Source organism: Quercus robur, chromosome 5 (assembly GCF_932294415.1).
Source record: "Quercus robur chromosome 5, dhQueRobu3.1, whole genome shotgun sequence".
Taxonomy (NCBI): domain Eukaryota; kingdom Viridiplantae; phylum Streptophyta; class Magnoliopsida; order Fagales; family Fagaceae; genus Quercus; species Quercus robur.
In genome coordinates this window covers 3,696,383-3,768,471 of record NC_065538.1, presented here as the reverse complement: position 1 = coordinate 3,768,471, position 72,089 = coordinate 3,696,383, and the positions used below count along the sequence as shown (strand labels likewise).

At 33.7% G+C, this 72,089-nt stretch overlaps 5 protein-coding genes, 1 long non-coding RNA gene and 1 other non-coding gene across 9 annotated transcripts; 3 read left to right on the top strand and 4 right to left on the bottom strand.

The window, feature by feature from the left end:
* The first annotated feature begins 29,873 nt into the window (after positions 1 to 29,873).
* On the top strand, positions 29,874 to 33,200 carry LOC126724873 (uncharacterized). The gene is made up of 5 exons (XM_050429302.1): positions 29,874 to 30,193; positions 30,285 to 30,335; positions 30,427 to 30,486; positions 32,585 to 32,656; positions 32,906 to 33,200. Exons 1-5 carry the CDS (start codon positions 30,013 to 30,015, stop codon positions 32,941 to 32,943), a joined length of 402 nt encoding a protein of 133 aa, XP_050285259.1. The 5' UTR covers positions 29,874 to 30,012; the 3' UTR covers positions 32,944 to 33,200.
* A 2,998-nt stretch (positions 33,201 to 36,198) lies between these two features.
* Positions 36,199 to 36,280, bottom strand: TRNAS-GCU (transfer RNA serine (anticodon GCU)). Its single transcript has one exon. It is a non-coding gene; the product is annotated as a tRNA-Ser (tRNA).
* A 975-nt stretch (positions 36,281 to 37,255) lies between these two features.
* On the bottom strand, positions 37,256 to 41,131 carry LOC126724872 (subtilisin-like protease SBT1.4). Its single transcript, XM_050429301.1, has 2 exons — positions 40,394 to 41,131; positions 37,256 to 39,307 (listed from the first exon to the last, which is right to left on the bottom strand). The coding sequence occupies exons 1-2, from the start codon at positions 40,963 to 40,965 to the stop codon at positions 37,555 to 37,557; spliced, it is 2,325 nt and encodes a 774-aa protein (XP_050285258.1). The 5' UTR covers positions 40,966 to 41,131; the 3' UTR covers positions 37,256 to 37,554.
* A 3,953-nt stretch (positions 41,132 to 45,084) lies between these two features.
* Positions 45,085 to 49,371, bottom strand: LOC126724870 (guanine nucleotide-binding protein subunit gamma 3-like). 3 transcript variants are annotated; one of them, XM_050429299.1, is made up of 6 exons: positions 49,132 to 49,371; positions 48,786 to 48,918; positions 46,321 to 46,373; positions 46,155 to 46,199; positions 46,022 to 46,066; positions 45,085 to 45,605 (listed from the first exon to the last, which is right to left on the bottom strand). In XM_050429299.1, the coding sequence occupies exons 2-6, from the start codon at positions 48,891 to 48,893 to the stop codon at positions 45,137 to 45,139; spliced, it is 720 nt and encodes a 239-aa protein (XP_050285256.1). In that variant the 5' UTR covers positions 48,894 to 48,918; positions 49,132 to 49,371; the 3' UTR covers positions 45,085 to 45,136. The 3 variants fall into 3 exon arrangements, with proteins under 3 accessions (XP_050285256.1, XP_050285255.1, XP_050285257.1); XM_050429298.1 differs by having other exon boundaries at positions 48,786 to 49,370; XM_050429300.1 differs by having other exon boundaries at positions 45,407 to 46,066; positions 48,786 to 49,370.
* Positions 49,372 to 54,326: 4,955 nt separating this feature from the next.
* LOC126724869 (cation/calcium exchanger 4-like) lies at positions 54,327 to 56,970 on the bottom strand. Its single transcript, XM_050429297.1, has one exon. The coding sequence runs from the start codon at positions 56,360 to 56,362 to the stop codon at positions 54,413 to 54,415; it is 1,950 nt and encodes a 649-aa protein (XP_050285254.1). The 5' UTR covers positions 56,363 to 56,970; the 3' UTR covers positions 54,327 to 54,412.
* A 1,989-nt stretch (positions 56,971 to 58,959) lies between these two features.
* Positions 58,960 to 62,524, top strand: LOC126724868 (uncharacterized). The gene is made up of 3 exons (XR_007655140.1): positions 58,960 to 59,202; positions 60,161 to 60,226; positions 61,138 to 62,524. It is a non-coding gene; the product is annotated as an uncharacterized LOC126724868 (long non-coding RNA).
* Positions 62,525 to 67,804: 5,280 nt separating this feature from the next.
* LOC126724867 (uncharacterized) lies at positions 67,805 to 70,059 on the top strand. Its single transcript, XM_050429296.1, has 2 exons — positions 67,805 to 68,991; positions 69,795 to 70,059. The coding sequence occupies exons 1-2, from the start codon at positions 68,494 to 68,496 to the stop codon at positions 69,843 to 69,845; spliced, it is 549 nt and encodes a 182-aa protein (XP_050285253.1). The 5' UTR covers positions 67,805 to 68,493; the 3' UTR covers positions 69,846 to 70,059.
* Positions 70,060 to 72,089: the final 2,030 nt, after the last annotated feature.

The window sequence follows — 72,089 nt, the reverse complement described above, 5'->3', positions numbered from 1 at the left end:
GAAAAATGATTGTTCAAACACTAGAAGGAGCATTAAGATCATAACTCCATGAAGCATTTAATTGAAACATGAGAGTAATTCCCACTCTTCAATTCCATCATTCACTAGGGGCTTCTTTCCTAACTATAACATCACAATTCACAAGGGATATTTTTGTAAAACTTAAAAAACCAAAACTATTTTATTTCTCCTATTCTACTCCTCTATTGTCCTAGATACAAAAATCTCAAGATTCTTGAGTGGAAGTTACTTTTTTTTTTTTTCTTTTTTGGGATAATCTTGAGTGAAAGTTTACTTTCTTTCTCGAAATGGACAAATTTAAATATCTTATGCTTCTACTTTTTCCGACAAAAAGGACGAACTTTCCCAATCCAAATATTTATCATGCTTTGGAAATGGATTAGCTAGATTAATTTGCCGTCACTGAAAAGCAATTCAATTAGGACCCAAGAAAACAAAAACAATGTTAATCAAATTCTATTGGGCTTCATCTTAGTATGGGTTTTCTCAAGCGATGTACTTGTTGAGACTATAAGGCCTACTACTGCTCATTGTTCCAGCCACTTTTAATCTAAAAGCCCAACATGATGGGCTCTTGGAAAGTAAAAGCCTTGTGTTCACTTCTGAAGAATGGACTCTGGATAGGATTCACAGATTTAAGTCAAATAATTTGTTGTAATGTTAGTCAACCAAGTAATTTCATCCTCTATTAGGCCTGTTTGTATAAACGTTTGGAAAACTGTGTTTTAAGTTTAAAATGAAAGTTTGTAAAGAAATTATGAAATTGTGTTTGCAAAGCAGAGTTTGGGTTTTAAAAATGCTATTTCAAACTCTCAAAATGCCTAACCAAATAGACTCATTATGTGTAAATCAAAGAATAGTGTTTATATAATTAGGCTCTACATATACAAAATCGAGCCCACTTATGATATATGCCAATTTTTAAACCTCTCTGTCTCCATGCTAAAACAGAAGGCATATGCACATAGAGACTATCATGGCAAACGAGAGACTGATTTTAAATTCGTATAATCATGCTCCTAATCTGTCAAAGTGACCCAGTTTATACCAACAATACAGAGCAGCACATGGTTGCAATTTTGCAACATATAGAAATTGCAAGCTCTATGTCATGGAAGGGGGGGTGTACATAAGTAAATGTGTAAACTGTAAACAATTTGTGGGCAAATTGAGTAAACATCCTGTTCTCTAAGACAAACAACAATTTTGGTTCTTAAAATTTTGACCATTTTCCAAATTCAATCCCTAGAGTTTCAAAAGTAGAAATTAAATTCTTAAAGTTTGTAAATTGATTCAATTTGATTCTTAAAATTTACCTCATTTCCTCATTTTCCAAGTGCAGTAGGCCTTCCTAATCACCCATAAATTATGACCTAAACCACGGGCCTTGATAATCCATTGATTCTGTCCAAGTTAAACGAGTAAACGTCCTTTTTTACATCACAAGATTATGCTTTCAAATCTTGTTTATGAAAGCAATACCATTCTCCACCATCATACTAGATTAAGTTGAATTTTGATGCAGCTATCAAAGAAGGAAATAGCTTTGTGGCTGTGGTAAGTAGAGACCATAGAGAGAATCTTATTGAGGCATGGACACAGCAAATTAGCCCTAGAAGTTCTATGCTTGGTGAAGCTGAAGCAACTTGATGTTCTATCCATAGAGCAGCAGCTAGGGGATTCAACAGTATAATTATTGAAGCATTAAAGCTACAATTGAGAATATTCTTAGTTTGGCGAAATCTTTTGTAAATGTAGATTTCTCTTTTGTATATAGAGAGAGGGTAATGTGTCTGTCCATCCAGTGAGTTGCACTTCTGTTCTGGACTGGGCGGATTCCGGAGCTGTAGGCCCAAATAAGAAGTCAATGGGCAGTGGTAATAATTTTGGGCCTGTCGTTTTACTTTGTTTGCCAATAAATTTGGGCTTGACTAGTTGGATTGAGTGGATCCATTTTCACTTTGAGCCGATCCATTTTCACTTTGAGCCCATAACTTCTTTTGTCTCCATAACTTCTTTTGTTTCCAAGGAAAAAAAAAATGAGAACTGAATGATCAGACTCTTTATTGAATTGAAACTATGGTCACCTTGTATTTTCTAAAGAAAAAAACTTTGGGATAGAGAACAATTTAATATAAAAGTTATAAATCAATGTGTTTGAAAAGTTATGTGGAGTCACAAGTATTACATTTTCCAATTCCATGGGTTTGATATTCAAAACTTAGAACCAATACATATCATACATTACATAAGCATGTATAGTCACATCAATATTTATTGCCAAATTGATAGTCATATTTGTAGTATTTTATCACTTGTGTATAAACAATAGTAAGCAAAGGTATCAATACGAAGGTCTCACAAAACGAGGAAATCACCAACAGCAAGTTTTGACTATATATGACACTTGCTTTACTTTTATGTATTCATGTTATGTAAAGGATATGATCAGCCTAAAGAGTAATAGACCGTGTGCCCGAAGGCCAGCTATAGCTGGTGATGTATGAACGTTGTTTATAATTAAATAAGACCTTCGTTTCTACCCAAAAAAAGAAAAGTATCAATCTGAAATAGGTGTGTACATATCCTCTATGCATATATCTATAAAAATACATAGATACATATTAAGAGGAACGTTAAATTCATAAGCGATATTAGCCTTTTGGATTCAGTGATATAGTTTTGTATATTAACTATTAGAGATGGTTATCTCATATATAGTTTGTATGAATAACTTGGGTAGTCCAATTAGGTCCTCCATTATGTATATAAATCAACAAATTAACTATGTTATGTCATAGTTATAGTCAGTTGGTCACGATAGGCTTGTTGGCTGGTTGAGGTGATGTGTGTGTGGGATAGGAGGACTGCATACATTTGAGAGAATAGTAAGATATTCGAAGAGGTCCGAACACTCTCATTCGTAAATATATATATATATATATATATATATATTCAGTATTTCCAAGTAATATTCATCACTCTTACATAAATAATAACTTTTATTATTGGGATTTACTATTATGTTTACATGAAAGAAGAAAATATTATGTTAAAAATATTGAATAATTTTCCTTTTTTGAAGATATGTCAAATTCTGGTTTCAACATGTGGAAAAGCATTTAGTTGAAGTAATTGAATTTTAATATGTCATTGTGACCACCACACCAAGGTGTACAATGGTTACTCTACAAGGATAAGTACTTGTGGGGTGTGGGTGGCAAGGATCGGAGTTCAAGTCTCCAGGAATGAGTTTTACACACATATATATTTAGATTAAGTTAGAGTAGAAATTAAATTTTATAAAAAAAAAAAAAAAAAAAAAATGTCATTGTGCTAATTATAACTTTAGTTCGAGCTCTTCTTTTTTTTTTTTTTTTTTTTCCTCCGAGAAAACTCGGTAATTGTGAACAATGTTTTATAGTATATGTTTTTTGGAACTTATAATTTTCAAGATATTTTATAGGATGGAGATAAAGCTTAAAGGAATATTTAATTAGCCTCATCTCTGCATGCAGTCATGACCAAGAATAATAGACTTGTATATAACAAGATGATATTATATATATACCATGATCTCTCATGACGCAAGAATTTAATTATCATCAATATTCTTATTGATTGATTCATTAAAAATCATTATTATTTTATTGTATGTGTCTACCTAATTTTTCCTCGCCCGAATTCATTATTCCTTTTAAAAAGGGTAGGGATAGTGGTTGATTAAAGAAATAAGCAGTGTGTAATTAATTTATATATGATGTCAAATCTAGAGCACAAACGAAGACAATTTCAAAACAACGGATTTGAATTTGGAATTCCAAATGATATATAGGCTTGGGTCAAAGAGACATAGACTTGTAGTGTTGTAAAAATTTTCTTAAGATAGTTTATTAACAATTGTCTTAAAGACATCCGTTAACAAGACTGTCATACTTAATTACCTATAGGTAAAACAAGCATAAACTGGCTATTACACAGTCAAACAAAGTGGAAATTGAAGCAATTCGAGGTAGATGCAAAATCATTAATTGGCACAAGCCAATGAGTTTCCCCATTCCTCCTTTTCATCAACAAATTAAATGAGGTTGCTTTTGCTTGCATACCAACTTTGGTGGCTGGCTCTCAATTAGAAGTTAGAACAAGCCTCTTAACCAATAAAAACTGGCCTTCATCCAGGGAAAATTATTCAATATTTGGAGAATAATGCTCACTCTTTACATTTCCTTGGTAATGTTTATAATGAATTTAATTAGTGAGATTATGTGAGAGAAAAAAATACTAGTATTATTCTTAGAAGTGTTCAAAAGACACATGTTAAGAAGTAATGAATATTTTTTTTTAAAAGAATTTCAACATATAGCGTCCGTTCCTAATGATAGTTCTTTATCATCAAACTAAAACATCAATCGGTTTTTAGTGTAGGTGAGAATTGAACTACAGATCTTTTATTCAACCATCAGAGGTTTTACTAGTTAAGCTAATTGGAACCCACAAAAAGTAATGAATATTCAATTATGAGTTGCAATGTACCTTTTTCAAAAAGAAAAATACACTCATCAATAATTCACTAAATTGCATGCTCTTTTTTTTTTTTTTTTTTTTTTTTTTTTTGTGTGGAGAAAGTTTGCATGCACAAATTCATTATGAAAATTTGTGTTTTTTGCTTTTATTTTATACTATATGTTCACATTTTAACCCTTTTTTGTTTGTTTGTTGAGAAATGGTATAAAAATCAGTATTTAATAGACTAATAAATGCACCTAACTTGTTTGCTTATAACATCAGTTAACAGATAGCCTTCTTTTTTGTGAACAACAAATAGCCTTCTTTAAAATTTAGGGAATATGACTCTTACTTCATGTATTTAATCAAGGCCCCCACTGGTGTCTCAAAAGTCAAAACTCAGAAGTAGTTGATGTAAAAGCTAATTAGTGCTCTTCCAAGAACAAAACCAAACTAACTAATAAATTAAGCTTCCCAATGTAAATGTAGAACACAAAAAAATATAAGGATGATGTATAGGTTTTAACTTATAAGTTGTACTATAAGTGATGCCAACTTGCATGCCTAGATGATGATCTGGAAGCCAGTTGAACTTTGAATTGGAATTTGTGATATCTTTTCCCCATTTTAAGCTTTGTTACCTTACATACAGCACATGATAATGCTAAAAAATTGTAATATAGATAGATGATTGTGACTTGAGTATATGACCTTGTAACTTGGATCTGCAGTAAAAATAATATATTCATATATAATTCACCTAAATAGTAAATAATTTTAGATTATTTTTTAATAGTTCGAAGTTCAAAATTTATTGATAGATGCTAAGAAAATTACAAATTATTTCACATAAACTTTACAAATTGATAAATTGATGTGGTAATTAAAAAAAAAAAAGTTAATAAGTAACTTCTTTTTTTTTTGAGTAAAATTAAAAAGGAACTTGATTACCAAGTCCTTTTGTGATCTTTTTGTAATCAAATTAATACAGTAGTTAATAAGAAAAATTCCAAATGATCCAACCCCATTAATTAGACTTCATAGCAACATGTTGTGGTTAATAAGAAATCTGTGTGTGTGAGAGAGAGAGACAGAGACAGAGGGAGGGAAATTAACTAGATAGAGAGAATTACAAAAGTTCCTTTAATTAATTTCCCAGCCATGGCCTATTATAAGATTCTCCATAAGTAAGATTTACATTTCTCTTCCTATTTATAATTTCCATCAACATTATTGTTCGTACATGCATACAAAAAAATTGATACTTTTAACATATGAATATATATATATATATATAATTGGTAGCTAGGAAAGACATTATTGTACATGTTCATTTCACTTTCATACATATTAATTCAAATTGACTTAATATTAAAGCAAACAAAAAAGGTTGTAGAGAAAGCAACAGAAGTAAATGAACCTTGGAGAATTTCACATGGTGAGTGTTCGAGGGCGATCCGAACCAGGCAAATAAGGGTAGCTATTGAAAGAAACTCCCATGACTGGCACAGCAAACGAGGCTTCCAAGAGAACCCTATGGTGGAAAGTCTCAAGGGTTGCACTAGCTTCCTTCATATCTTTAATCATATTCCTATAGTACTCCTTAAGTTTCCTCAACATTATCCTGTACTGCAACTTGAGCCACCTTAGTCTCATCCTCCTGAATATTTTGGCTAGGGGAAGCACTCTCCTGGGCTTCTTATTCCCTCCTAGGCGCACCGTCGGTAGTTTCCGTCGTCGACGGAGGGGGATCCGGACACGTGGCGGGAACCGGCAAATTGGGTTGAGGTGGGTGTGGGTTGGGTTTGGGTTGAGAGGTTCATGATCTTGAGCCATGTAACACTGTGTTTGAGATGTGTGTGAGAGAGATAAAAGAAAGAGATTGTGGGGGAGAGAAATTAAAAGGTGGGGGTGATAACTTATGGAGAACTAAAGATGGTTACGTTGACAATTTAAACGAGAACAAAAGAGCATCTTTGGGTATGTGGGCCAGTTGAGAGGGGATTGAGATTATATATTATGGAATTAATTAAGTTGTGTATTTATTTTGTGCTTTACAGGTTACAAGAACATGCAAGGGGAAGAGTAGAATCAGTAGATTGCTCGTGGAATTTGGGCTAGCTAGGTGCCTAGTTTTTTTTTTTTTTTTTTTTGGATAAGAGGTGCCTAGTTTATTGTGGAAAAAGAATCCCAATAAGTCGGGGCACACCATTTTTAAACTTTTTTTTTTTTTTTTCACTATAATTTGTTGTGATTAGTGCATATTAAAATTGGTGTTAATGTTTTTTTATACAAAAATTGGTGTTAATATTGAATACAAGTGAAAGTGATGTTCTTTTAATCATAATAGATTATGTCAATCATTGAAAAAAAAATGTTACTTTCCTAAGTGTTAATCTAAAGATTCTTTATGCCAATTTGTGTACATGACATGCATCATACTCTCAAAATAACAGCAAAACTAATTTTTCCCCCTTAGGTTTTTGGATTGCCTTTGAGGCAAATTTTTTATTTAAAAAAAAAAAAAAAAAAGACCTCTTCTTGTTTTGAATCTAATTCTATGAAGTGGTCAAAAATTCTTATCCAAAAACCAAAAAGAAAAGGAAAGAAATAGTCTAGGGGTATGCATGATTACAAAATGATATATATATATATATATATATATAATTTTGATAGATACGCTACAATGTCAACCTATAACGTTCACTCCAAGGTGAATACTTTTTATCATCATTTCATTACATGAATCAATTTATTGGGATTTTATTCGACCCAAAAAAAAAATTCACTAGTTGAGTGACTCTTAGAAATTACCATATCATTTTCATATAAAGATTAGAAAACCCACTAATTAAGATAGTAGATAATGCTAATGATTAGCAAATATTATAACAAGGTTTTTAAACTTAGTATTTGTATGGTCAGGGAAATTATTGTGTATTTCTGGAGTACTATAAATGTGTATTCTCTCCTCTTACATGAATGATGAGTCCCACTAATTAAATTTATGGTGAGACCCACCATTTATGTGAGAGGAGGGAGTACGTATTTATAGTACTCCATGAGTACTTAATAATTTTCCGTATGGTCAAGACTATCTTGGTCAAGTGACATTAATTAGTTTTTTCAATGTAGAAAATTTGGATTCAAATCCTCATTCCTCGCAGTTTTGAAAACATTGGAATAAATAGGAATAGGTGACTTTGTGTCTATGATATTAACCCTTTACATCGTGTTAACACAATTAAAACGTGACTAGTAAACAGAGTATTTTTATCCTTTCTCCGTGTCACAATGTATTTTGCTTTAGGTTCCAAACAATTCACTAGTAGATTTACAATTTTTATTTCCTCTTTTAAGGTTTGAGAATGTATCCCCTACAATTAATATATGCATCCGGCTAGTATATTATAATTGGTGACATTTACACCTGTAAAAACTCACATGTGGTGAGGCTCCGGTGCATATATACTCATTGTATGAGATAACTCTTCCTAAGGTTTAGAGTCTTGAAATCATATGTCGAAGGTTTAGAGATATACATTAGCTCATTAGCATATGTTTAAGCCTAATATTTTTATATTATATGTGTAAGTCAAGTCTTCTACTTGTATTATTATTAGTAGGGTTTATAGCCTACTATATATATCCATGTTAAGGTTTAATGTAATAGGATTTGTACTACACTTTTATATATTAAAGATGTATAATAGTGGGTTCTAGCTAGCTCAATTGGTCAAGTCTCTGATAGTTGAATAAGAGATCTGGAATTCAATTTCTGCCTACACCAAAAACTGATTGGAGTTCAATCCCAACCATAAGTTGAAACTCTCTCAAAAAAAAATGGAAAAGAAGAAGAAGAAGAAGATGTGTAGTAGTCTAAATCCTAGACTAATAAACTTTTAGTACAAGTAGGAGACTTGACTTGCACATATAGAAGGTGGGTTTGGGGCTATACTAATGAGCTAATATATCTTTAACAATATATAACTTGACTTGCACATATAGAAGGTGGGTTTGGGGCTATACTAATGAGCTAATATATCTTTAACAATATATAATTTGACTTGCACATATAAAAGGTGGGCTTGAGGCTATGCTAATGAGCTAATATATCTTTAACCATATATAACTTGATATTACCATAGCTATTAATGATACTTTATTTTAGAAGCTTCAGGCTATTCTACACATAAGATATGAAGAAGACAAACAGGAAATAAACATGGTTCTTACATGTGCAAATACACAAAAAACGAGTTGATTAAAATACTCTGACATGAGATTAGATAGACATGCAGATAAATCTAACATATAGTGTTTAATTACTGCCAAATTATTGAATCCCATTTAACATTTACTTAGTCCACATAAGTCTTTTTCCTGTTTGAAGTGTAAAATCTATTGCTTTCAGTCAATAAGTACAAGAATTGTACACACAAAAATAACCCTCAAATTCCCATGGTTACATCATTCTCTTTTGGTTTTTTTTTTTTCAATTATTCTTATTCTTCTATAGGCTATGATTCAATATACAACATACATCCAGACAAACCTATTGATTAAGAAATGAGAAAGAACCTACTGATTAATATTGTAATGTGTATTACGTATACAATGATGACAGATTTGGTATTTTGTTGTATGCTTTTTATTGCTGTAATTTCTAATTAACTAATGGGGCTTACTGTGTCTGACTATATACCTGCCTTGTCCTGTGTGTATATCGTATATTACGCATGACCGTACAAACTCTTTTAGAAACTCCATGCTAGCCATGTGTGCCAAGTTTGGATTTAACCAAATAAACAAGATTTCTTTTTGTCTCCCCCAAGAATGAATCAAAGCCAAATATTAAACTGATTCTGAAATTTGATTATTAAAAAAGATGATAAGATTTCTTTTTGCCGTCTAGCTTTTGAGGAGGTGGTCTGACTCAGAAAACTGATTATTAAAAAAGATGATAAGATTTTAGTACAAAACGGATTGAAACCTAATGCTAGCTGCACCTGCAAGTTTGTCTAATCATGCTGTGGTTCAAGTGTGCATTGGAATAAATCCATTTGAATAAAATTTTCGGGAGTGATGGATTGGTATTTTTTGTTTTTTTAGGAATTTTTAAGATTTTCACGAGTTTAAACTTTCGATTGTTTGAATTCATGAGTAGTTAGATCATGGCGTTTAGTAGTTCCGAACAAACTAGTTTAGGGTTAAGTGAATAAATAGATCGAAATCTTGATAAGCTTACAATTAAGTGCAAGACACTGGATATTTAAATTCTTAACTTTCATGTAAGACTTTAGAATCCCATAAATTATAAGAATGGAGATGTCCAAGATATTCAAACTTTCACCATATTAATCAGCTGAACACCCATAATTTCAGTAACTCCCAAGAAATTAAATTTTCACCTTAAATTTATGCCAACCAAACACATGCATTTTTCTTGTTTAGAAGATTCCTCTCTAATTTTTATTTTAATAGAAAATCTTTTCTAATTTTTTTGAGTGACAATTCCAATAATCATTCATTTGTATTTTAATTATATAGTCAATAAGTCCTTTAGACAAGTCACAATAATGTTTCTTGTTATTAGGGATTGGGTAAGTAGATATAGTACCAATGAATTTTTTTCTTCTTCTTTTTTTTTTTTTTTTTGAGAAACAATGAACTGTTAAGTTTTTTACTTTATTTTTTTACCAATTAAGTTTTTTATGTTAGTGATAGACTATTTATATATATAAGGCTGCTTTTTTTTTTTGTTTTAATTTGTTTTTTTTAATAATAAATCTCATTTAAGGGTGTCGGCCCAACTAAAATAAGGATGATTAATGAAGTGGGGACAACGAATGATTTTTTGAATTTAGAGGACAGGAACTATTTACGTGTGGATATATTGCGAAAATAGAATGATAAGTGTACATTACACCAGCCAAGGCTAGTAACAGTGTTGGTGTGGCTGAATTTGGACCATACACGTGGAGCAGTTGTGAACAAAGGAAAGGAAACGCTGACTGAAGAAAAGGATCTTTGACCCGTGATAATGGCATGACCATCTTGGGTAAGAGTGAGATTTGCACCTGACATGGACAACCAATACTTGTGCAAAAAGGAGATAACAACCCCTATGGTCATATGCTATAACACCCCTTATTAGCTGAGCTCGTGCTAGACCACTGTTAAAGACTAGTGTATCACTCCTAGCATCCCTAATGTCCATTTCCTTGTCTAAGGTTTGCCCTCCACATAGTAGCAGAGCCGCCCCTTATTCCACTACCATGACATTGGCGTGCTTCTCTCTCCTCTAACAATTACATAGTACAATAGTTGTATTAGCATTTAAATGGAGGAATTACGGTTGACACTTGTCCTTATGTACCTAGCAACATTCCTCATATTATAAGAGGAGCATGTTGCTGAACCATTAGGGCAAGAACCTAGGGAGAAACTAAGGGAAAAGCCAGAAAGTTTGGATAGGAAACTGAGGTAGAGAAAAAATGCACTCTTTGGAAAAGAACATCACCATTGTACAAAGGCCTTCATTTTTACATGATATAAAGCTCAAGAGAGTGAGGGACATTCCCCCTTGCTCACCCGTGGTTTTTCATCCCTTTCAAAGGGTTTTTCACATTTTTCCCATGCTTTCTTTACTTTCCATGTTATTCTTTCTATTTCTCTAGACTTTAAAGTGTTAAAAGTTTCATTTTTAGTGTTCTTAGGCTTTTTCACTTAAATGTACTATTAGATCTATCACATATTCTGTTACATAGTTTTGATAGTCTAACTTGCATGTACAATAAGTAAGATTGTTCACCAAACCACACTAAAACCACCCATAAAATGGCATAATCATACCACACCGCACTACATGATGTAGTGCAGTTTGCAGTTTTATAATAAGAAAATTGCACAAATTGCACCACACCACACCCCCTCATATTAATATATTTATTTATTTTCAATATTAAATATAAATATATTTTTAATAGTTTAATAACCCTAGTTTTCAAAAAAAAAAAAAAAAGTTTAATAACCCTAGCAAGTGTTAACTAGGAAAGCCAACCCAAAATAGAGAAAAACAAACTCAATAGTTTAAAACTTAGCCCAAAACAAAGGGAAAAATTAGTTTTGGGCTGAGTAGGAAAAGCCTAAAATTTGAAAAATATACCGATTTCAAACTATTCAAACCGCATCTTATACACCGCACTGCACATGTGACCACAAAAATGAGGTGAGGTGCAGTGCAGTTATAGTTTTGGCTAAACTCTCTAAACCGCACCGCACCACACATGTGACTACAAAAATAAGGTGTGGTGCAGTTATGGTTTTGACTAAACTGCACAACAAAGTGCAATGCTAAAAATGGTTTAAAACTGCACTGCATTGCAAACACCCCTAATGATAAAGTATACCTTAGGGACAAGGAGTTTGGTTCTACTTTTTTTTTTTTTTTTTTGGAATAACAAGCCAAGTGTCTTATCACTTATTAGCTAGCTTAGTTATTACGTTAGGAGGGTCATTTGATTTTAAGTGTCTTACTTTTATCATTTTTGTTGTTTTTTTTTTAGATAAGGGGTGTTATTTGGCGAGTCCTATAAATATTTACTAGCTTTGTAATCTCATACATACACATTAACACATTTAAAAATAAATATAAGTAGATACATATGAAATTCCATACCTAAGTTGAACATAGCTGATGTTAGAATTGAAAATTTTGTTAAAGCACTAGCAATAGTGGTGCTAAATAGCTATATAACTATTTTTAGTACCACCAATACTTAAAATGCATGCTACAGCAATGGTGCTATAGCTAAAATTTTTTAGCTTCTTACTACAATACACAGCCATAAATGGTTATGCATTGTAGCAAGAAGCTAAAATATATATATATATAAACTCTCTCTCTCTTCTCTCATTAAAAAAATATTTTATCTTTTCTTTCTTTTTCTCTCTCTCCAGCTTCTCTTCTTTCCTTAGTCTGCAAGCGTTGGTTAACGGGGTCTGAAAGCAAAACCTAGAAAATAATTTCAAAGACAATCGCAAAGAATCGGCAATGGAAGCAAGAGCAGTTCTTCCACCACAACATTACTTTTTTCAAGATTGGGTTTTGCATATTATCAAAAACAAAAACAAACAAAAAAGATTGATGAGTTTTGCAACTAGGTTTTTTTTTTTTTTTTTTTTTTTTTTTTTTTTTGTCGGTGTTATTTGTTTCTTCAAACTAATGGGTTAGGGTGCTTCATAGACATTTGGAGGCTTGGATCCATTGATTTTCATTTGGAGGCTTTGTGGTTTTCCTTAATTTTTAATTGATGGATTGTGGGTCCTTGTAATCCAACCCTTTCTATTGGTTTTGATCAAGTGGGCAAGGAAGTTCATTTAGATATGATTGTTGAAATCTTTCTTTCTTCATATTATTGAAATCTGGATATATTAGATTTTTGGTAGTGGTTGTGGGTGGTTGTTCTTGGTTGGCAATGGTTGTGGATTGTGCCATTGATCGGTTTGTAGTGTCTTTTTGTTAGTGGTATGTATTATTTTATTGTAATAAATATATTATTTTATTGTGATGTTTATATTATTTTATTATGTTGAAAGCTAAAATAGATCCACTACTGCTGGATGTTTTGTAAAAGAAGTAGGTAAAATAGATAAAATAACTTTTTGTAGTGCCAAATAGCTAAAAAAATAGCTCTACTGCCGTGTATACTTTTAACTTGTGAAAAAATCTGGCCATAATATTATTTGGTAGAGTATACAAAAAATTTATTCCTGAGTAATATGTTTAGATATTTTTTTAGATTAAAAAAAAGGTCATTTGCTAATTTTTACTATGGTGATACAATTAATTTATTTAATGCTTAAGTCAAGAGCCTTGTAGCTCATTCAATTTGCACTTCCTATTATTTTCAATAGAGACATCGTTCAAATCTCTTCTTTTCCAATTATTGAATTATATAAATATGTATATATATATATATATATATAATTTTATAGTTTTCAAATATAAGTTATGAAAATTAAATTATTATGAAAATATATTGAAAACAAAAAACCAATTTTTTTAGAGTATGGATTTTAATTTCCAAATTTATATTTTAATTAATAATAAGTTTTGGCAAGAAAATTTGCATTAGTTTCAAATTGATTGGAAGTGGTTTTTGATAGGCCACAAACTGAATGACCCTTTGTGATAGAAATTAATTAATTAATTAGCCAACTTATTAATTAATCAATTTATCATGCAAAAACGTGGTAGCACAAACAAATCACCAATAAACTAATTATGCAGCAGAAAATAAATAACACAGTATTTGTTTAAGAATGGGGAAAACCTAACGGCAAAAACCCCACCGGGTGATTTTCAGGTCACCACTCTCGAAACTCCACTATTATCACAACAAGCGGTTATAAGTAAAGGAATCCCAAGTACCTTACCAACCTACAGTTGAACCCTTACCCCAATACTCAATTGGACTTGTTCTGTAGTGACAGTTCCCCTTTCTGATGCACGACTCCCAAGTACGTGACTAACCAATTGTGCAGATCCCGGTACGCAACTTCAATCACCAACTAAAAAGGTTGTTGGTTGCAAAGTTTTTCAGTTCATCCACACGATGAAGATCAAGAAGATGCTTGGTCACAAAACCCTACGGTGCACATACACAACAACTTCTTCAAGAGAAAGAGATGAACTAGGGCAAGAACTTCGTCTCCGGTCACAATTTGCTTGAATAGAGTTTGCTCAATGCTTGTGCAACAGAAATAATAGATTGCATACAAGTATAAGAAACATGTGTATTAAGGGAGAAAAGAAACAACACATGAAAGGGTAGATGAAAGAAAGACATACATCAACATAAATAAGGAGATAAGAACAAAGTATGTCTATAAATGGTCACAAGACCTCATGTACAAGAATAATGTATCTAAAAAGAAAGAAAAGAAAAGATACATACTATCCTCAAGAAAAGAAAAGATACATACTATCCTCACTACATCCCTCAAAACATATCAACACTCCCCCTAATAAAATGGTCCTATACTAACTCTCCCCCTAAGAATGACTACTCTCATATCAAAACTACTCCCCCTTTTTGTCACGAGTGACAAAAGGTAAGAGTGTCAAGTAGACATCTCAGCGGTAGAGCTAGCATCTCCATCAGCATCATTCGAAGTATCATCGTCATCACAATCATCCACATCCTCAAAATCAGAAGCCACGGGAGAAGGTGGTGAAGGAGTAACCTCAGGAGCAAAACCACCCATGGACGCCTGTCACTGTGCAATACGACCGACACGAACATTCACCTGATACAACTCCGTAAAGAGTGTATCTAGGCGAGCATCCATGCGCTATAGCTGCGCCATGATGTCTCCTAAAGTCACATCGCCTGAAGAAGAGGGAGGAGCGGATGTAGATGGGCAGAACGGGATAGAGCTGAACGAGAGGGAGGAGCTGCTGAATCCAACTGCCGCGACCAAAGCTGGGCCTCGCTACGTTTAACGGTAGCGTAATCTATGGCACACATGACTGTGAAATGGTCGAAAAAGGGAAAAGGAATGGAAAAATGGCGTAAGATTCTCGTGATAGCGAAAGGAAAGATGAGCTTATCACAGGACGCCGAATCTAGATGAACATCTATAATAGACAGAATGAAATGAGAAGGGAAATCTATAGTAGGATGCTCAAGAAGAGATAACAAAAATCGAGCACGAGGCTCTGTAATGGAGTTGTAGTGAAAGAGTGGATGCAAAACAAAGGTCATCACCATGTTCATGAATCTAGGACCTTTAGCAAAAGGTCAACATGGTGTAAACAGACACTCACCCCAAACAGAAGGGCACTCACAGAAAGCAGACATGAGCTCATCCCTGGACACAATTCTCAGACGCACACAACTAGGATAGTCAAGAAACTCTATCCTAGGGACCCGAAGCACATCCGCAACAAGTTGCGGTGTGATAGGAATGCGCGTACCTCAGACGCGAGTGAAGAAAAGAGGTATTAACCGATCAATCCCATGCATGTTGGAGTAAAACTCCTGGATAAGCACGAGAAGACAGGTGACCAGGATGTCACACAGTGACTCCCATCCCTTACTGTGAATGACAGAGGGAAGGTCGGTGTCGACAAAGTCCGACAGAATGACTTGGCGTTCCGAATGAATGCCTCGTCTAGAAAAGTTCTCCAAAAATGCCTTGAAGGCATCATCATCACGGAACCGAATATGAGATAGTGTAGAATCAAATGATGAAGAAGCTCCGGAACGAAGAGGGTTTTGGGCTAGAGTGGATTTACACTTAGGTGTCATAGACACGACTAACGTAAATAGAAAGAGAGGGAAAGAAAGGAAAGACAATCAGAAAAGTCCCAAACAATTTCAAATACAACAAGTATATTGAAAAAGAGTACGTATGCATGGGAAATGCATGAACATGTGACATGCAAAAAAAATTGCATCATGGGCTCAGCCCAATCCAAACCTATCAGCACACAAACAGATAACACACATCTAAATGCATGACAATACCATTATAATGCTAATGTGATGCAATGTATGAGGTTTTAAACTCATTTAAGTGAAAACCCATCCCAAAATTTCAATAATAACTTGTCAATTTTGAAAAACCCCAAAATTTTTCAAAAAACTCAAAACCTAGGTTTCAAAACATGAAATGCATGAATGTGAAAGGATTAGAAGCTTACCAAGTGAAGAAATTCTTGAAAAAGCTTGAAGAATCCTTGAGGAACAAAGATTGGAGTGAGATGAGAACGTTTGGGAGAGAAAAGAGAGAAGTATCAAGAGAGAGATCGAGTGAAATGGGTTCCGGATCGCACAGGGAGCTTAAATAGTGCCAGCAGTAAATCTCGATAGATGCAGGTATCGAGAGGTATCGAGATATCTGTCGAGGGAGGTGTCGAGAAGATGGTCGTCGACAGCTGAGGTATTGAGGAGGTGTCAAGGAACACCCCAACAGAACCAAGAATAGAAGCTCGATTGATCCACTAGGTGTCGAGAAGCTATCGATGATGCAGAGCCATTCTCGATCGATCCACCAGGTATCGAGAAGCTGTCGGGATTGTGATTAGAAAAAGCTAAAGAAGCTTGATAGACAGCAAGGTATCGAGGAGGTATCAAGGAGGTGTCGAGCCAGCATTTAAAATCAGTTTTTCGAGATGTGAAAAACATAGACATGAATGCAATCCAACATGCAACTCAACCACTGATCCAATCAACATATTAAACTCTCAAAATCATCTCTCAATAAAAAATTTAAGCACATGGATCTTCCAAAAGAAACACACACACACTATAAACAAGTCTAACCAATTTTATATTTCAAAAACAATCAAGACAGTTTAGTGAGCATACATTAACACATGTAAAACCTTGTGATGGCCAAATCACATTGTACCTGCACATGTATCAAGAATGGCAAAGAATATTGCTTGTTGTGTGTGAAAAAACATCGCAAGATTGTATAAGTGTATACATGTTATGACGATTTAGGATATAAGAAAATCAATTTAACTCACACACAATCATAACTGCTTGATAGGGACTATCACCTTCAAGGTACATCTTATAACTCCCACATCTCCTAGAATATACGCTTGTAATCATTTTTTTAAAGTATTTTTGATCTTTTTGCTTTTGATTTTTCTTTGCATATTTTTCTTTTAAGCATATCATGCATGGGCATATTAGAGAGAGAAAATAAATACCCAATAATATTTGACATTTCAATTTTCTTATGCCTAAGCACACAAATGTCATTGACACTGCACTTTTGCTATGCCGAAGCATACAGGTGTCATATTATGATTGGTGGGCAACAGTGATGAGATGGTTATTAATGTCTTTCTCTTAGAATTTTTTAGTCCTTCCCGTCAAAAAGAGTGATATGAGTGTTAAGTACAAGAGACAACTTAATCTTACTCATCACAAACAAGAGCCACAAAACTCATTTGCTTAGTTGTGCATAGAGATACTCATCTAAGCTACAAAAAATACAAAGTTTAGAAGACTTTGTTTCAATGGCCATCCAAGGTACACAAGTACCAAAGTACACAAAACACACACTGTTTTTATATATTTCTTATTTTTCAATTTTTTTTTTATTTTTATATAAAAAACAAAACAAAACAAAAACTGAAAAGAAAACAAAAACATGTTAAACAACCAAAGCATAAAAACTAGATTGACTCAAAACTTGAAAGCAAAACACATAAGTAATGCACACACAAAAACAAGAAGAGAGAGAAAAAAGTGATAGAATCACTTGGAGCCCTTTTCCTACCACACCTTGGAAGAACCTTTCCTTTGATTAAACCCTTGAACTGGCGGTGAGGGGAAAAAACCATTCAAGTTCGAAAGGAACATAAGGGCTTTAAGAAGATCTCTGTTGAGGGCCATTTGTGAAAGCCCAGGCAGACAGAAAGGAAGCTCAATAATAAGGGCAACAAAGAATTGACAAAGTAGATAACAAAAAACCATTAGGCCCAAGCGGTAGGAATAATGGATCACAGGCCCAACAAATAAACAAATGGGTCTTGAAGAGGCAAGCGGGCTCAAAGAAGTCAGGAAAGAAAAAAATAGCATCCCATGGGCAGTGTATGAGGTAGAAAAGCGAGAAAGGGCCGCCGCAGACCCAAGACAATGCAAATTAAGAGAGTAAGGGGTTTATGGCAGGCCCATATACCCTAAGGATGAGAATAAGATTATTGGGCCGGGGAAGCCCAATGAAGTTAGTAAAAAGCCCATAGGAGTGTGGAATTAAGCAAACGGGCCGAGGAAGCCCAAAGAAAGCAATCAGGCCGTGGATGCCCAAAGAAAAGCCCAAAGGGACATAGGAGCCCATAAGTAAAAGCAAAACAGTGTCCATGACAAGCCACTGAGAAAAGGAATAAACGACTGGCCCAAAATAAGTTCAGCAGGATTAAGTTATTACGGCAGGAATAACAGTTCAACGTTGCAAGAAATAAAGAAAATCAAGAGTGGACCAAAGAAATGTAAGGCCCATCATCAGACAAAGCTCAGCTCTTGAATGGAGCGGGAAACCAAAGAAAAGCCCACATAAAATGTCAGAAAACACAAACGGAGAGTCTCCAGATCATGGCAGACGCATGAGCAGCAGGCAGACTCTTGGACATATCTGAAAGGGAAGCACGCGCAAGGCCCAGGCACCACCAGCCTGTACCCAGCCAATATAGGACGTGGTGGGGCCATGGGCCAGAGGTAAGAGGTAAAGGGGGGTATGGTTTGGTGGTAGGGAGAGGGGAAAAGATCTATTTTGCGGCCCCTGCCAAAGCCCTTTTGGGAGGTACGTCCTGCTGGAATGACAGACCACCCAAAAGAGGCAAATTTGAGGGGGGAACCGTTGGGTGCATGCCTTGAGGGAAAAAGAGAGAACGCATTTATACCGTGGCAGGAAAGAAGTGCTACGGTAGACTGAGGAACGAAACAAACCTGCCTTTGTCTAGCAAGGGTGAATGTCGCACAGACGTGGTGGTCAGCAAGTACGCCCAGACCAGATAAAGGCGGTTAAGGGGTAAAGTGGTAAAACGTTGGTTACGGCAGGCACTATAAAAGGGCCCTTGCTGTGCCCTGAAAAAATGATCGAAAAACAGAGCATTCACAGAGTAAAAAGAAAAACAGAGTAAAAGAAAAGAAAAAAGATAAGAAAGAAAACAAAGAAGAAAAGAGAGGAAATTAAGGAAAAATGAGAGGTAATACAGTGGGCATGCACCAGTAAGTCGGTTTCCCTCTCTCCCCCTTCAAATCCTGCTCTCTTTCCAAAATGTAAGAAGGACTCCTTTTGAGCAATAACCATTCAGGTCCGACTCACTCAAAGCCATTAATCCCCACGGCAGAATCTTTTCCTAGGAGATTATTTGCATTGAGAAGAGGCGTTCTCCCCTCTTTGGTTTTGCTTCAGCAGACTAAATTTAAAACTTGATTTGTGCCCATTCTTGATTAGTTCATATTATTTTCTTTCTCCTTTACTTTCTCTATGAATGACATTATCACAATTGTAATCATGCTTTATAAGTAGGGATTACATAGTCATTTATTTAAATAGTCAAAATACTCTGTTTTGGTTATTGTTATTATATCTGCCTGTCGTAACTCATCTGAAACAGTTCTGCTTGCCATAAGCCTACTCCTGGCAGACAAGGCATAAGTTTGTGCACAAACCGGCCCAAGTTGAGTTACAATTAGACCAGCCCCAATTCCCTTACTCAGAAAACATTCGGGCCTATTACCGCAAGAGGCAGCCTAGCCCAACGCACAATACGCACAAAAGGCCCCTACAATCTCCAAGGGAAGCAAGAGAGGATTGAAACTGATTCTGGTTCCCAGATGCTGTCATGACATTGCTCTGTTGAGTGGCAAGCCACTTGTAGCAATTTGGTCGAGTATGACCGACAGCTCCACAATGATGACAGAGATACTACTTCTTTTGTTTAGGCTTTTGAGAGTTAGCCTTCTTAGCCCTAAGTTTTTAACATCTTTCTTCTCAAGCTTAGGGGGTGCTCCTAAGATAGATTTACCCTTATCTATGTTCTCACTAGCTAATTCAGTTTTACTCTCATTGTTCTCAATTTTAACATTACTAGCAGGAGGAACAAAAACAGTAGTACTAGTAGAAGCAGTATTAGAAGAAGAAAGACCATACCCTAAACCTGTTCGATCTGAAGTAGATTTCTGAAAGATGAGCATATCATCAAGCTTTGCACTTGAAGTCCTCTCCAATTGAGCTCTGACTTGAAACAGCTCCGCTTCAAGCTTCTTGGTCTTCTCAGCCAAGAAATTATTCTCGAACCTCAGTGCTCCAATAGTCTGATTAGCTTCATCAAATTTTGTGGAAAGCTCCTCACGATCAAGTTCCACATTACTGAGCTTCTTGGTGGTTAGCCTATATAGTTTCTCATGCTTCTCAGAAAGCTTGTACAACTTCTCATAGGCTGTATGCATGTCATCTTGATCATCCATCTTCTCAAATTTGGATTCCACCAATTCCTCCTCTTCAACCACATCTTCAACAATCCCATCAGTAGGATCAACAGTGGTCATGAAGGCATTTAAGATTCTGTCATCCTCATTGTCGGAATCATCCTCAGGCTCGGTGTCACTTAGGGTAATAGCAAGTGCCTTGCTCTTCCCAATGCTCTTGAGATATGTAGGACACTCATTTTTCATGTAACCGAAACCTTGACAGCCAAAGCACTTAGGTTCTGCGGGAACAGTGTACTGACCACCTTCCTTAGCATCCTTCTTCCCTTTATCTTGGCCTTTAAACTGAGAAGAACTAGATTGCCTGCGATCCTTGTCAAAACCCTTTCCATTGGCATTCTTCATAAACTTCTTAAACTGCTTGGTGATGTAGGACTTCATCTTGGAATCTTCATCATCAGAAGACTTATCTGTCTCACTACTCTTGGCCTTCAATGCCATGCTCTTGCCTTTACTTGTCTTGCCAATCCTTGTTAACCCTAGCTCGTAGGTCTGCAAGTTTCCAACCAGCTCAGTCAAAGGAATCTTATCAATATCCTTTGATTCCTCTATTGCCGTGATCTTGGCATGAAATCTCTCAGGTAGAGATCTGAGCACCTTCCTTACAATCTTGGGTTCATGAATGGTTTCCCCAAGATTGAAGGTTGAGTTCACTATGTCCTTTAACATGGCATAGAACTCATCGAAAGACTCATCCTCCTCCATTTTTATCTCTTCAAAGCTTGTAGTGAGCCTCTGAAGTTTTGAATCTTTTACAGCCTTTGTACCCTCATAGGTTATCTGGAGGATGGTCCAAACCTCCTTGGCAGTTTCAGTTGAGGATATCTTCTTGAACTCCTCATTGGTGACTCCACTGAATAATGCATTCAATGCTCTGCTGTTGTAGTTTGCCGCCTTAATCTTGGCATCATCCCAGTCGGCTAGCGCTTCTGTAGGCTTAGTCCAGCCTATCTTCACAGCTTGCTACACTTTCTCATCTAAAGACTACAAGAAATCTCTCGTGCACACTTTATAGTATGCATAGTTAGTGCCATCAAATAAACGAGGTATGATTAATGACTGTCCTCTATCCATGACAAACAAGGGTCAATGGATCAACACAACAAAAATTAAACCCTAATCAGAGTGTGCCTGCTCTGATACCACTTGATAAGCCACAAACTAAATGACCCCTTGTGATAGAAATTAATTAATTAATTAATTAATTAGTCAAGTTATTAATTAATCAATTTATCATGCAAAAACGTGGTAGCACAAACAAATCACCAATAAACTAATTATGCAGCGGAAAATAAATAACACAATATTTGTTTACGAATGGGGAAAACCTAACGGCAAAAACCCCACCGGGTGATTTTCAAGTCATCACTCCCAAAACTCTACTATTATCACAACAAGCAATTACAAGTAAAGGAATCCCAAGTACTTTACCAACCTACAATTGAACCCTTACCCCAATACCCAATTGGACTTGTTTTGTAGTGACAGTTCCCCTTTCTGATACACGACTCCCAAGTACATGACTAACCAATTGCGTGGATTCCAGTACGCGACTTCAATCGCCAACTAAGAAGGTTGTTGGTTGCAAAGTTCTTCAATTCATCCACACGATAAAGATCAAGAAGATACTTAGTCACAAAACCCTACGGTGCACATACACAATAACTTCTTCAAGAGAAAGAGATGAATTAGGGCAAGAACTTCGTCTCCGGTCACAATTTGCTTGAACAGAGTTTGCTCAATACTTGTGCAACTTGTGAACTGTTTAACGGCCCTTAAAACAATCCTTTTATATGTCTAGGGTTAGGATAAAAGAAAGCCCAAAGACATATTCACGGATCCCAATAAAATCAGATTTGAATTCTGAAAATCTTAAACCTTGACAGATAGGAGGTGTCAAGTAGGTGTCGAGCACACTGGGTTTTGAACAGCTTTCTTAAGCTCGATAGATGCAACTATCGAGTTTTAATGAATTTGCACTATCAACTTGTTTTCTTGGACAGACTTGAAGGCTTCAACACTTTATCTTGAAACATGATTTCTTGAAGTATTTAAACACATCCTAAATCTACCCGAATATAAGTAAAGTGCGTTTTGTCAAATGATAAGCCAATTACATAAAATCATGACATATATTCTTAACATGTGAAACACATATGTCCTAACAATTTTAAATATAATTTTTCTTCCCCTCCACTCATTGATGTGTTTTATTCCTTTTCCCTTACATAATCCTACATTCCTGGTCTATTGTAGTCTCACTTTCATATTTTACTTTTGACAGTGGCGGTTGCAAAAATTTTTAACCATTCAATTCAACTTTGATAACTATTATTCTTTGTAATTGTATTATGTGTGCGTTTGGGTCTAGATTATAAGTCAGCTTATTACTTCTTTTTTCTACTATTTGCAGGTCCCATGTGGGTCCCTATTTATTTTATATTTTCAGCAAAAAGTTATATAAGATATTCCCAATTGAATACTAAGAAAATTTGTGTTGTGTTAATACTTACTTTTGTTTGCACTCAATCACTCTCAGCCTGTCCCACGCTCCCAGCCCCCACTCAACAAATAACAAATTAAAAGCACATTCAAATTTAACAACAATTTTTTTTTTTTTTTTAAGGTTTAAGATCAAATTAGTTTGTTGTTGGGCTTTTTGTTTTGTTTAAAAATGTCAAACTGTTGGTAAGAGGATCATATTCAAATTTATTTTAGTTGTGCTTAAAAAAATATTGGATCAGCATGTTCAAAATTTTATTATAGAAGGACAAAACATATATATATATATATATATATATTAAGAATCAATTTTATTAATCTATAATGTACATTGTAGGGATAAAGTCCACAGATCAAACAATGGGCCTTGGTCCCCATATAGAATTTGACCACGTTTGAGGAGAAAGTGTGGGCACCAAAAGGGCTCCCAGCCCAATTCTTACGGGCCCAAACTTGTTTAAAAGGCGGTCCGAGGAGGAATGTCTCCTCGGACATGCCAAGTATGGCTCAAACATGCACCCTACCAGTAATAAAGAATCACTCCAACGAGTATTAGAAACAGGGATGAGTCCCACAAGCCCGGGAGAGGGAAGAGAGTATAGGATGTCAAGGGAGAGACTACAGCTGCCACATTAAATGCAGGGCAGCTACTTTTCTAGCCGCATTAATGTGGAGAGGACAAGCGAACAGTATTATCTTGGCCACTACAACTCATAGAAAGATAGGGGAGATGTCCGATAGGACGGACACTCAAGTGAAGGTCCAAATGATCAACAAGTATAAGGTTCTGATGACTTCAAAGGGGCTATATAAGAGAAGGGAATCCCCATGAAGAATAGGACCGGAAAAAAGAGGAACTGAAAGCAGAAGAATGAGAGAAAGACCATAGCCTTTGATCAAGAACAGAGGTGCACCCATACGTCTCCTCGGACCGAATATCCAATGGACATGAAGGAGATTTTCTTATGTTCAATTGTTGTATGGCCCAAAGTAACTAACACTTACTTTGTTAGGGTCTAGTTCTGTAACCCGCTCTCTACAAATTCATTGTCTATGGCTCCTTAGGCCAAAACCACCTACCTGTTGGGCCTGGGCCCCAAAACGTGACCCTACATACATAAAATGAATGTATGTGACATTTTGTTAACTTCTTCCAATGTTGCCGCATAGACTTTTAAAAACTCCCATTTTTCATGTATCATCATAAAATATATTCTAATTTGCTTTTTGGAGTTGTAAAATATTTTTAGGTACATAAGTTTAAATAATTAGGGCTCGCCGTCTTTTTGGATAAAACAACCCAATAAAATTAAAAAAAATTTGATTAAATTATGGTTGATATTATTTAAACAAATTCTAATTAAATTTGGCAAGATTTTTCTTTCTTTTTAAAATTTATTAACTCTTGTAATATACGAAAATTCTAATTAAATTTTGGTTGATCTTCTCTAAACATATGGTTAAATTTCCGTATATTACAAGAGTTAATGACTACTAATATAAATAAAATGAAACTTTTTGACTTTTTTTTTCTACTTATATTTCTACAAAATATTTTAAAAGCTCACTTTTTGTTTAAATTAGTTTTCTAAAAATGGACACAAAAATCTCAGTACATTCAGCTAGCTGGGCCTTGATATCCCTACGAAGTCCTTGTATTGACAAATGGGCTTTTGCACACCCACTTTGGAACAAAGAAAAATGGATACAGTATCATTTGCTTTTACAAAAGGCAGTACATGGGCTTACATTATGGGCTAAAAAGAATTGTGTTTCTAACAATAGACACAAAATCCCAGTACTAAAATTCAGCTAGCTGGGCCTTGATAACCCTAAGTAGTCCTTTTATTGTCAAGTGGGCTTTTGTACACCCACTTAAGAACAGAGAAAAATGGATACAGTATCATTTGCTTTTACAAAAGGCAGTACATGGGCTTACATTATGGGCCGAAAAGAATTGTGTTTCTAAAAATGACAAAATTTAGCTATAAAATTGTGTAACCTTACTCAATATCATTAAAATTACTACATACTTCGAAAATCTAGTAGTTGGATTGTATGTTCTTTACGTTCTTAATACACATGTCAAATTTTCAATTTTGGGCCAATTGGATATTATTTATTATATAATCTATAAAATTATATTTTATGCATAATTTTAAACTACGAAAACTTGTAATTTAAACAATTTATTGATGACATAACTATTAATCTTTAATTTTCTATAAATTTTGGAAGTATGGAGGATAAAAGAAGAAAATATAATCCAATGGTAGATTTATCAAAATTTAGCTCCAAAAAAAAAATATTGAATAAGGTTATAATCTTAAATTGCAACCAATTCTGTAGCTAAATTTTGTCCTTATACACAAAATCCCTATACTGAAATTTAGCTAGTTGGGCCTTGATATCTCAACAAATGGGCTTTTGCACACCCACTTAAGAACAGTGTATATATGGGTACAATACCATTTGCTCTTACAAAAGGCAGTGCATGGGCTTACATTATGGGCAGAAGAGAATTGTGTTTCAAAAGAAAATGACACAAAACCCTACACAAAAATGTTTAAGTGCACAACCATTTTCACATTATTTGTTGTTTGGCAAAAATTAAAAAGCTAACTTATTTTACTATTCAGTTTATTTTTACTATTATTTATGGGACTTACTGTACTTTTTGATACTATTTATGAGTCTCACTGTACTATTTCAATTAATTTTTACATTTATCTATAATACTTTCAGCAAAAAAATTTAGTTTTTTTTTTTATAGTTTTTTAAAACCTCACTTTTTTTTTTTTTACATTTTTAAATTTATTAAGGTACAAGTATACTTTAGCATACTTTCAGTAAAACGTTTTCAACAAAAAATTAAATAAGTTCACCACACTTAAAAGTAAAACGTATTCAACAAAAAAAATTTAATTTTTTTGGTATAGTTTTTTAAACTTTTTTTTTTTTTAAATTTTATTAAGGTACAAGTATACTTTAACATGTTTTCAGTAAAACAAATTCAACAAAAAGTGAAATTACTTTAACATGCTTTCAGTAAAACATATACAACAAAAAGTTAAATTTCACTGCACTTAAAAGTAAATTATTATTGATTTTCATCCCGTTATTACTGTTTAACCTAATGGTGTGAACTTTCAGTAAAACATATTCAACAAAAAGATAAATTTCACTGCACTTAAAATTAAATTATTATTGATTTTCATCCCATTATTATTGTTTAACCCACTGCACTTAAAAGTAAATTATTATTGATTTTCATCCCATTATTATTGTTTAACCCAATGATGTGAACTTTTGGTTGAATTGTTTTTTTTGTGCCAACTTGGTAACTGGGTTCATATCCCCAAGGATTCCTTGTATGCATTGAGTCCATTAACCAATGGACATCCTTTTCCTCCTTCATAAATATCTATTGGTAACCATTATTATTCCACTTTCTTGACAGAAAACCTCATCATGATGACATCTATACCCCAACCATGAAAGCAAACACAAAAGTAATTGTCAATGGACCTATAGAGGCCACACCCAGTTCAACCATTGAAGACATAATGGCAACATGATACCTAACCATTAGCTCATATATTCTAAGATGAGCACATTGACGATCTTTATTTGGAAACAAATTAAAGCACTATTATATATATATATATATATATATGCTCCCACCTTAATTATTCTCTCTTCTTCTTCTTTTATGAAACCCCCTTAATTATGAGAAATGATATGTCCACAATATTTTTACAACAAATCTTAAGTGGCAAGTTGTTACTAGTTGTTGTTGTTGAGACAAAAAAGTAATCTTAGTGTTAAGTTCAAATTTGAACCAATAACAACTAACCACCTATAATTTGTTGTGAAAATATTGTAAAAATGATGTAGATGTAGCACCTCTCCTTAATTATTCACTGAATTAATATTCTGACAATTTTATAATTAACTTATGACTCCTTTTTTTTAAACATATATTCTAAATTTTTTGTGAGCAAAATATTATTTACTCTTCATAAATTCATGTTTTATCTATAATTTTAATAAAATACATTAAAATTGAAATTAAAATAAAATTTAAGTGAAAATATACAAAATCTCTGTCTAATTTCTTTGTAAAATACATATTTTTTGAAGATTTGAGTGTAATACTTAACTTTCTTTGCTTTTTACGTTTTTATTAATAATTCATTAAAAATCCTTGAAAATAAACACAAGTGCTAATATGATTACAAGTATCCATAATTACATATTAAAATAGTAATTAACATAACTCTTTTTTTTCCGCAAATTGTTAAAATGATATATCATGATTAATTTGCAATAAAAAAAAGTATATTAGTAATCAGCTCAGCTCTTATATCATGACAAATTTTTTTCATAACGAGCGGATATTACATATTATAATTGTTGTATAAGAAAAACAATGTCAGTTAATAATTAATAAAAATATCCATTTTTGTGTCCTGTTAATTGAATTAATATTCAATTCTCCCTAGTTGAAGAGTCTCTTTTAAAAAATCACACCTAGACATGGCAAATGGTTGGGTCAAGTTGAGTTTGGGTCCGGTCAATTGGGTTGCAAATTAAAATGGGTCGGGTAAAAAATGGGTCATTTCAAACGGATTGAAAACAGGCTGAGTCAATTGATTTGTAGGTTAGGTTGGCCCATATTTTTCACATTAAAAAAAAACAAATAAATGCCAAATTTTTAGAATGAATGAATCATATCAAATAGTTAGACCATTTGTTACTAACTTACTATTATACATATGAAGGGGAAAAAAATAAACAAACCAAAAAACATAAAGCCTTCCATATCCTTGCAATTCTGATAGTTTTGACTTTTGAGCATGACTAAAAGTCTCTACATTCTTCAAATTCAAAGTTCACTAATGATATCATTACCATAAAAGAACCAAAAAAAAAAAAAAAATACAAAACTAAATGTCATGGACCATGTCAAGTTATCTGCCTTATTAAGTGCACAAATTCATTTTGCATTTAAAATAATAATAAAGTTAGATTATATAGAAAGATAAACTAAATTTTTAAAAAAGCTCTAAAAATAAACATTACAATTTAAGTAAATAAGAACAAGTAAAAATTTTATAAGAATTATAGCTCATTTTACTCAACGTTGGTAATAGATTCAACACTACAAATATTCGTACTTGCAACTTGTAACTCAAGTTGGCCAATTTTATCAATATCTTCATCTACAATATAAATATTTTAATATAACTTAAGTGTACCATGAAAGCAAATCAAAGCTTATCAATAAAGATTTAAAAATGTATAATTTCTATGACTCTACTAATAATTTAAAATACCTTCAAATCCATATAACCAACCTTTAGTGCACAACGTAGCTTCCACTTTCTCAGGCAAAAGACATGATCGATATGGAGTAATAATTTTTTTCCTATACTAAAACTTGATTCAGATGCAACAATAATTATAGGAATGCTCATTAGTTCCTGTGCCATTAAAGAGAGCTCTAGAAATTGATTGTAATTTTGAACTTCTTATTTTGAATTTTGCTTTTTGCTAAGTCTAGGCTCTTCTATGTACAAATCCAATTGAGGTTTTCTTTTTCTTTTTTTTTTCTTTTTTTGGCACTACAAGAATTTTCATAATGCTCAAATTCCTCATTGTTAAAAGAATTGCAATTAAAAAAAATACGACACAACATTATAATTTCATTATTAAAAAAATACCACAACCTTTGTGTTTGTCACTTTGTGCTAGTTAGACAAACTTGGACTTTAGTGTGTTAGTAATAGACTTAGTAGTCTTAACTTACTTAGTGTTATGTTACTCTGTTATAAGGTTAGTGCTTCCTGCTTAGTAGTGTAGACACCGAGCAATACAGTAGTTGCTTTAGTTCTTCCTTTTGTTTTTGTTTTTGTTTTTTCTTTTTTCTTTTTCCCCTTTCATTTACCTCTTTATTTTTTTAATAAATGGGGGCACACACAAGCTAATTGTGCCTTTGTGATAATGTTATGCACTTAGCAATCTAGTACACTTTTCTACGTAGTTTTTAAATAATTTCTAGGGAAAAAGAAGTTTAAAAATAGATTGGGTCACAGATTAGCCGGTCTTTGGATCTAGTTGGCCCACCCCAAAAAACAGAAGAAGTAAAACCAGTTGGTTCATATTTAACTCAAGTTCGTATTTGTTTGTCTTATTTGAAAAGTCAAATTTTTTAAGAAAATATCACTAATTTTCTTATCTACCTTATAAAAATGTGTATAAGTTTACAAAACTACTTTTAAATAAATTTATCAATTTTTTTTAAAGAGTTATTCTTAATGAGGCAACTAAGAAGGTGCCCCAATTAAATTGATTTTTTAAATATTGTTAGTTTTTTTTTTAAAATGGTTTTGAAAATAAAGTAGGGATATAATAGGAACATTAGTAAATTTATAATTTTTATTTGTAGAAATAGAACAATATTTTGGGACATCTCAAAATGAAATAAAGGATAAACAAATTAGGATAGAGGGAATAAATTAGGATAGGAATAAATTAGGATAAAATTATACTCTAGTTTAATCTAAATATACATATATGTGAAGTTTCCTCTTGGAGACTTAAACTCTGACCCTTAAAACTCCACACCCCTACAAACATTTATAGTTAAAAGAATGATCACGCCTTGTTACACAATGGTGAGAAAATAAATTTTAAGAAAAAAGAAGTTTAAAAAACGGATTGAGTAACAGATTAGCCGGTTTGGCCCATATTTAATTCGAGTTCGAATCAGGTCAGTCCGTCTTGCCATGTATAACCGACTTTTGTTTTTTTTTTTTTTCCGTATAATTGTCATCAGATTCAGCGAGCGTTGTATACACACTACTCCTCAGTACTCAGAATTTTCTCTCCTACTTTTACCTGGGAAAACCGAATCCCACATCTTTCTCTCCCAAGTCTCACAGCGAAAAAAGCAATGGAAACAGACGCAGACACAGACGTGACCATGGTTCCAGCCAACACCGAACCCGAGGCCGTGGCCGAGCCCGCCTCCTCAAGCTCAGCCCTTCTGGCTTCTTCCTCTTCCTCTTCTTTTAAGAAAAACAACAAACGCTTCGAAATCAAAAAGTGGAACGCCGTTTCTCTCTGGGCTTGGGGTTATTTCTCTTATCAATTTTCCCTTCTTATTTCTTTTTATTTTTTTGTCTGAATTTGGTTGCTTAATTTGTTGGTTTTGTTTGATTGCAGATATTGTGGTCGATAACTGTGCCATCTGTAGGAACCACATCATGGATCTTTGTATGTAACCCCTAATTTTGAACTTTTTTTTTTTATTTTTTTTTTAGTTTTAATTTTTTTTGGGTTTTTTCTAATATGGGGTTTTGATTAGGCATTGAGTGCCAGGCAAATCAGGCTAGTGCTACTAGCGAGGAATGCACTGTTGCTTGGGGTAAGAACTAACCTTATTCTTTTTTTCTTTTTCTTTTTTTCTTGTTCTTATGAATATTTGTGTAATCTTACCCCAAAAAAAAAAGTGAGATATGAAAAATAATGGGAGTATGTGATTAATAAATGGGTTTTTGTTGGTCTGCTAACTTGGTTTTTTTTTAAGTAATAACCACAATGGAGTGATGTTTTGTTTTGGGAAGTATTAATATGTGTGAACTGTGTTGCAATCTCCGTATAAGGTGTTTCTTTTTTTTAGTTTTTGTTTTGTTTTCATATGATATGTTAGTCACAATGTTATGCGAGTATTTGGTCTTGAATTGGTTAAATGTGTATAACCCCAATTGGATTAGTGTGTGAAATTGGTCTCCTTGTTTTTGTTGGGATATTACTTATAGCCATGTGTGATTAGGATTTCGGGCTTTGATTACATCTCGCAAAGTGGATATGTTGGGATATTAAAACTGTCCAATGATGTAGTGTGGTTTTTTTGCTTAAATATGTCGGTCCATTACACACTTTGCATGTCATTGGCTTTTATTTCTGTGAATTGTTGAGTTTTTAAATTAGATTATGGGAAATTTTGTTTACTCTTCGAAGTTGGAGTTGGAGTGAATAATGGGAGCTCCGAGGTGTATAGATTCAGTTTGTTTATAAGCTAATTTGAAGATTATCACTTAAGGATCTAGTGAAACTTCTAGTAATGGTTGGGGTTTAAACATCTTTGAAATTTGAGTGTTAGCATTTGAAAATTTTCTTCTTTTATACCTCAGATAATATCGAGGTATTGCGAAATGAGCAAAGTTTATGAATTTGAGGACATCACAATAAATAATCATACTCTAAAAGTCTGAAATTCATGTACTATTATCTTTCTAGCTTTGGTAATCATACTCTAGGAGTGTGACTGCTTGATATTTATTGTAACTATGCACTATCAATCAGATTTGGCCCATTTAATTTGGTAACTTTGTTTCATATGCAGTGGCTCAATCAGGGTTGATACTTTAATTATCAATTTCTGTTAGTGCATATGCCTAGATAAGGCACTTGGGATCTGAAATTTAAGATTAGAATTTAGTCTTATTTTTGGAATGTTTTTGTTCTTTTTATCGGCACAGCCGTAGCCAAATAGGCATAGAATGACAGATTCCTTATGAGTGTCCATCACCAAATTTTGTGATCAGTATTAACTATTGAAGAATTCGACGCTTATATATGTAGTCTGCTAGAAGAAAGTAATTTTTATTTTCTTCACCAAGTTTAAGCGCTATGAGGGAAGTCCTTTTTATCAGCAGTTTTCTTCATGGACAAGAGCCTCATTTATTAATTTAAAAAATAAATATACTACTCCAAGCATAGGGGAGGGAAAAGTGGTTTCATGGTCAGGAATTTTTGGTTTTCTTGAATCCTGGCAAGGATTATTTTAGTTTTTTTTTTTTTAGGACAATGGTGTTTTACATATGCTGCTGCATTTTCATTAATTGACTCTATCCAAACTGAGGATTGTTAAATATCCTCTTCATCTTGTTTTTCCGGTGTATCTTTCCATAGCCCACTGTATTCTTAGTAATTACTGTGTCCAAACTGAGGATGGTCTAAAGTCTAAACACCCCCTTCAACTTTAAGGACAAACTGGAGTCTGAGTTGGCGGTTTGATTGGGAAGAGAAGGCCCTAGTAGTGGGATGTTGATAGTTTGTTACTTTGTTTGTGCAGGTGTCACTCTGTAGTTTTGAGGAAGAACTTCTGTTTTATTGGTTAATTTAAGTATCTGTTTGCAACATTATAGTTCTGTCAACATTAGGATCCCAATTATGACCTATGTCTTCCCATAGATATATATATATTCTCAAGCTTTGTGTCTAAGTTTCCCCAACTTTTGGCAGGTAGTCTGACAGTAAATTGTGCATTACTCATTGAAGTTTTGATTCAAAGTTTAATAACTTGGGAGTTTTACCTTGAGAAGGATCTTCTTTGTCATCATATGCCTGATGATGACCAATTTATTTTTCTTAATGTGAAAATTGATTTGTTAATATGTGCCTTGGTTTTTTCAGTGATTAATTTGTTTTATTTACAAACATGGTTTATTTTTCTGCAGGTGTTTGCAACCATGCCTTCCACTTCCACTGCATCAGTCGATGGTTGAAAACTCGCCAAGTTTGCCCATTGGGTATGTACTATGTTTTATGGCAATTTATTAATGTATTTCTTTATGCTTACAACATTAGGTCATGAGCCTCAGGGCGTTCAAACCATGGCTCTCTCCGATAGGAGGAGGAACCGGACATTCCACTAGTCCATGGGCCATGTGGTGCAATCTAATATTTCATGCGATGGCTTAACCCTTATCTGCTATGCATACTTCAGATATTGTGAGTTTTGACTTCTCATTAAGCTTTTTTTTTTTTTTCACTTGCAGACAATAGCGAGTGGGAGTTCCAAAAATATGGTCACTAGAACTGTTGACAACAAGAACACTGCATATTGTTTCTTTTGCCTCAGCTTGTTTTAAGCCAGCAGTTCAAAGTGCATAACCTGAAATTCAATACTTTTTAGTGCTATGATGTTATTTGATAGTATTTACCCTATTGTTTTTCTTTGTTTTTTTTGGCCGACATGTTATTAAGGCTTCGAAAATAGCATTTTGGACCCAAATTTAAGGATGAGAATGTATTAAGTACTCCATGAGATTAATGAAAGTATTAATTTTCCTATTTGTGGACTTTGTGGTCATTTTTATTTTGTTAGCAGTGAAGTTGTGATGGTTTTCTCTTTTATCTCGTTTATTATGTTCTTTTGATTTTTTTTAATGGCTACTTTCCTTTGCTATTTGAACGTGTTTGTGCTTCGAATGGTTTTGACTGACCGTACACTCATTGAATCAATAAATCCACTAACATAATTTTTCCATAATTTCGATTGGAACTAATAAAAGTTGTTATTTATTGATGTGTAGGTAATGTTGTAATCACTACTTGTAATGTTAATGATAAAAATTGTGAAGCTTAAACTCTAAATTTATTTGTTCCTAAATTTTTGCATAGGAGAAAAAGACTAAAGCATGCTACAAATCTCTAAGTATGTCTTCTCCTTTTGATTTCACATTTGATTTGCATTTTTTTTTTTTTTTTTTTCTTGCCAGGTTTGAATTAGTCATCATTCTAGAATATCATATTCAATCTACTTTGGTCCTATTCAGTCTTACATGGTCCTATTCGGTCTTACATGGTCCAATATGGTCTACTTTGGTCTTACTCAGTCCTATTTGGTCTAGTATTTCCACTTTAGTATTATTTGGTCCACTTTAGTCTTGCTATGTCCTATTCGGTCCATTAGGTCTTATTTGGTCCAAATGCAATTTGGCCCATTCGGTCCATTTTGGTCTTATTCGATCCACTTTGGTCAATTCAGTCTACTACGGTCCACTTCGGTCTTATTCGGTCCATTTTAGTCATATTTAGTCCATTCGGTCTTATTCGGTCCACTGTGGTTATATTCGGTCCATTCAGTCTTATTCGATCCACTTCAGTCCTATTCGGTCCACTTTAGTTTTATTCATACAATTCGGTCATATTCGGTCTATTATGTCCAATCGGTCCACTTTGGTCTTATTCGGTTTTATTTGGTCCCACTTAGTCTTATTCGGTCCACTTTGGTCATATTTGGTCTATTCGGTTCACGTTGGTCTTATTTGTTACACTTCGGTTCTATTCAGTCCAATCGGTCCACTTTATTCTTATTCGGTCCACTTTGGTCCCATTCGGTTCAATTTGGTCCTACACAGTCCACTTTAGTCCTATACTGTCCTATTCGGTCCATTGGGTCTTACTCGGTCTTATGCAGTCCATTCAGTCTTATTCGGTCCACTTCGCTCCTATTCAATCCATTTTGGTTCCATTCAGTTCTATTCGGTCCACTTTGGTCCATTTGGTGCATTCAGTCATTTTTGGACACTTATATAATGAGAAAAGACAAGTTTGGGTTAAAAGCACCTATTCTAAATTCAAATTTATTAAAAAAATATATAGATCTTAAACTTGTAATATCTAAAATCTTAACATGGTATTTATTGTTGATATTCTCTTACTGGGCCATATTAACGTAGCATTTTAGTTCAAATGTAATTTTTAGGGACGTTACTCGTTTATTTTAACCTCATTACTTTTAAATAAATTGCATGAAATTGATTATACCTTCAAGCTATATATATTGTTTAACTATCCAGTGCAACGCACGGGATAGTGACAAGTTAACATAATTGTAGCTCTCCCAAGTCCCAATCAATAAGTATTACGAAGACTTTTTGACGTGTATACAGAGAATTGCTTTGCAAGGCTGATAGGTGATGGGCGAGAGATCAAAATTTGGGGCAACCCGTGGCTGCCAAGTCCATTGCTTATTAATGTCTCAAAGAAGAGATCTTCCAAAGGAGGCCATAGTTCATAATTTGGTCGATGAGACATCCCATTCTTGTTACACGCTAATGTAATTTCGCTATTGATCCTCAATAAATTAATATGCTTTTCTTCCAAGTTTTCACATGTAAAAAGACAATGTAATTGAGTGTCACACACTTTAGCTAGGAAATACGTGTGTTTAAACAACAATTTTTAGATTTTTTAGAAATACGTGAGTGAAAAAGTGTGAAAATATGTGTAATGTTATTTAAAAACTAAAAATGTGTGTTTAAGGTGCGTTTGTGTAGAGCTTATTACGTTTGCATTTGTATAAGTTGCATTTTTTGGCTGGTCCTGTTCATGGACCAGCCAAGTGCTAAAAACGGGTGAATAGTAATATGTAGTAATAAAAAATATGTTGCTACAGTATTTTCAGCAATAAGTTTTTAATTTTCAACAAAATAAGTGATATCCAAATGCATACTTAAACACATGTAGCAAACGGGCCTTAAGGATTTTAAGGGCTCTCAAGTTTGCTTTGGCTCTTTGCCCCCCAAACATCTCTTTATGTATTGCTTAGTGAGTAGTTGTCTAACTTGTCTCTCATTGAAATACAACAATTCTACCTACTTGCCTAATTTCACGAATACAAATCCTCTGTATCTATGTATCACTTTTTGTGTTCCACTTTATATTTTACTAATTACAACTTGTCATGTGTTTATTTTTCTCCATTTTAAACTTTGACCATTTTATAAGGAAAATTAAACAAATACATGATAAGTTGTAATTAGTAGAACATAAAGCAGAACACAAAAAGTGGTACACAGATACAGAGGGCTTGTATTCCAATTTCACAACATGATTAAATATTTAAATTGTCACTTATGAATGGTAGAGGAAAAAAAATGGTAAGTCCATGTAAAAAATAGTGGGTAGAAAATATCAACCTATGTTGTGAAATTATGTATGAAATTAAATATACCCCTATATTTATTTATTTATTTATTTTAGAAGAAAGACAATGCATTTCATTTAACGAAAGCTGGTAAAATCAACTTGAAGTACATCAGCGATATTTGGTGGTATATCCTCCATCCAACTTGTAAATGAGGAGAAGAATGTTTCCTATATTAGTGATTGAAAATAAAACTTTTACTTTCTAAAAATAAAAAAGTTTTTTTTATTATTATTATTATTATTTTAAATATGGAAACTGTCCCCAACCACAATAATGGTAGTGGAAGTGTGAAAAATGTTTCTACATTCTAGTTTCTACCATTCTAACTTTACAAATTAATGAGGAAAAAAGAAACGTCGCCTGAGAGATTCGAACTCTCGCGGGGAAACCCCATGTACTTAGCAGGCACACGCCTTAACCACTCGGCCAAAGCGACTGTTTGATGCCAAATCGCTTGAATAAACTAACTTGACCTTTTCTTTTCTTTTCCCAAAACCAATTGTTCTTGATAATTGACAGAAACTTATTAAACTCTTTTATCCCTTCTCCATAATGACTTCCTTATTCTAATAGTCATGAAATTCTGTGATGATTGGGCTGTGATGACATTCACAATAATGACATCCATGTCAACATTCTTTAATTTTTCAGTTTGCTTCTTTATAAAAAGCGAATATATTACTTGTACGCTTTAAATTTGAAGTTTCATCTTAAATCAATCCTTTAATTATAAAAACTTGAAGCTTACACTCTCAAATATTGTAACAATTTCAATGAATTCCTTTTGTCATTGTCAACATATGTTAGAATCTTATACCATTAACCTACCTAAAAAATAGGAGAAAACGTAGTTTTTGGTCTGGTTAACATTGAAAATGTGATAAAAAAAAATCATTATGAATGAAATACAATGACATCATTGTAATAATCGAAGGTATAAATTAAAAGTTTTGAAAGTCCCTAGATCAATTTAGAAACAACTCCAAACTAAGAGGATGTAAAGTACAGTTTAGCCTAAAATTTAGATTTGCAACACTATAAAAAATAATAATAAAATCCTGTACTAGTTTATTTCTAGATTGATCTTCAATTTTCACAAGAGAACAACTACTTATTTGGCTGTATGCCTTTTTCTGTTACATGCATTAGCCAGACTATGCAAATAGCTACTGAAATAGCCTATGGCACGAGGGCTAAGAATGTGAAGCTGCACATATTTTGGTTTTTGGAAGTGTTCAAGGCAGGCACAAGTAGAGATTTCTACATGCTTCCCTTATGCAACTCCATAGCAGCCTCATTTCAGGTAAATAATCTGACTTATTGTTCCAAGACAATCAAACACTGTTCTCTTGATTTCCAAGATACTAGCAACTCAAAAAACTCAAAATTCAGTTTGAATTTGTACGTGAGATTGTATTAACATCACACTATCATTTCTCAATATGCAATAGTTGGAGTTTTGAGTTTCGTTAGAGCTTGCAATGTTGCAATTAATGCTGGATCATACTCATAAAAATTACAGATTTATGCAAGAACATTAAGTTACAGTGCCTCATCGACCATTCCATTTTGTACAAGAGGCTGATAAGTTACAAATACGATAGAAAACAAAGACCATGACCATGAAATATGCATTAAACACCTCCACTTGCAATGCTCCATCCTCCCTTCCCTTCTTGGGTGGTGACAAACCAATTCCCAAATGCAAACTCACATGTCAGTTGCGTAAGCACTGCTCCCCCTAACAGCAACCGGACTCCTCACACTGTGAGTTCCATCAGTCCACTCAATTGAACCATAGCTAGCAGAACTGTACCCAATACCCTTTGCAAATGTAATCTCATATGTTTGAGTCTGATTTTCTGCATTGAACACAAGCTTACTTGGTGAAACACTAATTTCAACATCTGTTGGAGCATTCACTTTCACCTCATAAACTGCATCAACTGAACTTCCAACATTAGTCACAACTCTCCTATACTTAACCAAATCTTGATCAGAATTGAAAACCACTGAGAATGATGGATAATTCAAATCACCCGCACTAGCCAATTTTCCTGTAGTAGCTAATTGTCTTGCACATATATCAGAACTAGTTGACTGTCTCAAGAACACCGCAATTCTCTTAGTATCATACCCAATGGCACAAAGGAATGCAACATAGTCATTAACATCCATATCATACACCAACCCAGGATTAAGAGCTCTATTCGGATCAACATGTCCAGCCCCATGAATGAATGGCGTTGATTCTTTACCAGTAGCAAGATCATTGATATTCTTCCCAGAATTATCCACATTATAAGCTGTTGTCATCAGTGCTGATTTTATTGCAGCAGGTGACCAATTCGGATAAGACTTTCGAAGTAAGGCTGCTATGCCACTTACATGAGGGCAAGACATAGAAGTACCTGAAATGATATTGAATTCCACACGCCTAGAATCAATGTCCAAATCAGTTGGACTAGCAAACCCAGTCCATCCAGCCAAAATGTTAACACCAGGAGCAATAACATCTGGCTTGAGAATCTCTTTTGTCAAATGGTTTGGACCCCGGCTTGAAAAAGCTGCAACCTTTGGAGCCGCTGGTGAAGTCCCAATTACAGTCCCACGGAACACAATTGTCGCAGTTGGGAACTGGCCTAATTTGATATATTCCTTTATCTTATCACCAGCTGTCTGACCCACCATAGTAGTCGGTATAAGATGTGGATCCGCAATAAGCTCTTCACCACTATCAGCTGTATTGGCCAGAATCATTCCCATCCCACCTGCAAGCTTCACTGCGCTTCCTTTCTCTACTCTTGCATTCCCTCCTCGATCACAAACAACAATTTTCCCAGTCACTTTCGAAGGCGGAATACTACCCACATAGCAATACCTATTTCCAATGTCTCCAGCATAGACTAATGGAAGCTTGAAATCAACAAGAGCTTCCCCCGAGTACAATGATACACCCCCAAAAACTCTTTCATCGCCAAGAACCACATCAGCAGGAAACTCTCTATCAATAGTAGAAGCACCAACAGTCAAAATCCAAGGAGCAATGTTCACAGCGGTATATGGACCAGGTCCAGAATTCCCAGCAGAACATGAAACAACCACACCATGTTGTACTGCAGCAAATGCTCCAATTGCAATAGAATCATGATCATAAGGAGGAGCATGACCATTAGCCCCAACAGAAAGAGAAATCACATTGACCCCATCAGCAATAGCTTGGTCCATAGCAGCAAGTATATCCGAATCAAAACAACCATATTTCCAACAAATTTTATACACCGCTATCCTGGCTTTAGTCGCCATCCCTCTAGCTTCACCATTAGCATATTCAAAGAAGCCAGAATCAGAAACCACTGACCCTGCAGCTGTGGATGCTGTGTGAGTCCCATGACCCTCTGTATCCCTTGGAGATTTAGATTCCGCTGTTTCATCCATTGGTCCCTCCAGATAAGACTCATATCTATAAATAAAGAAAAAAGAAAACCAAACATTTAGAGACAATGTCAAAGAATTAACGTGGTTTAGCCTAATGGCTTATATCCATGGAGGAAAGCCATTGAGAACTACATGTTTGCTATACAAATCATGTTTTGAAATTACAAGATTTACAATACAGGTCGATTATCTTTTGATCACAACCTTTAAAATTATTTGATTTCTCAAAGCAAAGCACTATATTTTTGTTATATGAATCATGTTTTACAATGGACTGTATTACCATTAGGGTATTTATAATAGGCTAAACACAAATTACAAGACTAACATAGATTACAAGACTTGAAATACAAGTACAATTATGATCTCTTTAGTTGTGAACCAAATAATATTGGACTTGACTACATCTTTGCTATATGAACAGCTATAGTAGATTTTCAATCTAGAAATATTGGTAAAAAAATAGAGAGAAAAACAATATGAAAATTTATGTAGTTCGCCAACGTGCCTATATTCACGGAACAAGTAACCAAAAAAACCCCAAATTGATAAATTGAAAATTTTAAACACCCTATGAGACCTCGAGATTAGAGACCAATGTTACTTTCAATTTAGAATATTAGCCACTATCTCCAATAAACCATCATTTACAATGAAGCATAGTAGGAAATTATATAACAAAGTCTTATAGTAGTTTACAACAAGTAAAATTATAATTTTCTTTGCTTGCGCACCAAGACTAATATAGATTACAAGACTTGAAATGCAAGTATAATTATGATTTCTTTAGTTGTAAACCAAATAAGATTGGACTTGACTACATCTTTGCTATATACGTAGTAGATTTTCAATCTAGCAATAATAGTGAACAATACAGTGAAAAACAATATAGAGATATACATGGTTCGCTAATATGCCTATATTCACGGAACAAAAAACCCCAAATTAAAAAATTGAAAACTTTAAATACCCCATAAGACCTATAGACTAGAGATCAATACAAAGCCTTTAAGTAGGTTAAATTCTAAACTAACATAGATTACAAAACTGCAATACAACAAGTAAAAATTATAATTTTCCTTGCTTGCGCACCAAGTAAGATTGAACTTACCCTTTGTAAAACGCTCTGGCACCGATGATCTTTCCATTACAAACTGAATCCTTAAAATCCTCTGATGTCTCACATGTTCCTTTCCAACCGGGAGGAACAGAAGACACAGACGAGTTGGAAAAGCTATGGCGTTCGGGCCAAATCCCGGTATCCAACACGCCGATTATGATGTTTTCGGCATCATCAGAGGTAGCCAAGAGGGGAGATATTTCAGTCAGGCCTAAGAACTGAGGGGTGTGTGTGGTGTGGAGATGAGAGATCCTGTCAGGTGTGACGGAGAGAATGGAAGATGGGTTTTTTTGAAGAAGTGCTGATGCTTGAGAAGGCGTGAGGAGAGCAGAGAAGCCATTGGAGGCATGTTGGTACGTGTAGAGGAGCTTTGTTGGGTGAGGTGAAGGAGGGAGGGAGTTGAGGATGGAGGTGTACCATTGGTGGTGGGAGGTGAAGAGGGAAGGCTTGTGGGGTTTTGACACGTGGACTATGAAGGTCTGTGGACGGTCTGATTGGGTTGAGAGTGTGAGAGGGAGGAAGAGGAGGAGGGAGAGGAAGAATAGGAGAGAGGAAATGGCCATTGGTTTGTGTTTTGTTTCTGACTGAGTCCTGAGAAACTGGAGAGAGTAGATAAAGGGTAGGTGGGGTATCTGTTCTTTGTGTATCTATACTCTATAGTCTATACACACCTGTTTATTTATATATATATGTGTGGGAGTAGGACCATGTGGAGAATAGAAGGACAAGTTATTGGTGTTGCTTTACAGGAATGGCTTACTTGCATAATTTCAGTTTGGTTTTCTGTGGCCAATGAATGAATGGGTTGCACATATTGTGGGATTTTTGTTTATGGGGGAAGTGGTGTTTGATGGTCCTAAACCAATCAGTGGGGGACACATAAGGGTCAATATTTGATATTTTTGAGGGTTCTTCTAGGATCACACAATATGTCACCACTTCTATCTCGACCGTTAACGGTTCGTTTGAAGTAAAATATTTTCTGGAAGATGCCCTTTCATTTTTAGTAGTTTGTTTCCATGTAAAACATGGTTAAACTTGTAAATTATTTTCTATTAACCGTAAAATTATTTTGTAAAAAATACATAGTGGGCCACCCCCCAATCTAGCCACCCCCAATCTAACTAGGTCGTTAGTTTGATTGCTAGAGCTGTCCTTCCTGCTGTTAATTCTAGCAATCTAGTTGCTAGAGAAGGGTTCCGTCAATTAATGATCAGTTTTGGTGATTCAGTCGTTGGAGTTGCCGCTCAGGCAACTGATGCCGATAATCAAGTTTCTAGAAATGCTGAAACGACAATCCATTCATTGGACCTCCAATGCCGACAGCTAAGCTACTAGTTTTGGTGGTTCGTACATGAAAAATTTTACATGTCACACTAAAAATCTGAAAATATTTTACTTTGAAACAAACATAGAGTAACATTGTAAATGGTGAATCAATACTTTCATATGGATTCATCAATTTTTCTCTATTAATCACATATGTACATGTTACGATTGTAACAAAAATTGTGACATAAAAGTTTCACAAAATTTGTCTATTTTTGGTGGAGGAAGGATTTGAAAGATTATCAATCAAATACAATTGGCCCATATTTTTGATGTATGATCGGTTTGAAGTGTATTAATAAAAAACGTGAGTTCCAGTTAACTCAACTGATAAAATCTCTGATAGTTGAATAAGAGATTTATGATTTAATCCCCGCCTACATCAAAAACCAATTGATATCTTGATTTAATGATAAAGAGCTATCATCAGAAACAAACTCTGTAAGTTAAAACTCTCTTTAAAAAAATAAAATAAAAAACAATTGGCCCATATATTTGGCGTATGAAACTATGAAAGGATGGAAGTGTATCAATCAAAATACAATTGATCCATATTTTTTGTGGGGCCAATTCGTCAAGCTTATTGACAAAACGACAACAGATGTGGCTTGGCACAGCCGTTAATCAATAAGCAAGGCGATATCCACCATCCAGTGATGTGCATATTTGCACATGGACTTCTTTCCTGGTGAAATTCATTTTGGAGGGATGCGCTTACCATGTTTTTTTTTTTTTTTTTTTTTGAGCAAAACGCTTACCATGTTAGTAGGTTACTTAATTGTATTGATTAGCAATGAAAAGTTATACCAACATGGACATTTTTTATTGCCATATTGGTAATTTCAAGACCCTTTTAGTGGAATTTGTATTCCAGATCCAATCCCTCTATCTCACACTAATAAAAAATTAATAATAATAATAATAATAAATCAAAATCATTGTATGGTATGAAAATTTTTAGACGATGACTCTAGGTATTCTCTAGTTTGTGGGTTTCATTTAACTCAATTAGTAAAATATTTTGTAATTAAATAAGAGATCTAAGGTTCAATCTTTGCCAATACTAAAAACCAATTGGTATCTTATTTAATAATAAAAGAGTAATCATCATGAATCATTTAGGGTTCAATCCCTGCCTACACCAAAATTAATTGATATCTTATCTGATAATAAAAGAGCAATCATCAAACGCATAAAATTAAAACTATCTATAAAAAAGGTATAACCTAATGCCGGTCCAAGTTGTTATTCGGTGATTTATTATTCACGGTTGATTTCTTTTTTCTTTTCTTTTTTATAATAGCTGAAATACAGACAAATGGTGAGCCTAGCTTAAACTCTAAGTAATACCAAAACTCTGACTAAGCAATACCAAAAGTCTGACTCCGATTGTGACAAAGGGAATGCTACCAATTACATATTTATTTTGTCTCCTTATCCCACTACTTTCCAATACCCACACCTAGTTAGTTCAAGGATCTTTCCTGCTTGATGTTATGTTTTTGTTGTGTAAACTATATACCAATAACTAGTTGGAATTTAGTACCATGGTCTATTAGTGATAATAATCACTTGCTTTAAGTTGGCTTATTTGGGATATTTCTTTCTCTTTTGGTCTTTCCTCTCTGATTTCATCACTTCAAGATAACCACACCTGAGTTGGGTGTTGGTAGAAGAAACAAGCATTGAGACCTATACACGGCATACCAACCTATCTTTTATGTTCAAATCTTCAAATTCACCTTCCTATAAGGTGGCATGTCAATCTAGTACCTAAAAAATGCCTTTAATGACCAATCATTTACATTCAATGTTTGGAAGCAATTTCATTGGCATTCTGCATTCTACATAGTGCATACCTTCTTTATGACCCTTTTTTTGGTAACCCTTTACAACTTGTCTGTGTTAGCTTATAAGTTTCAACAAATCCACGAGTTTTTTTTTTTTTTTTTTTTGGTTGAATTTAACAAAACCATGTTGAAATCTCAATGCGTGTACACTTTGCATTATGCCTAATGAATCATGACTAAGAAATAAAGTAGCACTACAAAATCAAACCCATTTGTCTCTGTGGGACCAAAACAGGTCTGGCCGTTTGATGATTGCTTTGGTAAAATAATGTGTAAAACGTTTGCAGATATCTATTCACTTAGCCAGAAGAGGACATTTTACCAACCGAATTCTTTGATCAACTTTTGGAAAAAGAGGTATGCCTGGTTTAATGTATATCACTAATGGCAGACTTTCATAAAGGTGCCCAATCTGGTCCTACATGGCTAGGGTGAAAAGACTCTGCCAGAAACTTTAAAAAATCAGCGCAACACAATCAAACAAGGCATATAAAGCAAATAGAAAACATCATGTCTTGCCAATATCTAGATGATAAACTACCAATTATGCCACAAACCTTTCTCTTTTTACTTTTTACTTTTTTTTTTTTTTTTTTTTTTTTTTTTTAACTTTTTAAATTTATAGATATGATAGTATTTTAAACTTAATAGTGTTCATAATGATTGATTTTTATTATCAAGTTAAGACACTAATAGATTTTTGATATAAGCTGAGACTAAAGTTCAAATCTCTTATTCCCCAACTAGAGATTTTATTAATTGAATTAACTAGAATCTACTATTATACCAAAAACTTAAATTATCATGAATTTGTAAATTTAATAATTTAACTGTTATTCTAAAGTTACCCTCATGTGTGGGTAAATTAACTCCCTTTTAATTCCCATAAAAAAAAAAAAAAACAAAAAAACAAAAACCTCCCTTTTAATAAGTAATAAAGTTAGAGATACAACAAAAATTCACGAACAAATTTACAATATTCTTAAATTAGTCTACCACCTCATATGTGGGCTCACCACAATCTACAACTTTTTTATTTATTTTAATGTCTCATGTCTTAGATAATGGGCTAATTTAAAAATATTGTGAATTTTTATCATTTTTGTTGGATTCTTTAAAAGTAGGATCTAATACTTGTAACTTTTAACTTTTTAAATGATAGGTAAAGAAAAGACAAGATTCGAACTCAAATCTCATGATATTATCACTATTCCAAATTTAAACCGTTAAGAAATTATGAATGTAATCAATGTGGAAGGTCATTATTTAAGTTTGAATATAGACCATAATATAGTCAACCAGTCAAGACTATGCGGAGAAATGTTAAACAGTTAGGATGCTTTTCATTTCATGGTTAAAATTTTACTTTTTGGATAGAATATCACATCATTTGAAATTTTAAATAACGTCGCATTGGATGCACTTTTAAATTTGTGAAATATTTAATCTAAACCATAAAATAGATGTATTTCAAATTGATAGGATCCTAATAGGCTAATACTATTTGAAATAATAAGGGGTTGAAGAAGGCGCTGCAATATATATTTACAATGCGTTAACAACAACAACATAGATTACATGGATTACATGGATTACAACAACATAGATTACATGGATTACAAGAGTATGTTGGACAACCAGAACAAAGATTTACCTTTCTACATTTACATGAACACCTTTTGAAACAGCAGCAGGAACAAGGTAAGCATGAATTTTTCAGACAATTACAACACGTTTGACAACTTATCTTCTTAAAGCAGCCGCAGGAACAAGGTAAGCATGAATTTTTCAGGCAATTGCAACACGTTTGACAACTTATCTTCTTAAAGCAGCAGCAGGAACAAGGTATGCATGAATTTTTCAGGCAATTGCAACACGTTTGACAACTAATCTTCTTAAAGCAGCAGCATCCAGGCCATTGGAACTTGCATGGCCGACAGCCGATACATAAGTTTGGCAATTTTAGACGAATCTGGCAGCCGCTAAAGCAGCAAATCCATGGAAGATTGAGACAACATTTGGCCCTGGTCAACAATAGTATATATTTTAAGATGTGCATATAGTTCATTTCAACATTCATTATCCCAATGAATTGAATATTGAGTTTGAGACTTTCATCATATACCTCTCTACATTTGTGGTCATGAATAAACTGTATAACAAGGCAAGCATTAACAATTACAAAAGATAGTTTTGCAATTCCCAATATAACAACAAGTCTTAGTCCCAAAACATAAAAAATGGATCAACTTATTTGTCAGCCTACTAGTCGAACATATTTCTCTTTTTAAACATAGGTTGAATAAATTGATCTTGTTCAAGAAAAATTTCCAATTAAATAAAGTCCTTTGCCTATAAATGCAAATATAAACCACAACTAATTCAAGAAAGGAGTAGATATTTCATGAAGTAGAAACAAAGAGAAGACTATCGAAGGTACCAGATTCTCTTCCAGAAATGATGGGACTTTTGGATATCCTGATTCCTGTTAGAAAGAGAGGGATCATCCAACTTTAGAAACGTAAAATTAACCTATATTAAAGTTGAAGAAATGTTAAGCTCAAGAGTTATACTTTGCAATAAAAGGATCTGGTTTAGCCACTATATAGGTGTCTAGCCTGAAAATAGAGAGTTAGAGGTCAAATGAAGCCATATTGTAACATAAATTTGCATGGATAATAGCATACTTTGTTGAAAAAACCAGACAGAAATTTATACTAATAAAGAATCCACACATACTCTTGGCAACAAATGGAAGCAGGTTGCATGCCTTCAAGTGATTTTAATTCCTCCTGCTTACAATCAAATCTTCTGTAAGCACATTATCATCTCTAATAATACATCAAAAAATAAATATTCTTACTCTAGAAAGACAATAGATGTTTTATCTTCTACTTGATGGGAAAAAATGCCCCTTATAGTTGAAAATTATTTAATACTTTGAAAGTAATGTTCCCATCTCTCATATAAATGGTAGATTTTGTCATCATTTTAATTAATGAGATGTACTATTTTGTGAGAGGAGGAATTATTACTCCAAAATTCTTGAATAATTACTCCTCTATAGTTATCTGAATATGCTAAAAAACAAGGGGTTAACACATAAATTACTAAACAGCTCATTGCTAACGGAAAAAAAGAAGAATGAAAGAGAGAAATTGACACCCTATTTTCAGTTCTCTTAGCTCCCTCCTTCAAATATTATACAATAAGAATAAGTTTATTGACACACATTGTTCACAATTTGCTAAGTGGCATGTTGTGAGTAGGGAAAATGAAAATGGTATTAATGATGGATCTATGCAAAAGTGATTGAACCCCACTCAAAAGTTGTGGAAAAGTTATGTTCGCAACAAAGTCGATACAATAATTGTCATTAAGAAAGAGTACGATAGGATCCTCAACGCTAAATATTATACATGTGATAAAAAAAAAAATAGACTAGCATATAAAAATCAAATTAACGCTAAAAAGAAGCAGCCCTTTGTGTATGTTCCCAGAAAAAAGCACTTTTATTGAGCGTGTGTCTATCCATGTAAGCAAGTTTTTAATTATTATTATTATTTTTTTTTTTTGGATAGAAAGGGGGAGTATTATCTTTTTCACACCTTGTTAAGTTGATATATTATGATCAAAGGAACCTTGCTATTAAATGGATTCATCACTAACCGTAATTTCAATATGTGACAATTAGAGCATTTACATTACATCAAATGTGCCTAAATAGTTAAACTATTATTTTAGCACCCAAAAAAAAAACTATTATTTTAGCACCAAAAACATTTTTAAAAAAAATCCACTACATTAAAGGTGTCAAAAGTTAAATTTTTAACACCTAAAGTGCCAACAATAAAGTGCTCTATCCAAAAAAAAAAAAAAGCACTTTACTTTAGCTAGATGGTAAACATTAAATATATATATTTATATATCTATAATATATATTTAAATGAAAGTTAAAAGAGAGAGACTTGCATGGTAAAATGAAGAATATTTAAATGAAATGGTAAAATAATAGAATATTTGAAATTGAGTGTATTATAAAGTGAGATGTTAAAATAAATAAATAACTTTTTGAGTTACTAAAAGTTAAATTATTTTAGCACATTTTATGTGAATACTCTTGATTATAACTTCAGTATAATTTTCTAAATCAATATATTAAATTCTTCAATTGAATGTAAACACATAGCTGCAATGAACTAATGGTCGCTTAAAAAGATAATATTATTTATAGTGCATTAGTCAATGCAAATATATATTCGAATTTAATAATAACAATAAAAAAAACCTAATATATTGTACCTAAAAACTATACTTAATTAGTTTTCTTTATTATAATGGGTCTTGTTAATGAGTGACCTTAGAACAATTATTAACAAAATATTTTTAAAAAGTTTTGACACTACTGTCATAAAAAATACAAAAATCCATAAACAATTAATTGTTTCTTATTTATTTCATAAACAATTTTAAAAAATATTTCATAAACTAATGGCTTAGACATTCGTTAACTTTTTCCTATTACAATATCATATAAGTAGTGAAAAATAATTATGAAATCAGGAGATTGGCTGGGAAAGATTGGCTACAGAGATGAGAACTTTGGAGCCACACAAGTGACATAAAAGAGAGAAACAAAAGGGCGCATATCACATGAAACCTGGATAATATTCTTTCCCTAAAACTTCTTGTCAAGCAGTAACATATATATACCACAGGATCACAGCAAGAATATTCATGAAGTCAACAAAATCTATCATTAAATTTGTGTGCTTCGTGATCTAAACAATTAACTGAATGTTAATTTTGAGCAAAAAATATGTACTGAATGTTTCTGTTCATCCCTACAAATTGTAGTTCTTAAAATCAACTATTGGGACCCATATTTATCCAAAGAAAGAAAAACCTATTGGGTTCCCAAGATTTCGCTCATGAAAATCCAAAATAGAAAGGACATCACAATATATTCAACTGTTCTCTCAAAACCCAGAAATCCATATTCAAAAAAATATAACATTATACATCAATGTTATATCCAAAAATAATAATAACAATAAAGAACATAGAAAGCCTATCATTCAAATTTCAAAGTGTCAATTTATTACTTCCAAGTTCAAATCCACGATTTCTAGGCCACCCCACGTAGCATATTAATGCAAATCATCAAGCTTGAACAAGAAAAATACAAAATAAATAAATCTGACCTCAAGCAAACCAATCTCTCTTTCCATGGCATGAACCTTGAGCACTAGCCTACGCTTCCCATACAAATCAAAGCCCCCATGAGACGGTGATTCTGGTCTCATAGTCATAGGCTTAGGCTTCACCACAGAAGAACTAAAAGAAGATGAAGGGGAAAGAGAATCATGAAACTGAACTATCTCCATTATTTCTTTTTATGAATCAAACTAAGCCTTTAGTAGTAGTAGTAGTAGTATTAGCTATAAGACCATGCAGTCTATAGGTAAACGATGATGTTAGTTGAAGATATATAAGTGACTGAATGCGAGAGAGAGAGAGAGAGAGAGAGAGAGAGAGAGAGATCGAGACCAGCTCAGAACAACAAAGGCTTTGGTATCTGAAACGTTTGCACACGTAAAAGACACAGAGAAAGAGGTCAGAGAGGTGAAAAGTACGACTGAGCAGAGATCACACGTGAGTGGTCACGTATGATGAGCTTGTTGGTCGTCTCTAAAATTCATGGGAGTTGAATATTTTTACCAACTGACCCCCTTGGAACACAGCAAAATTTGGTGTGAAATTAACAGGTTTGTTTGCCAAGTGCCAATGAATTGGGGTTGTAGTTTTGCATGCCAGTTCAAACTTTATTTAGTCTTTATTAAAAGCAAAAATGACAAAAAGTACTTAATTTTCTAGCAAAAGTTGATTATTTAGCAAATGAAAGTGACAAAAGTTGATATCTTTAATCACTCATATTAGTGCTGAACCGCAATTGTTGACACAAGACAATCACTCATTACTCATGCACCGTGATATATATGCTTTGAATATCACCTCTTATTGAACGGATCATAAGTTTGAATATTAGTAAAATCTTACCTTATAATCTCTATTTAGTCGGTGATTTACACTTGTCTTCAAAAAGATATATATTACAAGCTATAGCTGTTTTTTTCCCCTCAAAATAATGGAGTGTTTATTAGTACATATTTGTAGATCTTGTAATGGAATCTTTTTTTAAGTATAGTTATTTCTTAAATTGAAGAATAATTTATCAATTTTTATAATAATTGTAATAGATATTTCTTAATGCACGTAATAGTAATAACTTTAGATATTAATATATTTTCAAAAATATAAACTCTCTTTATGTGCATAACAATGATTAAATTTTTTTTTTTTAAATCCTCTCTCTCTCTCTCTATATATATATATATTTTTTTTTCTTTTTTTTTTTTAAAAGTTTTTGCTATAGGATGTAGAAATTCCTTTTGTAATTTTTTTAATCTAAATTTTGATATGCATTTTATTTGAAAAATGAAATTACACTAGTGTCTGTTTGGGTACCCCACAACTTATGGTAGCTTATTTGCAATGATTATTAAAATATATACATTTTGCTAATTTTTATTTTAGATGTGTGAGAAAGAAAAAAAAATAATAGTTAGCTTTTTTTTTTTTTTTTTTTTTTAAGTGCATTTGAGATTAGATTATAAACTAGCTTTGAGTTTTATTTTTTTTCTTCTATTGGTTGTGGGTCTAGCAATAAAGGAGCTTTTTATTTTTTGCCTTGGTAGCTTATTTATTGTGTGACCCACTATTATGTTTTTGGTCAAAAAGTAAATACAATTAACTAAATGGGTCTCACACTATGGTTTTTCTCAAAATGTTAAGTACTTTTGCTTATTGCTGTTCTCACTCTACTGTTTTTGCCAAAGTACTTTCAACAAAAAATCAATCAACTTATTTATTTATCTTTTAATATTTATCTACTGTACTTTTAACAAAAAACTAAATAAATTATTTCCAAACGGACATTTAAGATTAAATTATTTGCAAAAGAAAAAAAATCTTTTCAAACATTCTTAATTTCAAAATATTCAATGCTTTTAGTATAATTTAGTTCCATGAAAAATGTAAATATAATTTTAAATTAGAATCCTACGTCTCATTTTTTTTAATTCCACTTTATATTACATCATTCACAACTTTTTATGTATGAATAGCAAATTTAAGGGGAAAATGAGAATTTACTCCTAATTTACAAACTATGCAACAAAATGCTTCTGTTTGATTGTAACATTTGCAGAAGAAAGGGCATTTATCCATAATTTACAAACTATGTAGTAAAATGTCTCTATTTTAAAAAAAAAATTAAGTGGTAAAATATACATAGAACTTGACATTACTAATATCAAGTTTCACCTATAACTCGATTTTGTTAAAATTGAATTTTAAAAACATGAGTATTTTACTAAATAATTTTAAAATATGGATATTTTACTACATAATTTATAAATTAGGAGCAAATGTCTATTTTCCTCACAAATGTTACAACCAAACCTATAAATAAATAAATAAAAATTTTAGAGTAAAATAAATAAAATAATTTAGAAGAACCAATTGTATTACACACAACATCAATCATTAAACTTGTGGCAACTTTTTTTTTACCCAAAACAAAATTATTAGATATTTTTTACAAAAATAGGATGAAAGTGTAAAATTGAATATTCAAAAGGGTCAAGGATGAGAACAAGGTACAGGTATAGTTTCCTCGAGGTTTCCAAAAGTCAAAGTGACAAGACCTTACAATTTACAAGCGAAACATGCGCTCGTGCCGATGCCTTTGCTGACGTGTGCATCGCTGGAGGAGCATGTTAGCAAATCTAGGCGCAGACAACTAAACGTGCTCCTGTGACGTCATGTAATAGAGGAAGAAAACTATTCTCACCTCGGCTCCATCTATGAAATATCTCTTCTTACATCACATCTCTCTCCATGTGTTATGTTGTGTAGATACTAGGGCTTTTTTTTTTTTTTTTTTAATAAGTTAATCATTAAAAAATAGGGTAAATTTGACCTACTCAATCTAACATTAACCAAATTCAAAACTTTTTAAAATAAATAGTCAATTTATACAAATGACTCACAGGTCTAACAATTTTTACTTTTTAAGGACTAAATTGGTCAATTTTGAAAAATTTTGGACCTGGTTGATATTAGTCCAAATCTAAAGGTATGTTAATAGATTTTACTAAAAAAAAAAAAATTTAGTTACTTTTGGACAATATTTAGTTTCAAACTAATTTGTAGTTATCTTATTTAACCCACAATGTAACAGTTTATAAAACTATTTATCTATATTATTCAAACAAGTCATATAACTTAATAAAAAAGTTATGTGACTAAAACTAAATATGCACTCTCTTTAATCACCACAAAATGAGTTGAAAGAAAATAAATCCAAATCAATTTGAAGCTAAACTTTTTCCATTATTTTTTATTTGACATTTTTGTTACAAATATGAGAAAATGTCAGTTGAATTATAAAGCTCTTGGCATGTAGTTACGATTTAGATCTATTTTGTTAGGCTTTTATTTGATTATTTAATAAATAATTGTAATTTTAATTGAAGGGTTTAATATTTCAACTTTATCAAAACTAAGTCTCAAAACATCAAAATAAAATAATCTAACAAATTTGTTACGTAGTGTACATATAAAAGTACCTATGTTTTCTTAAATATTTTTTTTAGTGAAATTGGCAAACAAAAAAAAAAAAAAAAAATCTATTGCTAAAAAGTATTTATAGGGAGTACACGCTAGGGGAACACAATCCCTCAAAGAAAATTACAATGAAAGTATAGCCAAAATGGCATAATAACTTGGAAATCATAAATAGATGGCCAAACAAATTTAGATCTAAGTTTTGAAAAACTCTAAAACAGAGGGTTTAGATCTAAGCTTTGAAAAACTCTAAAACAGAGGGAGGGGGTGGGGAACTCAAAACTCCATACCAAGTACGCTGGTTGCTAAACAATTAAATCCAAAACTTTACAGTTTAACTAACTATTTTTTGGTATTTTCACTTGAAATATTTGAGGTTTAAATCTTCCTCCTCTAATTATTGAATTATAATTTTTTTTAATATAAATCTAAAAAGCTAATTTATTATTAAATAGATAAGCTCCAGCTAGAGCATTGAGAGAAAAAGCGACAAAGACTTTATATCCAAAGTAGTGCTAAAGTCACAATGAGATAGATATCCTCAAGAAAAAGCGAAGTGTCACCACCTGAGAAAGCTAGGAGCCTGTTTGGTTGGAGATTTTTAATATTGTTGTTTAAAATGATGTAAAAACTGTAGTTTAAAAAGTATTGTGAAAACACGTGTTTACATTATTCATAAAGCAAAAAAGTGTTTAGTATCATATTTCAAATAACATGTTTCAATAAGTGAAAAAATACATTGTGTGTTTGGTATGTGTGTATGTGTTTTTTTAATTTTTTATAAAGCTGACAAATGGACCCCCTAATTGGAATTCAAAAATGAAGCTTTATGTGTTGCTAATCAAGTGCACCCCATGTTTCATCCTCAAAAAAAAAAAAAAAAAAAAAAAATTGTGCACCCCATGTTTTTCAAAATATTTACAAAAGTATCATTGAGTAACGTTGTTTGAAATTTGAAAACTAGTAAAAAGAATTTTCCAAATTCAGTGTTTAAACACCCTAAAATGAGTAACATAACTCAAATATTTCTAAAAAATCATTCTTATCAAACGTATTGTTTTTTTTTTAGAACAACAATTTTCAGTGTTTAAACACTGAAAATTGTTGTTTGGAATCACATACCAAACAAGCCATTAAATAACTCATGATCTAGGCTAGGGAAGGCCCCAAAAATAAGTTGCGGAATAGGCATTAGGAGTCATATTTTCTTAATAATAAACTATTAATAGCATGAATCGAATTGAATTATTTATATTAAACCCAACTTGAGCTTAAAAAAAAAAAAATCAAGACCCAACCCACGAAATCCAGACCATGGTGTATTGGTGTTGGGCTAACTTTGGTTAATGGGGCTCCTAACTCTACCTCTACAACATTCAAAAAGTCACATAAAGAGAGAATGATGATAATGAACCAATATGATTCCCTCAAAGGTCAAGGGTCTGAACTCAGAAGTCAGAACTTAAGACCCCAACTAATCCTTATAATTGGGTCACTTTCGCAAAGTGCTTTGTGCCATACAATATTTCAAGGTAGATTAGTAATAAGCCCTCAGGATCACAATTAAAACTTGGAAAAAAAATACAAAAATTATTCCAAGATTTGGGCTAAATACAAACCTTACTTAACATCGTTTGAAAATTCATTTGCTCCTCCTCCTTCCTTCTCCATCTCTAACTGCTGTTTATCTACTATTAATTACCTAGACACTCTCTTTTGCATATAATTTTCAGAATGCAGTTACTGTGAGACTTGTGCAGTCAAGGCAAATTGTTGGAAAGAAAGTTAAGAAACAAAAGACTTGGAGGAGTTGGGAACTTTCAAACGTTGTTAAGTGTCATTTGTGCTTTAGAGAGCAAGTTAAATATTTTTGAAGAGTCTCAATATTACCTAGTATTAGCTCAAACACCTTTTTTGTATTTTATCCTTTGAAATTATGACCTATCACTTAAGAAACACACACACATGGAGAACCAATTTTTGAGAACTGTTTTGGGGATAAATACCATTTAGACATTATATAAAAATAAATTTGCAAATTTGGGTAGCCTCTGTATATCAATACTCATACCATTATATCTGCACCAAAGGTTTTGGATAAACTGGTCCTTTTAATTACAACATAACTCAAATGTCAACTTCAAATTGCAAATGAGAAAAGTCCCAGAGCACTGACCAGCCTCAAAGAAAGAAATATCAAATAGAGGGCAATAAGGCCCACTCCTAATGTCCTAGTAGGGCGCATGTCACACAAAGGTAAAACAACAAATGCCCAGATTAGTGCTGTTATGAGAAACCCCATGGTGTAAACCAAGCTAGTGTCTAGTGGAATTGTGTATGAACCTCCCTCTGACCAGGCTGCAAGCAGCAAGGAGAACCCCAAACCAATAAGTGTGTTGAACATGGGACCGGCATAGCATCCAGATAAAGCAATCTGCACACCATCCTTGCCATGCATTGCCAATGTAACATCCGATATCAAGTCACCTACTGAATTGCCCCAAGCTAAAACAGTCACTCCAAGGATGGATGTATTAACACCTGCAATTAGACCAAATGCCACCAATAGAGCAACAAGCTCATTAGCAATCATATAGAACCATACAATACTCATAACAAATCCACCTAAAACCCAGAGAATTAATAACTTCTGGGGTGGATGATCAGGTACAGTATACCAGTACGCAAGAATACCAAGTGTGCAACCAACTGCTATACCAATACAATACGTAATTATTCTAATTTCAGAACCCAAATCATCTTGGGTATTCCACAGAAATGCCAGAAGAATGGGATCCAATGTAGCACTCGAAACAGCATATGCCTTCGACCATGTTTCATCATCAACTAATGGAATTGTTAACCGTCTTAGCACTGTCAATGGCATCTCAATCAGTAAAAAAAGCTTAGAACAAAACAGCTTACAACATGAGCATGAGCCATTGCTCTCCATGCTCTCACCATTCCACCCCCACGGAGGGGTTTCATTATCCAATGTAAGCATTGCCTGGTTTGAATATATTTCCCCATTTGAAGTGCACATCAATTGAGGCAACGAATTGTGGAGAAGCGTTGGATCACTTTTGATCTCAATCTCAAACAAGGGGCTATGTATAGGCACATCCTCTACACTTTGTTGGACAGGAAGCAATGGTGTAATAACATCCAATTTCAACCTCCAAGCATGTTTCCTCAAAATCTCATTTGCAGCAATGGAAATTGCATAAACCACATAAATCAATACAAAGGCAATGGCTCCCCCTACACTCACCTTACCAATGATCAAAATCAACAAAAGTGACAAAAGAGTTACTAGAAAGAAACTCATATCCCTTATGAAGCAATTCCGATTAATCTGAATCCTCTTCTCTGCAACACATAAAGAAATAGTCCCAACAACAATACAAGTAACAAACACTGCACCACCCAACACACTGTTTAGACCCACGTCACCTGTATCTGTACCCGCAAAAGCAGCAATACTGGAAAACACATCCGGTGCTCCATTCCCAAGAGGCAGAAGCACAACCCCAGCAACAGTTGGAGGCAGCTTCAACAGGCTTGAGAGCTGCTCAAGCGAAAAACAAAAGTAATCGGCTGCAGTGGTAACCGATAGATAGAACAACAAGGCAACCCACACACCCAACACTGCATACCCCAATACACTGAAATCTTGACAGTCACAATAAAAGAACCTTAAGTAATCAAATAACCCATCCAAAGAACATTCCGTATTTGCTTTCAAGTACTCACATTGGTTGGCATAACCATGATGTTTATGCAATCCACTGCACTCTGAAGAACTGCTCACACCATTATGTTCATCAGACTCATCACCTAAACCCGATGCATTAGCACGGATTTCACCAAATCCACGATGAATTACTGCAATGTGACCCGAACTACCACCGAAAACAGCTTGAGGAGTCGAATTTGGATTGAAAAACAAGGAAGATTGCTTAAGAAGAGGGGTTTTAATTATATCTACCTTCTTGCAGAAGAAGAAAAATAGGAGAACAGCACTAAATCCATTGAAAATCCCGTGGAATTTTGAGTGTCTTGCACTATTTAACCTATAAAAAACCTTCATTACCTATATATCTCTCACTAAAGATCTCAAATTTCGTGCAACAGAGCCAACTAAACTTCAAAGAAACCAAACCCCAGATATAAAATCATTCTAAGGCTTTAATTAATGAGCAAAGAAACAAAACCCAGATACAAAATCACTCTGAAAGCTTAAATTTATAAGAAAAGAAACAAAACCCAGGTACCAAATCACTCCAAGGCCTTAATTAATGATCAACAAAACCCCAAACCTTGCATTGGACACAATTTGAAGCAAAATGAATCAAAATTGTATGCTTTTATCTTCAATCAGAAAGCAAACAAACAGGACAGTGAAAATGAAAGAGAAATCCCGAGTACCTTATCAACAATATCTTTTCCAAAGAATGAGGGAACGCCTTTGAACAAAGCAAGACTTAGCTTGGGTTTCAGGTTTCCTTTTTGATCCCATGTTTGTCGGCTTTATAAAAAAGGAAAATATCTAAATAAAAATTATCCGGATCTTTTCCACGTTTACATATCCTCGTACCAATCTGAAAGCAAAGTTTTTTAAGCATTTTTTATTAGAATATAGACTTTTTGGGTTTTTTTTTTGTTAATAATTCTTTTTAGGAAAAAATAGAAAAGACAGATATATTTTGTGTCGGTCTAATGTTCTATTTTTTTTTTTAGCAAAGACAATAGAGGTTTAATGTTCTATTATTGGTGTTGTTGAATGCACTAAAAGTGGTTTAATGGTATTTGGATAAGTATCATTACAGGACAACCTATTAAGGTTTCTCATGAGATTTTATAGAATAATTTTATATAGATTTGTTAAATCATTTTCATTCATTTTGAAATGAATTGATTAACTTTTGCAATATCAAACAATTAAAGTTCTTTAGAGTTAATAAAGTTATCCTATCTGTGAGTTCTCTCTCTTAGGCTCTCAGTAGTCTTTAATATCTGTGAGTGATGAAGACTTCTCTCTCTTAGGCTCTCAGTAGTCTTTAACTTCTCCAATCTCTGTTATTAGATTGTGGTAGAAGGTTTGTTTTTTCTTTCTCCTTTTCCTTTTCCTTTTCCTATATCTTACATAGCTCTTTATTACTATTGTTTTATTCTCGCATCTATGGAAGAACTCTATAAACATTTCAAATTGTCAGAAGAGGAAAAAGGCATTACGGCTGTGGAATCTACTGAGATAGCTATTTCTAAACAGCAGGCACAGTTTAGCATCTTGTTCAAGTTGCAAACTACTAAAGATTTCAACAAGGAAGCTTTTAAAGCCACTTGTGTGAATCTTTGGCGTTCTTCTCAAGGTGTAACTATTAAAGAGGTCGGACAGAATCTCTTTCTTGCTATATTTGATTCAGAGGAGCATTTGACAGTTGTATTAGATAAAAGTCCCTAGTCCTTTGATAAAAGATTGATCATGATGAAGCAATTTCATGGCGATTCCAGTCCAGCCAATGTCACCTTCCGTCATTCCCCCTTTTGGATTCGTATTTTTAATATTCCTATTAAAAGTATGAATAAGGCTATTGGAACCCGAATTGGCAATGAGATGGGCGAGCTTCTCATGGTGGATGCACCCAAGAGTGGTCTTGCCTGGGGACCTTTTCTTCAAATTAGAGTAAATGTTGATATTACCAAGCCTCTTATGTGTGGTAAAATGATTCAGATTGAAGATCTTGAGCCTAGTTGGGTTGTCTTTAAATATGAAAGGCTTCCTATTTTTTGCTATAGATGTGAAATTCTTGGCCATTAAGACAGAGAGTGTCCTCAATTGAAGACAGGTTGTTTTTCCTCTGATGATGATGTTTTTCAATTTGGTCCATGGCTCCGAAGGGTAGCAGAAAAAAAGATTCAGTGAACTCTCAATCAGATGCACGGGATGAAGATGAGGATGATATTCAATCAGTGGCAGAAGATTTTGATGATTCGTTACATCATCGCCAAATTTAGGCTGAGCTTCCCACAACGGTTGTGATGATTAATCCAAGACAATCTATGCCGTTTGGCACTTTGCCAGGAAAAGACAACTATTCTAGCGCCTAAAAAGAAGTTGGTTCCTATTTCCAAGGGAGTTTCGAATTTTCAAATGGATAAGGTAGTCAAGATTACAGAGATTGCATCTAATTCAAATTCTGATGATGTTATCCTTGTTCAAAACCATGATAAGCCTAACTGTTTTCTTCCACTTGATATAGCGGCTTCAAATTTGGATACAAATTTGAATTGTGATGATAAGACTATTATCCCTCGTGAATTGGAACATTGTGATAATGCCGAAATTCATAATATAGACTTCTTTGAGTCCTCATCAAACACTAAGTCTACTCACCACAACTGTCCTGTAACACCCCAACCTAATTGCATAATTAATTTTATGAATTTATACGCTTGTTATTATCTTAATTACTTTAAGTGCATGAAGCATTGATATTGTAATATTATAAAACATATATGCTCTTTTAATGTGAGGGATATAACTTTATAAAGGTAAGGATATATATATATATATATATATATATGCAAAGTTATATTATTCTTTGGGCCTTTCTAAAAATAAAAGCTTATAAGGGGTGAAAAGTATAAATGTCAAAAGTTGGAAAAAGTGGGTATTGATCTTTTCTTCTCTTAGCATTACACGTATCCCATCCCAAAGTCCACTCTTCTTATCTTCTATTGCTGCACTAGAAAGTCCAACTCCTTTTCTACTTTCTCTATTCCTTTTCTTTGTTCTTGTCTCTTTCTTCTTCCCTTCTTACACGACAGCACCATCTCACCATCAGCCCTCACTCTCTCACCAAAAATCATAGACATCTCTCTCTAAGAAGAAATTAAACTCTCACTAAAGTTTAGCATCAGTTGTGGGTAAGTATATATGTTTATTTTCTGTTATGGATATTTTAATGATGTAATGATTTGCTTTAGTTTCAGTTCTATGTTCTCTAATCCGATTTTAGAAGCTGAACTTGTGATTCTGTTTAGTAATTTGAAAGATTGATGATATTATAGTCATTTGGACGCTTATTAACATATTTTAATATGCATAGTATAGGTATAAAAATACCCAAATGAAATGAAGGCCTATTGCTATTTGTTGATGATTTTGTAAGAACATGTGTTGAAGTTGTTTCTATGACAGGTTTGATGTCTACAACAAAAAAATTATGTATTAAATCATTTTCTATGAATTATGATGCTAGGAGTAGTTTTTATGAATTATAAGACACACATGGTTGTTATGGAAATGGTCTCACAGTATTTGGATTAATATAAAAATAATGGTCTGTTTTCTAATTTGCAAAAAATTCTGTTAGGACAGATTTGAGCATGCTGCTTTGTATGATTTTTAATAAATCATGATTTTATGATTTGACTCTGAAATTTTTATGGTATATACTAGACATATAGGAGTGGTTCTGTAAAATTGCATGATATTTGGATGTGTATGGACAGTCCATTTGTATCTTACAAATGGGGCATATGCTGCTGGAATGAGCAGTGAATTACATATGATACACCTGACTTTGCAGATTTAATTCTTAAGTTAGGGTGAATTTTTTGAGCTATAAATTAGTATGCTCATCCTTTGGTATGTCTAGATCATAGATAAATTTTTATGTCTTGATTTCTCTATGTTTTGGTATATAATGTGTTTGATAAACTTACCTTATTTTCGAGGAAACTTTATGTGATGGGAATTAAGATTTTCTTGAGTTTGAGAGTTAGGTTATGATTGAGGTATAAGTGTTAGGTTATGATTGAGGTATAAGTTTATATACTTAGGAAGAGTTTGTCAATAATAAGTTTTGGTCTTTCATTTAAGTGGCGAGAATGAGAACATGGCCACTTGAGCTCCTCTTGTACAATCTCTCGCATCTTCTGTTTTCAGGTAAGGGATTTATGACATGTGCTTTTGATAAGTATAAAGATTGTTTAGAAATGTATTTAAAGCTTTTAATTAGAGATATTAAATATATGCATGATTTAAGTAAAATATGTGTCCGTGAGTTATTCAATCTTATATACATAATAATTTTAGCATATTAATGCTATTATTTATATCACGAACATAATATTTAAGAATGAAGTGGATATGCTACTGTTGTGAAACATTTATGTAAAAGCAAAGTTATCAGAAAAATATAGTTTTCAGTTATTCCATTGTTATGATCTGAACTCAGCCAGTAGAGGTTATAGTACTGGTATTTCCATGGAGATTCTGATTGGCCATTAAAAGTGGGACTGGCTTTGCTGTACTCACCCTTGTTGATAACAGCCAACTTGTGGAGGACGTCAACCTACCCCCATGGTTGAAAATATGTATTATGATATGATTCCGGAATTACCTAGCATTGTGGGAATGCTGGATGCCTAGCACTCTGTGCTGGAAGTCTCCCAAAGTTGTGACAGATTTACAATTGGATTAACTAATATATGTTATAAATGAGCTATTAAGCTATTTGGAAATTATAAGAAAAGTATGGTGATAAGAAAGGTATGTTGAATGTGTTACAAGTCTAATGAAAAGTTTATGATAAAATATTTTATAGTCTTTTTAAAGATGAGGTTACTGAATTATGTTTATGTTCCTTATTATGCCCTTTTATTATTATATGAAAGGAAAATGAGGTATTTTGTCTGAAAGTTCATAAGTTATTTTAAGAACAACGTGAAAAGCATGAAGGCTATTTTATCAAAGCTGGCATATCCATAAAATATTTGATTTACATGCATTCTTATTAAATGCCCATGGAGCTTAAAACGTTACTGGGCTTCACAGCTCACTCTATTATATTTCAGTGCACAGGTTCTTCCTAGAAGCATTGAGAGTATTAGAGGTGGCAAAGATTCTGTGATTCTCGTTTGTTAGAATGTAGAGTTTTTTGTTGTATAGTAGTTTAGCTCTTTTGTTGTATAAGAGGAATCAAGATGTACTTGATCCTTTTAGCACAGATGTAATTTACGCTATGTTTGTATCAACGTAAAATATTTGTAAAGGTAAAATATTTTACATGTAAAATATTTTACTGAAAATATTTTCATTTTACCGTGTTTGGTTTGTATTCCTGAAAATGTAAAAATAAAAAATAAAAAAAAAATTGTATATTTTAAAAGAATTTTAACAATCTCACAAAACAATTTTGAGCAAGTCCAGGTCCACCCTCCAAACCACCACCACCACCCAAATCACCACTAGATCAGCACAAATCCACCCACCACCACCCCGATACTCCACTAACCACTCAAATACACAAATTGGAGAATGAAAAACCAAAAAAAGAGAGGCCAAAGCCGGCCAACCACCCACCATAACCCACAAACCTAGTCCTCACCATGGCCCACAAACCATTCCAGCCACCCGAAAAACTCAGCCATTAACGAACCTACAAACATCTCAACCACCCAAAAACGCAGCCATCAACGGACCTACAAACATCTCAGCCACCCAAAAACGTAGCCACCCACTGCAACTTAAATACCCAGCCACCCACCACAACCCATAAAACCAACCAAAAGGCCCAAATCAATAAACCCATGTAGTGGTAAAAGAAAAAAAAAAACTAGATCTGAGAACCGGTGGGTGAGTTGATGAAGGTGGAGGTAGAGCCAGTGTGATGGTGGTAAGAGAATTGATGGAGTAAGAGCTGGAGTATGGTCAGATCAAAAAAAGAATCGGTGGGTTTGAGTGGTTGAACCAAACTCAGCGGGTGGAGGTGTGGAGGCGAGTCAGGTGACGATGGCAAAGATGTAGCCGGCGATGAGAGCTGCCGGAGATGAGTGGCGCCGATGAAGCTGAGAATGGCTTGGTGGCTCTGGTTTGTGGGAAGGAGAACTTAAGAGTGAGAAGGGACTGAGGAGTGAGGTCTAATGGAGTATCGGGGTGGGAGCTTGAAAGAAAATGTAAAATGTTTTACCAAAATTTTAGGCGTAAAATATTTTACATAAATTTGTCTAGTTGATTTTATTGACTGAAAATATTTTACTTTTGACTAAAAATTTTACTATAAAACAAACACCGTAAATTAGGAAAATATTTTTCTGAAAATATTTTACGTCAAAGCAAACAGAGCGTTAGAACCTTAGTTTGTTTTGAACCCCTATTGTATGTCTTTGGGGTTAGGTTTGTAATAAGAGTTTTGCTAAACGTTTAACTATGTAATATTTACACGTATACCTTAAGTTTCAACTAAGTGGCAATCTTTCCAAGTTCACATGAAATGAATTTCAAAATTTTCATCATTTTTGTATATTGTGGCTTTTATGCAAGAAATAAGCAGGAATACAAGAAAATGTTCTTGATAAGCACCTTCAGTTTAGGTTGGTTTGTGTTAGTATTGAGGTAAACTTGATATTAACATGTTAGTCATGCTCTAAATTCTGGAGTACAGGTTTGGGTCGTAACATGTCCAGTTTCTGAGATAGAGGTAAGTAATTTCGAAAATTCAATTGAGAAACTTCCTGAGATTTATGAGGATATTGAGATGGAATTCTCTTTTGAGGTACCTACCAAGAGTCTAGAACTGAAGACATCATCCTTACGTAGCTGGTAGCGGGTTATCAGGAATAAGGCCAAATTGAATTCTAATGACTCCCTCATATCCATGCCATTACCTTCTAAATGGTCTACTGGAGCCTCTGTTTCTATCAAGGATCTTGATTTGAATCATAAACAGAAAAAATAGATGATTGAGAAAGGTAGCACCCATTCGGTTGTTCCCATCACTAGGGTTGGTACTCAACCCCAATCCAATCCATGAAAATTCTCAGCCTTAACTACCATGGGCTTGGGATACCAAAGGTAGTTTTACAACTTTCGTTGTTTATCAACTAAAGAAAGTCCCCAAGTTTTATTTCTATGTGAAAACTAGATTTGTTCATAAAAAAAATTAAAAAAAAAAATTTGACAACCAGTGATGATGCTTCCAAAGACAACATGGCTTCAACCTCTAATCCAACTGAATCATGTATACATCTGCTGCAAGATTGTTCCTTTGCACAAGTCGTTTGGCTTCATGCTCCTTATTGGAATTCTTTCAGGCTAGTCATGCATGTTTAGGTTTTTCTAGAAGTTAAATGAGTTGATCTTCAAAGTCTATGGTCTCGTACTGCTACTTACACTATGGTCTATGGAGTTCATGGAGGTCAATGCAATCAAGATCATACTGCTACTTACACCATGGAGTTCATGAAGGTCAATGTAATCAAGATTAGATTGTATTCTTTGGAAGTGGTTGGTTACATCTTGAAGGATATTAAGTTGATTTGTGAACAATTTGTTAGCATATATAAATATATATATATATATATATATATATATATTAGTTTCTTTTAAGATGTAATTGTGTTGCTCTAGCTCGTGCTAGTGTTGCAACTTGCAAAAGAGAATGAGAAGGCCATTGTTTTGACCCTCTTTTCTCTTTCCTCATTGTATACCATGATATTGAATGAATAAAGTCTACTATCGTTTCCTCAAAAAAAAAAAAAAAGGTTCTTTAGAGTTTTTAGAATAATTTTATATGAATTTTCTAAAAACTTTTAATTTATTTGAAATGAATTGATTAGCTTTTTCAATATCTTAAACAATTTAAATATCAAAATAGTATCAATTAGTATTTATTAAGGAATATCTTTCTGAGGTAATCATGGTTGCTTTGATAGATATGCTCTTTAGGCACTTGAACCCGTGTGGATTACGTCTAGACAAATAGAAGTAGGGCGGCAAGCAATAACACGAAATGTATGCCACGGTGGGAAAATATGGGTACGTTTATTTCCAAACAAACTAGTTATAGTAAAACCCACGGAAACACGCATGTATTTTGGGAAAGGATCTTACCAATATTGGTAGTAGTAGAAAAATTACGATGATCCATTGAGATATGGTATGCTATAAGTGAATATTTGTGACAAAAAATGAATTCAAATTTTAGGATGGATAACGTGATAAAATCCAATTCACTCATCTCAAAATAGATGAAAAGTGTTGTATGAACTCCATGGTAAAAAAAAAAAATTAGAAATGTAAGAGGAACTTAATTTAGGAGACCACCATTATTGGTTTGATGCTTAGTTGTGATAATTAAAACATGAAGCGAATTACTACTTCAAATAATTAAAAAAGAAAATTTAACTAAAACGAGATAAAAATAACAGAGATTTAGCAACAACAAAAAAAAGTAAAAATAACAGAGCACTAAAAGAAAATTAGTTGTGATAATGTGGTTATCCATTCTATATGTTAAATTAAAATTTAGTATATTTAATACTTTTGGTTTCTAGTGTCATCCTGTTTTTTTGTTGTTTTTAACCCTATGTTTGGATGAGGATGTAACATCTCCTCTTTACCTCAGCTCTTCTTTCCTCTCCATTCATCTCTCTTCGTTCCAAACATATCTTTCGAAATTCGACAAGAGTTCTTGTTTAGTTAATAAACAAGCAAGTATGATGCCATATTGACCCTGCCTCAAAGGCCTGCTCTTTGTTAAGTTAACTGGTGAGAAATTTTTTAGTAAATGAACCATGTGTGATTTTAATAATCTCATAATTCCTTTTTTATTAAAATTTTCTTCCATGATTTTCTTGTTCAATAAATAAAAAAGAATACCTGGATCAGTATCCCTAGTAATTTTACTATATGAAAAATTAAGCATATACAATGAATCAATAAACTGCAAACCATCCTTCATAAGTGTGATTAGTTGCAATTTACTGAAACATAAAGCATAAATCATTTCTAATATTTATTGGGCCTTAATTTGGAAACAAAACCGTACACAAGATACAAAAATACAAAGGACTAGATCCATTTCAAGTTTGAGCTTCTAAGCGCCTATCCCAATAAAAAAGGGCCTAGGGGCTACCCCATAAGACTTTTTGGTGACAAGGTTTTTGACAATCTAGACCTGTTTATTTGGCATACAAAAAATACCCATCCTCCTATAAGAGCATTAGCATTGGAAAATGCTAATGCTATATCTAAGGGAAATATAGCATTTGTAACCTTATTATCATCTACATCAGGAAATGGCAAAGGCAAGTATTGTAAAATTTTTGCAATACTTGCTACAGTGCAATTCTAAAGATAGAATTGCACTGTAGCGGTATTGTATAAAAAAAATAATATTTTTATCTCCACTCTCTTTCCTCTGTCTCTCATATCTCTCATTTTGTCTGTGCCCTTCTCTCTCTCTCGTCTCTGCTCTTCGTCTTCTCTCTCGCTTCAGCTCTCTCATCTCTCTCATTTTTTTGAATGGATTTGGTCCGATGGCTCCAGTGATGTTTTTTTTTTAATGGATTTGCTCCGGTGGCTCCGGTGATGATGTTTTTTGAATGGGTTTGCTCTCTCATCTCTGCTCTCCATCTTGTCTCTCGTCTCTGCTCTCTCATCTCTCTCATTTTTTTGAATGGATTTGCTCCGATGGCTTCGGTGATGATTTTATTGGATGGGTTTGCTCCGGTGGCTCCGGTGATGATGTTTTTTTTGAATAGGTTTGAATGGGTTTGCTCCGGTAATGATTTTATTTGAATGGGTTTGAATGGGTTTGCTCCGGTGATGATTTTTTTGAATGGGTTTGCTCCGGTTTTTGATCGGTGGCCTGGGTTTCAAATCGGCGGTGTGGATTGGTTGATCGGCGGCGTGGATCGGTGGCCTGGCCTGGGTTTTTGATCGGTGGTCCGGTTTTTGAATGGGTTTGTGTTGCGGTGTGGATTGGTAGATCGGCGGCGTGGATCGGTGGCCTGGCCTGGGTTTTTGATCGGTGGTCCGGTTTTTGAATGGGTTTGTGTTTGTGTGTGTGGCTTGGCTTTGTTGCTGGGTTGTGTGTGGCTTGGCTTTGTTGCTGGGTTGTGTTTGTGCGTGTCTTTGTTGCTGGGTTCTGTTTGTGTGTGGCTTTGTTGCTGGTTTGATGTTTGTGTTTGTGTGTGTGTGGGTGTGGTGATGGGTTTGGATATGTTGATCGTTGTATAATGGGTGTGTGTTGTGTGTTGAACCGGAGCTGGGAGAGAGGAACAAAAATGGCTGTTGAAAAGCCCAGGAAAATGAGCTGAACGGTTGGGAAGAAATAATAAAAAATGCGTTAAAAAATAATATTTTAATAAAAATAGAGTTTTGGGATGTGGAAGAATTGTAAAATGGTATGGTATATTGATAAAGTGGTGTTTTAGAATGGTAAAATAGAATAGCATTGAAATTTCCCAATGCTAATGCTCTAAGTTAAACATATATGACATACCCAAACAATTTTTTTTCCCCTCTAATTAACACCTCACTCTTTGAAATTTCTCTCGCAATTCCAATTGCTATAACAGTTCCTTGTTTAATAAAATTTCATGATGTATATTGCTAAAAGTTTCTTGTTTGATAAAATTTCATGATCACAAACACAACGAAATGTTCAATTTCCCTACATACTGCACAAAAGGCCTATACTGCAGTTTAATATTTCTTGAGTAGCATTGTTTTGAAATTTTGTAACTATTTCTTGATTTTTTCTTCATATTCATTTTGCTAGTGGCATTTGCATGTGAAATGCTGTGTATGAAAATGAAGGAAATCTGCTTGTTAGACCATTCAAATAGGTATACTAGTCTTAATTATTGTAGGATTTTTTGTCTATATCTATAGGTCTCTCTCTGTAGAATTTAGATACTAAACAAAACCTCAAAACTATTATCATGCATAGGAGATTGTGTAGATGATTCTGTGATAGGCCAATATTCTTACCCTAAGCTTCAACCAATTTTGTATGCCAACTGCAGTAGACTACCCTCTTGCCTTGGGAAAATTCCACAATGATGTTGATATATGCATCATATTTTTTTAATGGAAGAAAGGACAATAACATATCACCCTGGGTTATAGCTTCTATCTTATTGGCATGTATAGTTAACGAGGTGCATATATGTATAGGAAATGAGATCCCTTTTTTGAGTGCGTATAGGAATTGAGATCTTAAAAAAATTGAGAAAAATGAATTTTCTACTACACAAGCCTAACATTATGGGAGTGCAATATATAATTTAATGGCTAGAATCAATAAATTTTGGCCCCAATAGGGAAAGCTTCCAATTATTTCTTTGAGTAAGTCCAATACCTGCCATTTCATGTTTCTGAAACTACATGACATGATGGGTTGATATTACACAAACAATGACTCTTGTCGGAGAGATACAAATTGCTTACTCAATTGTGGGCAGGGCCTATCTTCAAATCCAAGTTCAGCAATTTTGGCAGCATCCTTTTCATGAGTATGATTTTATTGTTTCTATTTATTTACGTCAATTAGAATTTTAATAATATAGCATTAAATACATCTTTAATCTAAACTAAAGAATGAATTTATTTGAAATGGGAAGAATTTATAGTGAATACTAGAGAAATACAGTGTCAAAAAGTTTCTCAACTAACAAGAACAAATTTTGACAGGTTTTTTTTTTTTGCTGCATGTTCATTAGGGTATCTATCTTCTTTTATGTCATGCATGGTTGGAGATTTGGCTTGTTTATCTTTTAGCAAAGGTTTTTTTATCCTATACGGCTTCACCTTTTCCCAGTTCCACACATTGGAATTAAATAACGAGACTTTTGAAAACAAAAGGACAAACTTTTTCACAGCAACAAATGGTCAAAAATCTCCATCAAAATGAGTCAAAGTTGCTATTGTACATGTTGTGAGTAAAACAAGAAAAACTTGGCCCATAGATCAAGCAACATTACTGAAGCCTCGGGTTGCATATTTCTTACTTTCCATGATTGTTTTTTTTCTCAATCAGAAATTGACAATCTTCTAAATAATGGAGTTATATCCTTCCCATGTCTTCAAAACCCTGAGCAATGTTAGAGAGCAGCATACCAGTATTTAGTTGATAGAATTCAAAAGAATATTGAAGGATAGCAAGCAAAGTATCTTTCCATGGCAGGACGTGCCACGCTTGTTAAATCCTCGGTGGCTTCCATTCCCATTTACACCATGCAAACCATGTATGGCCTCCCCAAAAAATTAGTCGGCAACTAGACCAATTAAGTTGTCAATTCTTATGGGGAGATACACACCAACGCCGGAGTTGTCATACGGTTAGTTGGGTCACTATTACTCTTCCAAAGGCAGCAGGAGGGCTGGGGATACAATCGGTCCATCATCGGAATAGGGCAATCCTTATGAATCAGGCATGGCGCCTGTACCATTCTCCTCATATGCTCTGGGCCAGGGTATTAAAAGCGAAATTTTTCCCACATACGAGTCTATTTGAGAGTACTAGTACTTCTAGAGGGTCGCATATTTGGAAAGCCTTGTTTAATGGAATTCAATGGCTACGCGAAGGTATGAAGTGGATAATAGGGGATGGCCACAATATCAGGATATGGGAGGATCATTGTATCCCGGGGGGCACACTTCGTAGCCACATAGCAGGTCCGCTAATGTGGAACGAAGAAAACAGTCGAGTCAGCTCTTTGCGAGTTGCTCAGACTTGGGATTTAACTTCTCTTCATGTCCCCCTCCCACCACAAATTGAGCAACTTATCCATGGGATCCCGGTGGCAAGAATCGCCCAACTCTCGAATACCTTTGTATGGCCCCATAATAATGGAATGTGTTCAGTGAGCTCGGCACCACATTTTATATATCAACAACAACAAGTGCCTCTAGATAAACAGGTATGGAATTGGGTATGGAAAGTACACTGTCCCAAAAAGATCCAACTTTTTCTTTGGGAAGTCATGCACAACCGACTTCCCACTAGGCAGTATTTAGCGTTTTCTCACTGGAATATTAATGACAATTGTCCTAGATGCCACACTCAGGAAACAACACTTCGCATCTTACATGATTGCCCCTGGGCTAAGGAGGTGCGGGGTCAATCCCTAGGACCCTTGCCACTCTCCTTTTTTCATATGCCCTTACAAGAGTGGTTGCGGAGTAATGCGACTGCAGAAATGGTAGTTATGCACCAGAGGCTCCCATGGAAAATATATTGTCCTTTCCTATGCTAGAACCTATGGTTAGCCAAGAATGAGTGGATTTTTAAGAATCAGCCTCGATCCCAGCACAGCCTTGTACACATAATGATACAAGCTGCCACAGAATATTTTTTCTTAGCCGCTTCGGAGAGACCAATTCAAGTTAGGACCCCAACCCTTGTTCAATGGAACGCGCCCCCGGAACCATACGTAAAACTTAACACGGATGGTAGTGTCATTGGGAACCCAGGGATGGCTGGCGTTGAGGGTCTGCTTCAGGATAGTTCCGGATTTTGGATATCTGGATTTTCTCTGAAGATGGGTATAGTAACCAATAATATGGCAAAGTTGGAAGCAGTTAGGTAGGGTCTCCTATTAGCTTGGCAACTAGGGTTTAGGTTTATCCAACTTGAGCTTGATTCTACAGTAGTATTATCTTGGTTAACTGATAAAGCTTCTTCTTATCCACCCGATGTGATGTTTTTGATATGCGATTGCAGGAGCCTCTTGGAGCAAGACTGGGAGGTGCAGGCACACCATATATACCATGAAGCAAATGGATGCGCAGATGCACTAGCGAAACTAGGAGCCCACCAATTTTGTCTATTTATACTACTTGTCCCAATTTTGTGTATCACTGTTTAGTATGGGATTTGGCCAGCCTCGGGAGTAATAGATTATATGCCCGAAGGTCATTAATGTTGTTGTTGTATAAACTCTATGTTTAATTAATAAGACCACCCATTTCTACCCAAAAAAAAAAAAAAAAAACATTACCTTTGCATTCTTAACCAAAAGAAAAATAATGTATTGATCAACTATTGATACTGTTGTTATTATAATGCACCAATCAAATCATACTATTCAAAAAACTATGAAAAGAATTATGCACTGCTCAGATGTCCAAACAAATTAATCACTCAAAACTTTATGATTCAAAGCGGTTCAGCTGGCACCTCCAAACTTTTTTTTCTTTTCAAGTCCCATCATTTAATCTGAGTCATAATAGTTCAAACTAGTATTTTGGTTGCCAAATGTCTATCCTGAACAGGAGAGACATTGGACCAACTCAAAGAAGTTCCATCAAATAAATGTTTATCCCACTTGGCCTTAATGATTAAAGCATTATTATATACTCAGAAGACAAAGAAAAATGAATCTGTTTAAATTTATCTTATTTGAATCAGTTAAAATACATGATAAGCGTGGGGACAAATCTAATTTACTTTGTTGAATTCGTCATTGTTGAAACATGAAGGATATAGTATTTCTAGAATGTATCAATAATATCATACAATCTCACACAGTTTATTTGACATGCAAAATGCCTCTTCCTATAAATCACAGATGCGCATTAAGAATTTATTCTTTAATTAAAAAACTTATTCTTTGCTCTCTCTCTCTCTCTCTCTAAGAATTCAAAGTAAGATATTATTCTTTAATTAGCACTAATCTCTGAAGAGATTTGAAATTTTTTTATTTATTTAGAACATCTTATCAATCATCCAATACTAGATACCAAGAAAAATATATGCACCTAGCGTTTATTAGGGACAAGAAAGATCTCTCTAATTTTAGGTTTGGACTTTGAAGAAGTCAAATGACACAACTTTTGTTGTAATTGTTTTTATAATTTGTTGAAATGATAGATTACGAGTAGTGGACGATCAATTTCCCCATAAAAGGCTTCCAAAACTTTAAAAACAAAGGAAAAAAAAAAACAATTAATCATATACGCATAAACTTCTCTTTATCTTATGCGTCATGATTTATATATATATATATATATATATATATATATAAACATGAAATGGTCACAATAAAAATTCCCATCCAACAAAAAAATTATGCCTCAAATGGGTTACTTTTAGACCTTCAAATTTATCCTCTCTGGGAATATTGGTAGACAACTATATATGGCTACAAGAATAGCATTTTAGAATAACTTAATAGAGGTTCCAATCAATGATTGCTTATCCCACTTGGCTTTGATCATTTAAAAAATTCGACCAATATTACTTAGAAGAAGACAAAAAAGAATGACTCATCAGGTCAATTAGTCTATATAAATTAATTAGAGCATGATTAATTATGACTTTGGACAAATGTGAAAAATGTCATCTTATTTGAGGATTTGGTAAACTACTATTCAGGGAAGGTGGGAAAAAGAAGCGATATAATTGGTAGAAGGGTGTGGAATGCTTGTAAAAGGTGGTTTCTACTTAGTTCTCCAGGAAAATAATCACCATTTTCAAAGACAAAGATAAAGACAGTTAAATTTCCCTGACATTATATTTTCTGTCAGCCTAGCTGGTGATAATATCCAATCCTATCCTCCTTGTTCAATAAGATCAATGTGGGGTACTATTTGGTTTTTTGGTATCTCTCTCTTGAATTCCAAGAGAGGTCAATCATGTATGATGTACATATATTTGTACAAAAGCATGCATTGGAATTAGCTTCTTGGTGAAATTATTTATTGAAAATATATAGTTTTCTGAATGGAAACAATAGACTTATACCTAGAAAAGAAAATGAGACTTCAAAAGTTTATTAATAGTACACACCAAAAAAAAAAAAAATTGACAATATTTTTTACACCTGTTAAGTTGGCAAACTTTTAATAGTTCTCATTTAAACTTACTATTGATATTACTTTTTTATTTAGTACACAATTTGCCACATCAACAAGTATCAATTTTTTTTTTTTTTTTTGTCAGTAAACTTTCTCTAAAAAGTTGAACATAAACAAATATAATAATAGAAAGAAGCAAAAAAAAAAAAAAAAGTTGATC

Coding starts and splice junctions, on each gene's coding strand:
- LOC126724869 (XM_050429297.1), bottom strand. CDS start 56,362: ATGAAGGTTTTTTATAGGTTAAATAGTGCAAGACACTCAAAATTCCAC.
- LOC126724870 (XM_050429298.1), bottom strand. CDS start 48,968: ATGGAGATAGTTCAGTTTCATGATTCTCTTTCCCCTTCATCTTCTTTT. Junction 46,200..46,320: donor GCTTCCATTTGTTGCCAAGA/GTATGTGTGGAT, acceptor CTCTATTTTCAG/GCTAGACACCTATATAGTGG. Junction 45,606..46,021: donor CATTTCTGGAAGAGAATCTG/GTACCTTCGATA, acceptor ATTGTTGACCAG/GGCCAAATGTTGTCTCAATC.
- LOC126724867 (XM_050429296.1), top strand. CDS start 68,494: ATGAATCAGGCATGGCGCCTGTACCATTCTCCTCATATGCTCTGGGCC. Junction 68,992..69,794: donor AAGTGCCTCTAGATAAACAG/GTATGGAATTGG, acceptor ATGCGATTGCAG/GAGCCTCTTGGAGCAAGACT.
- LOC126724873 (XM_050429302.1), top strand. CDS start 30,013: ATGGAAACAGACGCAGACACAGACGTGACCATGGTTCCAGCCAACACC. Junction 30,336..30,426: donor GAACCACATCATGGATCTTT/GTATGTAACCCC, acceptor GGTTTTGATTAG/GCATTGAGTGCCAGGCAAAT. Junction 30,487..32,584: donor GGAATGCACTGTTGCTTGGG/GTAAGAACTAAC, acceptor ATTTTTCTGCAG/GTGTTTGCAACCATGCCTTC.
- LOC126724872 (XM_050429301.1), bottom strand. CDS start 40,965: ATGGCCATTTCCTCTCTCCTATTCTTCCTCTCCCTCCTCCTCTTCCTC. Junction 39,308..40,393: donor GCCAGAGCGTTTTACAAAGG/GTAAGTTCAATC, acceptor CTTTATTTATAG/ATATGAGTCTTATCTGGAGG.